This window comes from Sinocyclocheilus grahami, unplaced genomic scaffold (genome assembly GCF_001515645.1).
Source record: "Sinocyclocheilus grahami isolate Dianchi unplaced genomic scaffold, SAMN03320097.WGS_v1.1 scaffold16.1, whole genome shotgun sequence".
NCBI classification, from domain to species: Eukaryota; Metazoa; Chordata; class Actinopteri; order Cypriniformes; family Cyprinidae; genus Sinocyclocheilus; species Sinocyclocheilus grahami.
This window is the reverse complement of record NW_015505195.1, coordinates 4,665,854-4,736,961: the sequence shown is the minus strand read 5'-3', so window position 1 is coordinate 4,736,961 and position 71,108 is coordinate 4,665,854. Positions and strand designations below refer to the sequence as shown.

The following is a 71,108-nucleotide window of genomic DNA, read 5'->3' as shown; positions in this document are numbered from 1 at the left end:
AATTTCAACTTTATCTTTAACAGCATTCAAGATGTTTTTAACATTTCAAAACATTCTCGTGTTAGCAGACAGATTACACTTTCACATGTGACCAACAATTCCACAACAAATATAAAATATCATAATGAAATATCAAAATATTCAACTGATGGAGTTGACAGAACTTGACACATCTGACGGTGGTGACAAAAACCTGAATTTGTAATAATTTTAACTATCAAATACATTGAATCAGTCAATTACTGTATTAAAACAAACACAACAAACTGAGTATGTTATTGTTTATAAAGCTTTTATTCAAGAGTCACATTTAAGTATTTTGATATATCATTGGAACACAAAATCTTATGGTGGTAGCATCTGACGGTGTTGACAAATTTGGCATTTCTTTCACAAAACCAATGGAGTTCATGTAGTAGCCATTTAAAAAAATTTCTGTTGATGCTAGATGCTAATGGAACCTGCTTCAGGAGAATAAAATTATCTAAATATTTCAAATAATTTCCTCAGAAATTGGAAGATGGTGTTGACATATCATGGCTGTGACAAAGGAAATATTAACATTAGGATTTAAAATATTCTAAAACTAAAACTTAGCAGAGCCTGTCTGACACTGATGCACTCTGCAGAGGTGAACTGTGGCAAGGGGGTCCTTTAGAGTGACAGCTGCCCCTGATATTCCCTGATTTTATTAAATTTTATTGAATGTCTGACGGTGTTGACAAAAAGTGGGGACGCAACTTTAAAATCTTATGAGACATACATGTGTCATTAAAAAAACAACCTTGCTTTGATAGGAGATATTATTAAGTGTTGCTTTTGATAAAACAAGATCTTTTTCATCATTAAAAAACATTTTTATCCATTCTGATGATTGAATATGAACGATTGAACCCTTCTCTGTGGACACACTGTTTTAGATGTAGTGAGAGGACATTAAGAAACACAGATTTGGTATAATAATGAGAAAATTAAATTAAAGGTGATAATTGTGTTAAATACATTCTATTATTAATCCCTCATGTAGTATATGCGGCTGCATATAGGTTATTAAAGTCACTTAGTCTGGAGTATTGATGATAGTTACATCAGTGTCCCACTAGAGGACAGTGTTATGCTGAGGTGGAGAAGTTGTTACTTCCGGGCTGCATGTGTTCTGGTTGCGGTATTAAAAGACGATTAACAGTCACAGTGCTCTCCTCATGTTTTATGAATAGAACCCACATTGAGAGAACATGATAAGGTGTCAGAAGTGCGGGCTGTCGTCAACATTATAGTCAAGACATCGGCAAGAAGGGCGAAAATATATAAAGTTGAGGCACGGCTTAGGGCAAAAGTGGCGTGCACATAAAAAAAAATGGAGCACTTCAAGCCACCCTCAGCGATGACTGGCAACGTGAGTGAAAACTGGCGCAAATGGGAGCAGAGGTTCGTGTTGTACATGACGGATAAAAAGAGTGCGACAGTTCAAGTGGCAGTTCCACTCATTAGGTGAGGAGGCACTAGAGATTTAGAACACTTGACATAGCAAAAGAAGCACCAGAAGAAGTGACTATAGACAAAATTCTGGAAGCATTCAGAAACGACAGCACACCTAAAAAGAATGTGGTGTTTGAGAGACATCAGTTCTGGACATGCATTATGCATGAGCCAATGCAGATTGATAAGTTTGTTACAGAACTCAGACAAAAAAGCAAAAATTGTGAATTTGGAGCGTCAGAGAACGACATAAGAGACAAAATTGTCTTTAGTGTGACAGAAAAACTGCTGAGAGAACCAAATCTGACTCTACAAAAGGCCATAGACATATGCAGAGCATCAGAGATTGCCATGGAAAGAATAAACGTAATGACATCAGCGAAAAAAAAAAGTGAAGTGCATGCATTAGACATGATCAAAGGAGCAAAATACAAAAATAAGACCTTTAAAGCCACACTGTTACACAACAAAAAAGAGAAAGTCATCGGCACATCAAAGGCATGTACCAGATGTGGACAGACACACCCACCAAGATCGTGTCCAGCATATGGGACTAAATGCAGAGCATGAGGCAAAACCAACCATTTTGCAAAAATGTGCAAGATGAAGTCTGTGCAGACACTCCAAGCTGTTGATAGTTTGCCCACAGAGACCATGTTAGTGGTATACGGCGGCACAAAGATCAGACCGGCTGGTTATGCATTGCTGAAGTGCCACAAGGGACAAAATGAATCAAGGCTGTTGTTTTTTGTTACGGAACAGTCAACACCACCAATACTTGGCAGAGCTGCCTGTGAACAACTGAATCTGGTCAAGCGTATAGAGCCAGTGAGTGCAATCGTGCCTGCTACAAAAGAAGAGCTGGTGAAGCAATATCCAGAGGTGTTCCAAGGGCTAGGAGAATTCCCTGGTGAGCATCACATATACCTTGATCCAGAGGTTCCTCCAGTAGTTTATGGATGTATAAAAATTCCCCTGGCCATAATGGACAGACAAAAAGAAACCCTGGATCAGTTAGTGCTGACTGATGTCATCGCGCCTGTTATAGAGCCAACAAAATGGGTCAACAGTCTGGTTGTAACTGAAAAGAAAAATGGCTCGCTTAGACTATGTCTTGATCCTCGGGAACTAAACAGGGCAGTTCGACGCTAGCAATACTCCATTGCTGGTAACAAACTATTCACAATTTTGGATGAAAAAGATGGTTACTGGCAGATCAAGCTAGACAAAGCTTCATCATTGCTGTGCACTTTTAACACACCTTGGGGACGCTTCAGGTTCAAACGTTTTCCATTTGGCTTTAAATCCTCCAGTGAGGTGTTCCAGCAAAAGAACAGTGAAGCCTTTGGGGACATAACTGATGTGCATGTGATTGCTGATGATATGATAATCGCAGCAGCTGATGAGAAAGAGCACACAGAAATTCTGCATAAAGTAATGGACAGAGCCAAAGAATTGAACATCAAGCTCAACGCGGACAAAATACAATACAAAGTCACAAAATTGAGATACATGGGCCACGTAATAAGTGAAGAGGGCGTTCAACCGGACAGTGAAAAGGTAAAAGCAATTGTCAACATGTCCGCTCTAGAAGACAAAAAGGGACTCCAGAGACTGCTAGGCATGAGAAAATACTTGTCACAGTACATAAGAAATTAAGCAGTTTTGACTGCCCCATTAAGACAGTTACTAAGAAAAGACTCAGAGTGGCTATGGATTCTTGAGCATGATGCAGCATTGGACAGCTTAAAAAGGGCACTCACTGAGGCTCCTGTGCTAAGGTTTTTTGACCCAAACCAGCAAATAGTGCTTCAAGCTGACGCTTCAAAAGATGGCCTCGGTGCAAGTTTACTGCAACAAGAACGCCCAGTTGCATATGCGTCAAGAGCACTGACAGATGCGGAGCGCAATTATGCGCAGATCGAGAAGGAGTTGCTGGCGGTGGTTTTTGCTGCACGTAAATTCCATCAGTATGTTTTTGGAGCATCTGTGATTGTACATTCTGATCACAAGCCGCTGGAGGCAATTTTCACAAAGCCCCTGAGTCAGGCTCCAGCCCGGCTGCAAAGAATGCTTCTGCAGTTGCAGCGTTACAACCTACAGGTGAGCTACATCCCGGGAAAAGACATGCTGATAGCAGATGCTCTGTCTAGGGCATTTCTGTCTGAAGGCAGACGGCATGACGAAAACATGGATGGTGAAGAAAGAGTAGTATATGCAATGGAAGCCACTGAGGCCATGGGCACTGAGTTGCTAGAAAGGCTCAAGTCAGAGACAAAAACAGATGAAATATCTTCAAAGCTAAGAGAAGTGCACCAGCAAGGATGGCCTGTCCACAAGAAACAGCTCGACAGAGACCTGAGGAGCTACTGGCCCATCAAAGACACAATAAGAATCTGTGACGGATTGATAATGACAAATGACAAATTCGTCATCCCAAGAGGAATGAGGCCAGTAATACTGGAAAGACTGCATGCAGCTCATCAAGGAATACAATGCACCAATGAACATGCAAGGAGATACCTGTACTGGCCTGGCATGTCCACAGAGATCCAGAACATGGTCGAAAGATGTACAGTATGCCAGCAGCTAATGCGAAAGAGTAGTATATGCGATGGAAGCCACTGAGGCCATGGGCACTGAGTTGCTAGAAAGGCTCAAGTCAGAGACAAAAGCAGATGAAATATCTTCAAAGCTAAGAGAAGTGCACCAGCAAGGATGGCCTGTCCACAAGAAACAGCTCGACAGAGACCTGAGGAGCTACTGGCCCATCAAAGACACAATAAGAATCTGTGACGGATTGATAATGACAAATGACAAATTCGTCATCCCAAGAGGAATGAGGCCAGTAATACTGGAAAGACTGCATGCAGCTCATCAAGGAATACAATGCACCAATGAACATGCAAGGAGATACCTGTACTGGCCTGGCATGTCCACAGAGATCCAGAACATGGTCGAAAGATGTACAGTATGCCAGCAGCTAATGCCAAAGAACCAAAAAGAACCATTGAAACCCCATGAACTGCCAGAGCGTCCATGGTACAAGCTGGGTGTGGATATATTCAAGTTCAAAGATCGGTCATTTCTCCTTACTGTTGATTACTTTTCAAAATACCCAGAGGTTCAACAGATTCCTGACAAAGCTGCATGCACAGTAGTTGGAAAACTGAAAGCCATATTCGCTAGGCATGGCATACCCAAGGAGATCATAAGGGATCATGTGCCGTTTGCTAGTGCAGGGGTGTGTCAGTTTGCAAGAGACTGGGGCATAAACTGGAAATATTCAAGCCCAGGTTACCCACAGTCTAACGGGATGGCCGAGCGGTCCATAAAAACAATCAAGCTAATGCTAAAGAAAGCTGAGCAAGCTCAGATGGATCCACATCTCGCACTTCTATCACTGAGAAACACTCTGGTGACGGGTCTTGGATACTCGCCATCTGAATTGCTCATGGGCCGGGTGTTACAGAGCACTCTTCCAGTAGCCAGTGTGGCTCTGAAACCTAAGCACCCTAAAGATGTACAGAAAAGGTTGGTACAGCAACAGCAGAGGCAAGCACGTTACTACAACCAACATGCCAAACCTCTGTCTGTGATTCAGCAGGGATCGGTCATCAGAGTGGAAACATCACAGAGTTGGAAGCTGGCAGTGGTGACAGAACAAAGGCCGGAGCCTCGTTCCTACAACATTGTGACAGATTCTGGTCAGACATACAGAAGGAACAGGAGACACTTGCGTACAAGCAAAGACAAAGATCTAACAGGTGTTGTGGAGGAAGTTGAAGGAGATGACACAGAAGGGACTGTCCAGAAAGACAATGTGCAAGATCAAACTGTAATGGCCGAAAACACTGAGCTAGGAAATAGTACTAGGAGTGGGAGGCTTGTAAAAAAGCCAATTAGATTCAGTGATTTTGAAATAAGCTAAGGAGAGAAGAAAAGAAGAAGAAAAAAAAGAGTCACAAATAAGTTATGTTTGTGTTTTGAATGTTTGCTTAAAGACAAATAACAAACATGTATCCAGGTGCTGTTTATTATTCCAACTGCTTTGAGCTGTATATTAAGTGAGTGGTAACACTTGTTTATTACATGTTGGTGAGTTAGTATCTTGTATTTTCATGCATTTTCTCTTAAATGCCTTAAAAGGGGGGATGTAGCATATGCGGCTGCATATAGGTTATTAAAGTAACTTAGTCTGGAGTATTGATGATAGTTACATCAGTGTCCCACTAGAGGACAGTGTTATGCTGAAGTGGAGAAGTTGTTACTTCCGATCTGCATGTGTTCTGGTTGCGGTATTAAAAGACGATTAACAGTCACAGTGCTCTCCTCATGTTTTATGAATAGAACCCACATTGAGAGAACATGATACCTCATGACATTTAAAACTGAATTTTTTTTATTTTTTAAAGCTAATAGCAGTTACCCTTGCTGGACCTGTTTTGTCCCACGTCTCAAGAATAACACATTGAAAAGACAAGTGTAAACGCGCTTCTGATCGGAATGTTATCCGAATAGCGTGTCCTGGTCCAGAGGTAGTCGAGGACGCATTGTGATCGGATCTCAGTGTAACGTAAACGCAATCCAGCCATCGTGTCTGCATTCGCAGGTAGGGATGCGCCGAAGGAGGCTTTTGAAGCAGTGAGGCTTTTACAACAAACTGCGTTGATGCTTCGAAGCTTTTGACACAGTGCTCTACGCCGCCATCTGGTGGTCAATAAAAATTCTTACACCAACTGTATCATTTAGATCAGGCCGGTGTCCTGCAGAGTTTAGCTCCAACCCTAATTAAGCACACCTGAACCAGCTAATCAAGCTCTTACTAGGCATAGAAACTTCCAGTCAGGTGTGTTGAGGCAAGTTGGAGCCTCCAGGACTGAGTTTGGACAGCCCTGATTTAGATGTTTTGTTCATTGGGATGTCATTGTAAGGTTTAATTGTCTATTTAATAAGATTATGTGTCATAGCAAGGCGGCATGTGTGTGTGCAGTGATAGAGTTTCCCAAATTTATTGTATTTTGCACAATACAATGCCAATAAAGACTTATGTCATTGTAAGGTTTAATTGTCTATTTAATAAGATTATGTGTCATAGCAAGGCGGCATGTGTGTGTGCAGCGATAGAGTTTCCCAAATTTATTGTATTTTGCACAATACAATGCCAATAAAGACTTAATTTTCTTAATTTTTACTTGCATCAAACTTGTGTCTTTTCACATAAATAGAATGTTTAATACGCCAATAAATTAGACCTACATAATTTTTCATTGCACCATTTTTGTGTCTTCCTTAAATAAGTGGTGGAGGATTTATCAGTTTTTACCGGGCACCCGATTTATGCCTGTTTCACACATACTCCGTGTGCAGTGTGTATGCGGTCCGTATGCAGTACGTCGTAGAAGCAGGAAGTGGCCAATGTGCTTTCACACAGGACACGTTTGCAGTGCTCTACTGACGCCCATTAAATCCGGGGCTTTTATGTAAAATAAATACAATAATGGGTAAGTAGTTTCCCATTCTGTAGACTGTAAATTTAAATGCTTTTAAATTTCTTGAAAAAGCTTTATCAGTATTATGACTCTCTTTATTTTGCATGTAGTGCATGTTGTTGACAGGAGAAAGGTGGTTGCGCTCTATACGTTGCTACAAAGATTACGGAGAAGGACGAGACAAGTGTGGGTTCACTCACTCACAAACAATCTGCTATTCTGTGCTTGCAGCACAGCAAAAATAGACTCAGTGTGGAAGCAATCGCTGCACTGCTGTATATGCACATTGAAAAATGGGTGTCACATTCTTGTGGGAGATAGGCACATGGAGACGAAGATGAGGGAGGAGCCGGGACAGAGACAGGAGGAGCCAGGTTGGCGAAGATGATGGGAGGAACCAGGAAGAAGATATGTGGGAGCCGGAGCAGGAGGAGCCAGGCGGGACCCAGAATGCAGCCATGAATGCGGCCCATGGTGGAGGAAGGGCTGACGACTCCAGGGGGCCGACTAACAGAGGCGGAGCAGGTGGGAGAGGAGCCCAGGGTGAAGACGGAGAGCAGTAGAGCCAGGGAGATGCCGAGGATCCTGAGGGCCAAGGCAGAGCAGATGTCTCAGGTGACCGAGGTGTTGGAGGGATCCGGAAGGCAGCGGTGGAGCCGGAGCGACAGAGGACAAAGATGGAGCCGGAGGGAGGAGCCCAATGGAGCTGGAGGGACAAAGGGAACAGGCAAAGCCAGAGGAGTGTAGTCCTGAGGCGAGGGCAGGTCAACGGCCGACCAAGGTGGAGCCAGAGGGACGAAGGAGCCCGGCGGAGCTGGTGGATTGATGGGCCACGGTGGAGATGAGGGAGCTAGGAGCCATGGTGGAGCCACTGGGTCAATGGGCCGAGGCAGAGTCCGGGAATCAGAGGTTGGAGGCGGAGACAAGGGATCCTCGAGCCACGACGACGATGGAGACTGGCAGACCCGCAGCAAACCCACATCACAGATGGTGAGCAGCGGGACTGGCAGGATGCAATGACATAGGGGCTTAAGATGGCAGATGCCTGATAATCATCTGGAATAATTGAGGGGTTCAGGGACGGTGTGTGCTACCCACACACACCAGATGGCAACTCCTAGCACCGGGAGTGCCAGGGACAGGGGAACAACCTCCATGATCGTAATAGAGTAGACTGACAGTTCAGGGCAGACAAATAGTTAATTTCAGACCTCCATGGTCATGACGGGACAGACAGACAGTTCAGAGGTGGATGCCACCATTTCGGGAGGAGCAGTGGTGGCGTGCAACTCCCATTAAAGGAAGCCCTCTGTCAGGGGAACAACCTCCATGATCGTTGCAGGATTGACAGGGAGTTTATAAACAGCATCCATGGCCTTAACAGGACAGGCAGAGATTTCAGAAGAAGACGGGAGAAGGAGAGACATGTCTACATATAAATCCATTTCCTCAGAGTGCAACCTCAATGGTGGAACAAGCCTCATGCACCACTGTGTAATCCTCCAAGGTGGGCTTTGTTGCCGGCTCACACACCTGGTCAGACAAATGGGGCTCTGGGGGCGATCCTCAGCTCTGTCATTCCTTTTAGCATTGGCTCGTCGGTCGCGGTGGGCTCTGGCTGTTTATCCATACAGCGGGGTGGTGTTAGGCTGGGCTCTGTTGTAGAGTGGGGCTGGCAAGATTCTCACCAGCGTAGTAGGCAGTCAGCAGTGAGTTACAACTCGCCAGCACCCACTCCACAGAGGTGGCGAAGCTTTCCCGAGGACCCTTCCTGGACAACTTTGCCTGTGTGGGATGGTCCATAATGAAAATAAAAAACAAACTTTCAAAAAACTAAAAACAAACACGGGGAATATGCCGCTAACTCACTTTTTTGTCTGCTATTCTGTCATGCTCTTGTGGGAGATAGGTGCATGGAGAAGAAGATGATTCAGTAAGCATTTAATAATAATCTAAGATGATGAAAATTCATTAGGCACACAGGGAAACACAAGCAGCATACTCCACGACAATAGCCGACAATGAATTGAACTGAAAGGGGAACTAAAGGACACAGACCAAATGAGGATAATTAACAAGATACACGTGAACTAACCAATGAAATCAAGAGGAGACAGATACTAGGTCAATGAACAAAAGGCGGGAGAACAGGGAAATACAGAAAACAAGGTCCATGCTGTGACGGGGGGAGGAAAAGAACTGTAAACTGGATTGATTTTACATGTTCTGCTTTCATGTTAGGGAAGTAACGTCAAGGGTTGTTTTGTTTTTAGGAATGCTGTTAATTCCCAAGGATGTGCTGTAGGACATTTTAAGATGAGCTATAGCGTGTTAAAAAGGGAAACACACTGAAGAATAATTGAACAGTGTTCATTTTAAAACTTGCTTAATTTATTGACAACAATCTTTTTTTGTAGGTCAAGAAGCTGTTTTAAATGGCAATGTACAGTTAGCATAGCCTGTGCCACGTCAGCACATGCAAATAATCATGACTGAAGATTATAAGAAGTGCTTTATTCAGCAACCGTTTTAGTAAGAATATACACATAGGTGGATGTACATAGGTAATTACTATTTCAAGACTATTTTTTTAGTAAATACAAGAAATATTTTTTTATTTTATGTCAATGAACACAGACAGATAACTTTAATTGTTGGTTTATAAACATATTTCAGTCTTTTTACACTGTGTGGTGGGAAACAGTTATGCACAGATCCAAATCTTGGGGAGGAGTAACTTGACTTGTTCCACTGTCCTGCTTATTTTTTCTTTTTATAATAATTGCAATTATGACAAGCACCACAAATATGCACAAAAACAGAATCACAATCGGTAAATAAGATCTTTCATTACTGCATTCAACATCAGACGTCTCAGTTCCTGCTTTGACTGTTGTTTTTCCAAGATTTTCACAGCTGTTAGAGAGTGATGTTTAAGGTGAACAGCAAATATATCTCTTATGAGAAAATAGCTTGATTTAACCACAAAATCTATTGAAGCAAATTGTGCAAAAAAAAAAGTACAAATTTCATTTTGAGAATGAGTGGAATAGCAATGTTATAATGATACTTACTTTGTATGCAATTTGCAAAATGTACCATCTGAATATGAAACAACAGGACAGTCTTTACACATTGTATCACTAAATTCTGTTCCTACAGAAACAGATGCAGAAATACACAGTATTAGTACTTGAGTTTCAACTCCGTGACTGGTTAGCTAGTGTTACATCATTATTCATTTTGTGTGAGTAATTTACTTAAACATAATTCAGTAGATTTTGGGTGGTTTTGTCAGGTGCTGTTAGTCATAGTTATTTAATATAAATACAAGCAGAGTTATTGTTCTCAGCTGTCATCTCAGCCGGTCAGTTTTTATGGTTGTATAATAAAGCTGTTCGAATGATAACAGACTGACCGGTTTGGTTGATGTATTGTCCAGGTGAGCAGGTTGAATGTTTCATGGCCTTTTTACAGTTTGAGAGCAAGTCTATACAGTAATAACCTGGAAGAGGTTCACACACGGTATCTAATATTGATGTACATGCCTGCTTTTCTCTCAAACCATTACCTTTGACAAGAAAGGAAACAAATGAGGCAATTTTAAGTCATCTGGAGGAAAAAAACAATATATTAGTTACAATATATTTGAAAGCAAGGCGTGACATGAAACCACCATGACTCACTAAAAAGAAAGGCAAAATAAATGGTTACTCACTTGAATCACAGACAAAACATGGCAGACATTTTGTAAATCCATTAGGAATATTAGTGTAGGTCATCGCAGGACATGAATCACATGTTGTGCTTGTGTACGCATCACAATGGTTCTTAACTTGCTTTCCTAGACAATATTAATGATTACCATTAATAACGCATTATTTATACATGTCTTTTGTAAATAACTTCTACATATACAGTGCCTCGCGAAAGTATTCATTTTTTAAAATGTCCACTTTTGTTGGATCACCTTTAAGACGTTTCTATCCTTCGAATGGCGTTAACCTCTGGCAAATTCAATTGATTGGACATGATTTGGAAAGGCACACAACTGTCTATATAAGGTCTAACAGCTGAAAATGCATATTAGAGTAAAAACCAAGCCATGTGTTCTGCAGAGCTAAGAGACAGGATTGTGTTGAGACACAAATCTGGGGAAGACTACAAAAAAATTCTGCTGCATTAAAGGTTCACAGGGACATTTGGCCTCCATAATCCTGAACGGAAGACGTTTGGAACAACTAGGACTCTTCCTTGAGCTGGCCTCCTGGCCAAACTGAGCAATTGGAGGAGAAGGGACTTAGTTAGAGTGGTGACCATGAAACTGATGGTCACTCTGATTGAGCTCCATGATCATATATGGAAATGGGAAAAACTTTCAGAAGGACAAACATCACTGCAGCACTCCACCGATTTGGGATTTAAGGCAAAGTGGCCAGACACTCACAACCGCGCTCTTCCCCAGTGCCTTTCTTCCTGGAGGTGCATGAGGAGATCAGGGAGTCAGGGAAGGCAGCTTTTACTGCCAGAAGCTGCTTCATGGCGTCCTCCCACTGCCAGCTGTTCTATTCCCTGACTGAGGAATAGAACGCATGGTCTTCTTCTTAAACTTTTTTACAGTTGGTGCAGAACTCCTACTATGGAACACATATCTCCCGTTCTTCAACAACTGCACTGGCTTCCTGTTAAACAGTGTATTGAATTCAAAATTGTGCTTATTGTTTATAAGGCATTACATAAACTGGCTCCTTCTTACTTATCTGACCTACTTTTAACATATACTCCCTCTCGAACTCTCAGATCATTGTCTACATTCTCTTTAGCTCTTCCTCATATGTGTTTGGTTTCTATGGGATCTCGAGCTTTTAGCTACGCTGCTCCTCAATTGTGGAATTTATTTCCACAAGAAATGTATAATAGTGACTCTCTCCATATTTCCAAATCTCATTTGAAGATGCACTTTTTAGGCAGGCATACCAGTGATATTTTGTAAAGCTATGAATGTGGGCTTTGAATATTATTGTTGCTCTTTAACTGTTTTATTTGCATGTAAGGTGTCCTTGAGTGTCTATAACTATTATTATATATGATTTCCTGGCTGATCCATAAATGATACTTCCATAGTCCAGCTCTGAGTGAATCAGTGAGTTCTGTACAAATTCATAAGAGTTGAACTGTCTGCTCCCCATTTAGTTTGAGATAAAACTTTTAAAACATTCATGGCTTTAAAACATTTCTTTTTCAGTAATTTAATATGAGGAATAAAACACAGTTTCCTGTCAAAGGTAGTCATATATTTGTGTAATTATATGTATTTATCGTATGTCTGTACATATTTATGCAAATTGTGTAAAATGTAAACATTTTAAAGTAATTTTTGTGGGCTTTTGGAGCTTCCTGAAACACGGTTGGGAACCACTGACCTGGACTATTAAATCTAAATGTGGATTATGCTACTAAAATACTATAATCTGTCAAATGAGTGACAAAGAGGTCATATAATGAAAAATAAAATGCCCCTTGACCTTGTGAAATAAAAATACTATATAAGTAAATATAAACAGATCTCAACAACTTGGCCTGCCCAGTCATGCAAGGAGGAAGAATTACTATTATGTCCAGATAAAGGGAACAAACCAAAAATACCTAAGAAATACTGAAGGGCTGACATTTATTTTTAACAAGGCACTGACCACATCAGTCCATTCTTAATAGATTGTTTTATGAGCATATTACAGTTATTAGGCTCATCAGTAATAATGATGAGACCATTCAAAGACTGGCTGGTACCATGTGACAAATGATTAAAAAATATCATATGACCTCATTAAATCAGACCTCATGGAAATGTTGTGGTGATGAGTGAAGGATGTCACATACCTGGATCACACATGGGGCAACACTCTCCATTAATTTCATATTCTGCATTATTACAAGTAGCCATACAAAACACAATTTTCATGACAAGCAGAGGTAGTAATGTTGATGGATGAATGAAGGTGTAGCTTATGTACATATCAGGGAACTAACAGAATCATCCCTGATCCAGAGGAGATCATTTTGCCCTCTTTTTTCTTACAGAGCTGAAAAGGAAATGTATTTTAGATAGCTTTCAGAAATAGAGACAGAAATTGTGGCAGAACCTAAAAAAAAATTATTAAACATGTCTTTAATATTACTAATTGGGCTCTACAACAATGTTTTGTACCAATTATGGCCATGTATCATCTCTCTTTCATGCCTACTACTGAAAACCAAGGATATCAAAAATAAACACCAGGCACTTCTATATAATTTTTACAGCAAGTAACATGTCATTTCATTGATACCACGAGGGGACAACAATTTACAAATGTCCTTTCTCTCATATTATATAACATCCATCCATCGGAGAACATGTAAACTAAATGCAAATTAAATAATATGTATATTGATAATTGCAAATGTGAGTTATTTCCACTTAAAAGTGATAACTTCAAGGAAATTGAAGGGATCCTTGTTAAAGAAGTTGTCACATACCTTGGTGTAAAACTTGTAAGGATGTAAAAATCTTTTCTTAATTTTCATCCCATTCTTGACAGTATTAAAAGAAAATTTAATTCCCGGATGCAAAGAGGTTTGCATCCATCTATGGTTATGTTTAACTGTCCATTTTCCCTAACTATTTATTTGAATAACTGGGTGGTATCATTTTATTTTTCTTGAATGTAGTTTTGATATGAACAAAATACCTCTTAAATTATTCAGTTTTCACAGGCAAGTCCTTTTGATGTGATGTTCTCTCCTTACTCTTTTTGCATCTGGAATAACAAGAATATCACACACTGAAACAGATCTTTGTTTTTTAGACAGTGGTTGGAGTCTGCCAAGTTTGAACTACCAAGGGCTGAAGTCCAAACTTTGCGCACTTGGTATTGAGAAACTTTGCCTGTTTCCCTTGTTGCACCTCTCGTTAGTTCCCTTTGTTTGCTACCGTAGTAATTTATTAGCTCCACCCCCTTGTTAGCCTTGTTGACTTGTGTATTTAAACCCCTGTGTTTTCCCTGGTTCTTTGTCTGGTGTTGTCCTTAATGGCTGTTATATGTTTGGATGATTTACAGTATGTAACGTGTACACAGCATTTCTATTATGGTAGGTAATAACCGGTATGAAATTTCACAATAACAGGTTAGAGACAAACGATCATAAATTTAATCTAATGTAAAAGCAGTTTCAAAACATTAATCTTTTAAACTTTGTGTGCTCCCAACCACACTGTAAACACTTTGTGAACAAGCATCTGGTGTCATGACAGAGGTAAGCAGAGGCAGTGAAAGATTACAAAACTGTTTAAAAAAATTAAACACAGTTTCAGCACAATGACAGATCTTAAGCAACCAAGTGCTAAAAATGAAATAGAGGCACAAGACATTCTGATAAACATTAATTCTGCTTACTTAACAAGATGCACAGTCCAGCTCAATATACTTCATGTTACCAAACCGCATAAACAAGTCTGTTTTCACTTAAAAAAAAAAAATCGGTTCCTGTTTCCTGTGTTACACCCCTCCAGCTGCTTTCACGTGATCCACTTGCAGAGCATCAAGTTTTCTGTGTTTTTTCTTCTACATAGAGCTGCATCTGTTTACAGGATAGGAAAAAACAACATGAACTTGTTAATCCCTGTTTTACGTTTACAAAAACACTGTATTCTGTTGGTGTGGTCAGCATGGTTGCTCTGACCCAAAAGGAGAATATGGTGCCCTGCCTGTGATTCTGAAATACTTGTTTTAAAGATTTCAGACACAGTGGGGTCCTAAAGTCCACTAGGGAAATTCTTTATTTTTTCAAATGACAAATAATACAATTAGCACAACAATGTGAGTGAAATAAGTAACATGAATGTCAGAATGTGTTAGTATTTAGTTTGTTTCTCTTTCACTTTACTGACAGCAGTACTTGGGCTGCTTGAACAGGTTTGTATCAAACTTAATGATCATGTATGATGATTTGAGAATGAACATTTTGTGATTTGGTGGAAGCAATGAAATCTGACACGCTGTAGTTGTCTCACCTTGAGAATATCAGAAGTCATTGTTTTTAGAGGAATGAGTTTTGCCTCTTCCATGTGAACTTCCTGCTCATCTGCTACAATCCATGGAAAATCCTGTAAATAAATAAGACAAGAATCTGTAGAGATTAGAAATTTAAAGGGATAGTTAACGCAAAAATGAATCCTTTAATCACCCTCGTGTAGTTTGAAACTTGAATGCATTTTCTTGTTTTACAGAACGCAAAAGATATTTCAAAGAATTCTGGTCACCAAACAGTTCTTCTATTATATGGACAAAGAATACAATGGTACATCTCAAAATATCTTTTACGTTCAATAGAAGAAAGTAAGTCATACGGGTTTGGAATGCCATGAGAGTGAGTAAATAATGACAGAATTGTATTTTTTTTGGTGAAATATTCCTTTAGTGAAAGAACAACATGAATACAAGAAATGACATCCTAGACTCAGCAGTGAGTTAGTGCATATTATCTAGCCAAAAGTTCATGAAGCTTGAAAACAACAAAAATAATCACAAAAGACTTCACACCAGGTTTGCATGTAGGTTGTATTTTTGAATAAAGTTTGAGAAAAAGTTTTGGTTTCTCAGGATCTCCAGCAAGTTCATTTTTACAATTAAAGACAATTAAAAGGTTTAAAATATACAACTGTTTCAGCACACCTTGATGACCTGAACTTTCTCCATGTTTCTTGTGGCAGCTTCCCTGGTGTGAACAAGCACTGTGAATGTGCATCCTGCAGAGTAAAAGAAAATGCACATTTTAAATGTAAATCTATTCAAACTTTAATAAATGTGAGGTCATTATCAGGGCTATTTTAGATCAGTAATTATGTAAAAGCTGACCTCCTACCTGGAGGATTGTTGTCTAGAACAGCATCACACACACTGATCTTTAGGATAATCGCTCTCAGTAGCTGCTCCACATGAGACAGCAGAGTCTCTGAGCTGACACAGCGAAACCCAACACACACATATGAGAAAGATGCACAACTTTAACCTTGATTTAACAACTCTGAACCCACTGTCACTCACCTGATGGACAGCAGTGGAGGCTGTGAGATCTCAAATACAAATCTCTCCACTGGACGGTGCTCTTTATCCATGATCACCACTACAACCTTCTCAGCCTCATTCTGCACAGTAGAGATGGAAACAAATGTTATTATATTGTTCAGCCTGTTTTTATTTCAAATATGTACATTCATCGAATATGAAATAAAAACCTTACCTTCTCTATCAGTGGCTTGACACAATGCAGCGTGTCTTGAATGTACTGATTTAAATCTGGATGGCATGACATCTGTCAAAGACAGTAAATATAAGTGTTTAAATCATCACTTCCATTCAGCACTACCTTTCGGCTCCTAAATACAGGAACTTCAACAACATTTTCGCTCTATTTCTCTTTCCCCGCTCCATGATGAATAAGCCAAGCAGTAATGCATTATGTTACTGCTGCATTAGTGTTGACATCAATCTTAAAACCATTACCTGCACAGGTACGTTGTATTTCTTCCTTTTCTGAAAGATACCAGATGGATAAACATCTCTGACATAGAGAATGAGGTGAATGGCCACTTCCAAAAACTCACACAGAATGTCAGCAACAACTGCAAATGACCAATATAATCAGAATCAGAACTCATAAAGGCGTTATTTGAAAGCTGTACAGTGCACTACATTAACAAATTCAGAAAGTTACCCTGCCCAAAATTAAGGTCCTGTCTCGTCAGAGTGGCCATAGTGAAGTAGCCAAAAATAGATGCAACAACTTTTAACGAAAAAAGGAGCGTCTCGCTCATAAACCATCAGCGATCATGCTTGGTTGCTCCAGAATACGTGTGGTAGTGTTGTATTCAGATTTTTTTTTTTTAAACGTTCTCTACGAAAAAAAAAATACTATAATACACTCAGTCCGATTATTGGGAAAATGTCTGTCATCCACGGATAAACAGTATATAAACAAACGTTGAATAAAACAACACCGTAGGCTATCCCCCCTCTAAGGATGTTTACACTTTTCTTCTGTAATCTGTAGGAGAACAGCAGCCTTATGTGGCTATATGTCTGCTGCCACCTCCCGGAGTGGAGGAATGCAACAACAAAGCATAATGTCACTTTTAACTTACAGTACAAAATGGAACAGAACAATGGTCTGAATTTTGCATCTAATTATATGCAGAAAGTAAGTTGGTAGTAAGACAAAAGATCTCAAATATACTGAATGACAACAGGTGAAAGAACTTATTTTGGTGCAAAATAAATGATGAAACTACAACTGGCAAGTGAGAAATATAGACAATTAACATTAAGGAACAGCACTAACTGACTGTTAACTGACGTGTGTCCATTTCTCCAGATATTTCATAAAATCTCATTTGATTATTTATTTATTTAAAGCTGTTTGTGAAATATTTATTTATTCATACTTAGTAATACTAAGCCCACTTTAACTCAGGGAACCTGACAAGCAGTTTATTTTTATTTAACCAGCAGAGCAGGTAGTTCAGGGATTTCATCTATGACAGGCTGTAAGCAAAGGTTTACCTTTGAATGAACTCATGGACCCGCTGCTCTTTAGAAATGACATGCATAAGCAGTGTCAGAGACCAAGTATTTGATTGATTTACCAGCTGATGTCCTGAGAACTGTAAGTATTCAAATTATGCTTTGATTCGTGACAGATCTGCAAATAAAGCTAGAAAATCATCATAATAGTCATTTAATCTATACCTTATTTAATTGTAACATACTATATTATTGTGATGCAGTACAAACTGAATTGGGAAAAACAACTCTAACAATTTAAGAGTGAAATATAGAATATGAATACAAAATCTAGCAGCTGTATATACTATGTACACTGGACTTCAGTCACTAACTGCTTTTATCTTATTCATTAACTTTCCTTTATTATGGAGTACTGAACTGCCGAATGATTCACTTTCCAAGACACATAACCGGAAAGTATATAGCTTTTTCTGTTACTAAGCTCTGCAAAAGCCACTTTCTTGGAGTGACAAGTAGCAGGATAAGCTTTCGTTTAAATAAGTTGCAAGTAGTTCCTCCTTTTTATTGGTGTTGGCTTTGTAGCTGACTGAGGAGCAGAGAGCTGGAGGGAAATGGAATCGAGTGAGGCCAGTGTTCAATACAACCACTGGAATGAAGACAACATGAACATGCAAGTGCCGCATTCACAGTCCAGACTCATTGGGTGAGAATCTACTCTATATATTTCATATACGTAACTGAAAAATAAACAGTTTAAAAGCAAATAAGTTATTATTGGAGTAAATCAAATAACTAATGTCAGTCATGTCTGTACCCATATAGTCTCTATAACAGACTGTGCACCAGGCGACTGGGCATTGTGATGAAAGGGACAGCATCTTTGACTGTGATGGAAGTTATATACATTGTTGGATACATCACAGGATACTAGGTTCACCGATGCTGACAAGGACACTATTTGAAGGAACTGGCTGTTATATGAAACATTATGTCCATCTAAGAAACACATTGTTTTTTGCTGTTTATTATAGTACCAACATGTATAAAATATGTTTTAAAATGTACACAGACAAATATATTACATTTATTTTAACTTAGTATCTTAACCACTTAAATGTTAACAAATAAAATACTTCAATCAAAAGCAGACCAGATTTTATTTGATCTTATATTTGAATGTCAGTGACAATCTCATATGCAGAAGTGCATTAGCGATTACAACACATAGCCTATAATTTGGATTATTATAGCAAAACTACAATTATGAGGTTATAAAAATGTACAGTAAACCCTTTACAATTAGTTTTTTAGCTTTAGTTAATGCATTATCACGAACTAACAAGGAACACTTTTACAGCAGCTTTTATAAATCTTTGATAATAATATCAAATGTTTCTTGAGCACCAAATCAACTTACTTGAATCATTTCTGAAGGAGTAGTGGCTGCTTAAAATTCATCACAAGAATAAATTATATATTTTTTATATATATTAAAATATAAAAGTTATTTTAAATTGTAATAATATTCCACAATATTACTGTTTTTGCTGTATTTGTATAAATAAATGCAGCCTTGGTGTAAGGGACTTTTAAAACATTAAAAAATCTTACCAACCCAAAATTTGGAATGGCAGTGTGGTATGAATGAACACAATACCTAATGCATTAAGAAAAGCTGAACATTATTTTACACTGTTTACAATTACCATTACATTTGACATCAGTCCTGGTCATAGATGATTTTAATAGTATCCACATCCTGCTCTTCTAGTATTTGGTCAATAATCTCATCTTTTGATGGAGAAAACAAGCTTGTATTTACTTTGACAATCCATGCCATGATCCTTTGGTTAGTATAATACTCGTCCTCCTGATTGTCCATCATTTCATTTTCCATCTCAATAGTTGAATCAGAGAATGGCTGCGCAGGTCTGTCCTTAGATACACTCGCGGTATCCTTCATCCTTTCTGTCATCACTTCTTTGTTTTTGGCACTGACGTTACTGGGCTCTACATCCAGAAGTCCATCCTGTGGCTGCCCTGCTGATGCATCAGAGATCTTCAAGCTGTCCTGTCTCAGGTCTTGAACCTGCAGCCTGTCATTAAAAACAGCCAGTCCATTGCAGATCATCTGACATCCCTGCTTTTGCCTGCTGAACAATGCCTTGTCCATCCTTGCGCTGGTGGACAAAATATTGGTTTTCTTCTCCTGACATTCTACTCCCCAGCTTGGCACACAGGTTTTTGCACTAGACATGAAATTGTTGGATAATCTTGGGCTGTATATTGGAGGCAGCGAGCTACTCTTTGCCAAAGTCCTGCCATCATTCCCCTTCTGCATTAAAACATTCCGAGGTTTGAAGGTTTGATCTTTACCATTTCCTGCCAGTTTCCACCCTGATGATAAATGGCAGGATCCCTTTGTTCCAATCAACTCCAGACAGATGGGCACAGATGGTCTGGAAGTCTCAAGCATATGGAAATTCTCCTGAATGTTAAGAGTTTTGTTAGAGCCATTATTCCATCTTGTCCTGTGGTCCCAAATGTCATTCCTCTGGGTCATTTTCATAACTTTTTAATAAGAGCAAAATGGACAACTGTCAATGTCATGTAGCATGATGGACTGTGCCTGAGAGACAGTGTCCTGCTTGCATCTCTTATAGACAGCTCCAGACTTACTCTCCTCTTTACATTTCCTGAGTCAGCCAGTCATCTGATCTGTAACCAAACCCGGAGCATTCATGTGCTCGACAGGCACAAACAAACACAGGATTCAAACAAGCTACTGTCACTTCACTAAAAATGTCTGAAGATGTGCATTTTAGAAATAGTTAATGCTAACCTAAACTTACTATAAACTGAATTATGAGCTACTAGTTTTGATGATGCAGACGATTTCCATCCAGAGTCAACCCGAGATGAAAAACCTTGCTCAAGGGTGTAAGCTTGATAGAGGAAGATTTGACTGTATAATTCTATAGCTCACCCAATGGAGAGATTCAGCAAAACAGGGGAAGTCTACGAAAAAGGTGAAGTTTATTTTACTGACTAGTACAAAGTACAGATGTGTTCCATAAACACAAAATCTTGGACAAGGTATAATATTCACAGTATATCATTTTATTTCATAAAATGCAATGAAATTCAGAAGTATAACGAAAAAAGTGTCTAAAATCACTTTGTGAGATATAAAGTCATAAAATCATATTTTTAAACTAAGGTGGAAATGGGTTTCCATACAAAAGGCAGGAGTGTAAATGAGAACCACTGAATCCAATATTTGAATGAATGTTTTAATAGCCGTTTAATTTGATAACAGACAAAACCAGTGAGTTAAATGCATTACAAAATTAGACAGAAAACCAACAGTTGAATTTTGTTATCGGATGACTGTTAGATTGCTGACGTCAGACATCAGGTCAGTTTTTGATGGGTAGACCACTTTAAGGTTTCCATCTACGTCCACTACCTTCACTTGTACAACGGTCAGCTCAGGGGAGGCCGGGTCCTCTGCGGGATGATCTGAAATCCCATCAGTATCTTCACAATCCTGCACTCTTACAGTGAAGACACTAATCACTGCCCTCACTGTAGAGCAAGTCAGATAGCAAATATTAAATATTATTTACAGCATAGCAATACTAGTACAAATCAACATGAAATAAAAAAACAGCCAAAAACAAACATACAAAAAATTGACAATCCTACCCATCTCTAGTACAGATACTGCTGGATTGATATTGATAAAGGAATGATTTAGTTGTGATATGTCATACAATTTATATTTGATTCATAAGTAAATAAACACAAAATGCAAAATTACATCTATTAAAAAAAAAAAAAATATATATATATATATATACACATGTAAATAAAACAAAACACTAGTAATATCTTACTAGTATCAGTGCGTCCATGACATCTTTACAGATCTGCAGACTGGTGGAGCTCGTCACCTCTAAAAACAGCTCTTGTGTGGACCTCTTTATCTGCAGAGACAGATTGTTTGCATGTTTGGCAAAAATAATAATAATTATAATAACAGGAATAATGACAAAATAATAATAATAATAATAAAAATTAAATAATTATTAAAAATGGTCATAGTCATTTTTCTCTTTTAAATGTGAAAAAAATAAATAAATAAAATAAACATATGCATTAACAAGAATGTACTCAAAACATATAAAGCCGAGTAGAGTTGATTATGCCATCCACCTTCATCATCAAGACCTGAAATAACCTCTGCATACTTCACTTAATTTGCATAGATTACCTTTGTCCTTTCGCTGTTTGTGATTGGTGGGAACGAGACCACATGATCCTCTGCGTCAACCAAGCAAGGGTAAAGATCTTTCCCATCAAGGAGTTGAAGGTATCTGGGTTGAAGAATTAAAAGTTGGGAATACGTCCATGAAACACTGAATAATGAATTCATGATCTGTGTCACAGTTCAGTATTTGTACTTAGTGTTCTGTGCAGTCAGTGCAATTACATGGATGAAATTACACCAATTACCCACAACAACACGATAGGTGTCTGACAAACGAGGCATATTTTTCAGATCACTTAAAAAGGGCATAGATAGTAAACATTGCTATTAGAGGGCATGACATAGCCCATTTGCATTAGAAACGATGTTAGATTAATATGTTTTGCCAGAAACTATTCATTTGCTTGACAGACTGTGCCCTCCACATTTCCAAACCATACTGTAGACAAGTCATTATAATATTAAATATTTGCCACTACTAATATTATATAATCTGGTATTTAATGTGCATCGTCTTACTTGTGGAGTCCTGAAACGTTCTGTCGTTTTTTCTGTTTTCTCATATCATCTGCTTCCTGTTGAAGCAGCTCAAGCAGTTCAGCTGCCCTCATCTCCTTACGACCCAGAGGAACTATCTACACACATTGAAAATATGATCAATTTTTCGTTATAAAACAAATATATATATTACTCTGCAGTAGGTATGTTTTCATGTGGCGGCAATACTTTATTGAAAATTTGTGTCATTTTTTTTATTAACACAAAGCACTCAAGGAAATTATTATTGATAGGATATATTGTTAGTATAGTCAGCTGAAGGTTTTCTGTCACTATATTCACAATATAGCATAAAATATATCTTCTCTTATTGCTTAAGCCTGTTCTCTGGTGTATAAATGAAACCATCAATTATGAGAATGAAGCAATGTAACACATCCTATTGTCCTACTGCCTGTGGCCTCTTAGAGAGGTGCCGAATTCACTGTCAACACAAAAGAAACAACAGCGAGAAAAAGGACTGTTCATTCATTATTAAAATCTGAGGATTATGGGACTTCTTTGTGTCATTAGTCAGCTGGTGGCTTTGAAACCAGATTCCCCTCATTCATAAAAACTGTATCAACAACGGTTATTAAATATTCATCGTTCTGCATTGTTTGTCTGTTATGCAACTTGTAGAGATGCTCTGATTGATGAGTTACGTAATAAACTACAGGGACAATTATGACTGTGAAAGAGCAAGACTTTTTAATTGTGTTGAATTGAGGATTTATTATAAAAAGAATACCAAGTATATATATATAAACCATAATATTTGAGAAACCTCCTCCCATACCTTCAGTGTATCTCGTGGCCTGGCATCATACAACAGAGGAACCTTCAGCAAGCCCAGGTCATGAGTTGCGATGGTTGCCGTTGTCCTTTTGGCACAAATCTCATCGTGAAGTTTGGTCTGCAGACAGAATACTCTGACATTTATATAAAATCAGTTTAAAAAGACAGAACACAAGAGTTTTGATGGCTGAGATACTTGCTGAAACTTGTGTCACCTGAGCAACTAGAAATCGCTTGAGAGCATTTCCTTGTCTGAGGTTCATGCCTTTTACAATGCAGCACACAATGTATGGCCGGACATCCTTGACGCCTGCAGAAACTTTGACTGTAACAGCCGTGGGCGCTTTGGATACATGCAGAACTCTCACTACCATCCGATTAAGTTCATCCACATCCTCTGCCTCTTTTTTGCCTTTCTGCTTTGCACCGCCTTTCTTCTTTGAGATGTTACGGCCACAGTCAAGCTTCTCGCTCACCTCTCCATCCTGTTGCTTGCCTTTCCCTTTCCCCCTCCCCCCTGCCCTCAGGTAGTCTAGGACTGATTTGGTTTGGCAGCCATTCACCATCTTCTCAAGCCTCTTGTCCTTCAGCTTGTTCCCTTTAAAATTGGTCTCTTTCAGCTTGGGGCAGTCGGCCAACTCAGATGGAAGCTCCTGAAGCTTGTTGCTGGAGAGATCCAAAACCTGAGATGGCAGAGAGTGAGATGCATGAGAAAATGCTGGAAGGCTTTTCAAATATTATTAATGCACATTAATATCAAGTGATGTCCTGTATTTCAACCAATCAGTTATGATTTGAAAAAGTAATTCTAAATATTGTAAGTGGTGTATTATATATTACAGTGATAAAATACATTTTAACAACTATATTTTAAGTACATCATACACCACCTACAATCTTTAGAATTACTTAAAAAACCCCACAACTGATTCAAATGTATATTTATTGAACCATTGTACTTATTAAATTCAAAAAGGTCCAAAGGTCTGAGACCAATAGTGTAATGCTTCCATTTAGCAATTCTTTCTAATTTAATAATAATAATAATCATCATTTTTCAGCATAAAAAACATTAGTTAATTATAGGCCTATTATCAGCATAAAAATCACATTAAAAACTATTAAAACATTCTCAAATAATAATAATAAAACATTTTATATTTCAAGTACATAATACACCACCTACAATCTTTAGAATTACTTTTAAAAATCACAACTATTATAACTGATATTTAATCACTGTACTTAAGTTATAATGCTCTAAAAGTCTGACAGAAATAAAGAAATGCTTCCATTAGAGAAATGCTTCTCTAATTTAATTCAATTTTTTAAATTATAAATGATTTTTTATTTATAAATTGTATTTAATTAAAAAAATTACATTACAAAAAACAGATTTAAATATTTCCACATAATAATAATATTTTATTGAAATACATAGTATACCACCTACAATAATTAGAATATAGTCAAGTCAAGTCACCTTTATTTATATAGCGCTTTTAACAATACAGATTGTGTCAAAGCAACTGAACAGCATTAATTAGGAAAATAGTGTCAATAATGCAAAATCACAATAGTAAACATTAATTTTTCAGTTAAAGACAGTTCGTCATTGAATTCAGTGATGTCAACATCCAGCTCAGTTCAGTTTAAATATAGTACTATTATAGTACTATATTATTATTATTATAGTACTATTATTAAATATAGTACTACTAATAAAAATAAATTGGGAGTACATAATACATCAACACCACTCTTCGGAATTACTTAAAAAAGTAATGAAAGTTTGTATTCATTGAACCATTGCACATATTCAATTCAAATCCAGTATAAATCCAGGTGGATTTCACTATTAGATTGTCATGAAACACACCTTCAGGGCAGACAGGTTATGAACCTCACTGCTCAGCTCCTCTATCGCGTTTTCTGATGCAATGATGGTGCTGAGGAGCTCCAGGTTGGAGCACCATAAGTCATCTGGGAGCCTCGAGAGTGCATTTTTGGACACGTTGATGCTGGCGAGCTTCACACACTTGCTCAGACCATCCGGCAGAGCAGTGATGCTGTTGCAGCTGACATTTAAAGTGTTGAGTTCGCTCAGTGCACAGATCTCCTCGGGCAAAGTCTGCAGCTCGTTGACAGACAAATCCAGGACTTTGATCGCTTTCAGACCGCCAATGCTTTTTGGGACTGCAGTGAGCTTGTTCCTGCAGAGGATCAGACTCTGTAGATGAGACAGATGTCCGATGTTCTCGTGGATCTCATGTAAACTGGGACATTGACTGATCTCCAGGTAGTTTAGGAGCGAAAGGGAATAAAGTCGCGCGTGAAGTCCGCCGCTGCTCTGGATCTTTTTGTCAACTGCTGAACCCTGAAGCACCAGCTCACGCCTATTCTCCTTTTCTGCCTTTTCAATTTCTGGCCAAATATCCAGCGAGCTGTTTTCTTCAGCCATACTGTCCAACGTAACCCGGAACCTGGACGCAACCCGGAAGAGTTTAATACGACGCCAGTTTTTTCATCCATTTGCAATTAAAATGTAATTAACTTAATAAGCATTGGATTTGGAATTTAGAATTTTCATAATACATATTTTAATAGTAATATTTTACACACTGTCTTAGGGTAACTCTCCCATCTCTAACCAGAGCTATTATAAAGGACTACAAGAACCAGCATCCCCTTTTCTTCGACAGAGTCTGGACATTTGATTCACTTCTTATTCTTCTTCTTTTCTTTTTAATGGCGGTTGGCAAACCCACTTAAAAGGTGCATTTCCGCCACCTACTGGACTGGAGTGTGGAGCATGACGTATATTGGTGACAGCATATTAAAAAAAAAAAAAAAAACCTAATTAAAAAAAAAATCAAATACCCTTTAGTTTGACCAAAGGAGTATTACACAAGGATACAATTATTTTATATACTTCATTATGTGATCTTCAAATTCTATTTATTAAACCTATTGCTTTCAAATAATTAATAATTGCATTATAGACTTTATACTGTGCTGAAGTATACTCAAGCACTTCATACATGAAGCATACTCAAGTATTGTCTTAATTGTAATTCTTTCAATATTCAACAAACTTAATTCTTCTATTAATCGCATTCTTTTTCTTTCATATGCTTCACAATGTAATAGGATATGTTCCACAGTCTCTGGTATACCACAGTTATTGCAATTACCTGATTCATGTTTACCAATAATAAATAAGGATTGATTAAGAGCTGTGTGACCAATACGGAGTCTAGATATTATTGTGTCCTCCTTCCTACTTCCAAAGTTTTTCCTTCCATTTCCAACTTGTTTTTGAATGTTGTATAGATGCCGACCCTTTATGTCCCTATCCCACATCTTTTGCCATTTCCTAATCATAGCCCCTCTGATTATTCCTTTCATTTCTGCTTTACTAAGTGATATATTTATATCTATATCGGTTTGTTTTAATGCCTTCTTGGCCATTTGATCAGCTTCCTCATTTCCCTCTATCCCAACATGTGCCGGTACCCATAAAAATGAAATACTTAATCTATATTGGTGAATTTTGAACATGCTTTGTAGGATATCATATATATATATATAATAAACTATTAAGAAATGTATGAATAAAGTAGAAAAAAGAATATAGAATTTAGTAGGGGAAATATAAATATAAAATGTTATATAAAGGTAGTATATAAATAATAAAATAATAATAATAAAGACTAAAAACATTTTTATATCGTCTAGAACACTGCATGTGAGACACGTACTTCAACTAGGGTAGACTTTAGTGAACAAAAGTACTGTACGTTACATAGAAGTGAACAAGAGTCGGTACACGGAAGTGAAATGATTCGTTCACCTAAAAGATTCCTTCAAAAACACCGGGATTCTTTCAAGAACGAACGAAAATTTCGCGCATGCGCACACGTTTCAGTTGTCAAACGGTGGTTATGGAGATAAACGTAGGCAACTGCTGTACTTGGGTAAACGACTTATTTATCGAGATTTTATCTGCCAAATAGTGAATATTAGTACTACTCTAAGAATTAGTGTTTCTGAGCTTTATCTGTTTAACGTGTGGTTTGTGATTAAGCTCCTTATCGCTGTTTGAGATGAGTTGTAACCGTAATAATGTTACTGTTTAGTTAACGTTAGCCAGATTACACGCTAACGCTAAATTCTTTACACAACAATCCTAATTATTAACTAAAGTTCTTCATAATAAGCAGCAAACCTCTGAATACATATGCAATATTTAAGTGTAGACTTCACTGAAATTACAGTGTTACAACAAGTAGCTGCCAATGTGGTAATTTAATGGAGTAAAATAGATATACCTTGCATAGATATACATCTAAGGATACATCATAAGCGACATATTACTCTCATGTAAAGGAATGTTGCCAAATTACAGGTTCTTTCTATATGTTTTATGTTTGAGTGCTGGTGCTTTGTGAAATTAAACATCATGTATTGTTCATATCCTCCAGCATTGTAGTCTCATCTCCCAGGAAACAGTCCTCCATAAAATGTGCTGCACACATCTGAATATTTGGGTTGAAGTATTGTGGAACAGTGTTGTAAATACAACTTATCCACTGATTTCTAGTCGTGTCCTCTTTTGGAAGGCCAAACAAAGTAGTTTCGCTTTCACAATGAAACACAGCGTCACACACGGCGGGCTAGAGTGAGTGGCGGTTGCCTAGAGTGAGCGGAGGCCGGCGGCTGGAGTGAGCAGCGGTGGGCAGTCTTGCGGCAACCACATGTGACGACCCCGGGCTGGACTCCGCTTCGTCCCCGGTGAAAGCCGATCCGGCGATCCACAGCACGAAGTTTATGTATTTCCTCAGCGACCAGCACGGATCAGCTCTAGGCATGAGGAAGCGGATATCGTCCTCTTTTGGAAGGCCAAACAAAGTAGTTTGTTTTCACAACGAAACACACAGCGCCTTCACGACATGGCGGCGGCGGCAACAACAATACTACAGCGAGAATAAAAGTTCCGCCTTCTTTCTTTGCGTGAAAAAATATATTTTTTACAGATATTCTTTATGCACCAAGAGCTTGTAACACTCCAAAGAGAAAGGAAAAATTGTAATCGCATCATATGACCCCTTTAAGCATGTTTCTGTATCAGATTTAGATCAAAGCAGAGAGCTTGATGTATCAGCCGGGAATGTTCAGCTTCAACTACAATGATTTTAAGAGACTTTTTTTCCTCATAAAATTCACAGACAAACAAATTTAACATGCATGATTTTGTCTGTTTTCTTAACTGTGGCTTGTTCAGTTCACCAGAGACAATAGCAAATGTTGGGAATGATTCCTTAATGTTTGGCTGAGCGATTGGACCAGTGTGGTTCATTCAGAACTGAATCGAGAATTCTTTTGGAATTGTAGATCTGCTCCCAAATTTGAATTGATGCTAAAAATAGGATGTTGAATTTAATTTGTGGAAGCAGAATTTAAATGGAATGCTATTTTTTTTTACATTTAAATTAATGTTTGACCCAAATAATTTACCTGATGTACCCCTTGGTTTTTTAAGGAGTGTTAATTTTCTGAAAAGATTATACTTTTTTGTTGATGTATGGCAACATTAAAATATGTTTTGTTAGTGGTGTTTATTATTATTTTGATAGTGTTCTTTTTTTTTTTTTTTTTTTATTATTATTTTTTTTTATATATTTCTTTCTTTCTGTGATTGCAAAGCTGAACTTTTAGCAGTCATTACTCCAGTCTTCAGTGTCACATGACCCTTCAGAGATAATTAAATAATTATTATGCAGATTTTGTGCTCAAGAAACATTTCATATTATTATCAATGTCAAAAACTAATTTTTGTGGAAACCATTATACATTTTTTTCAGGGATCTTTGATGAATAGAGCGTTCAGATAAAAAGCACTTGTTTGAAATTGTTTGTAACGATACAAAGGTTTTTATTGCCACTTTTAATAAATGTAATACATTCTTTCAGAATAAAAGCATTCATTACTTTCAAAACTGACCCCAGTTTGAAATATTGAACGATAGTGTATTTTTTTTAATAACATTTTGCTAATCTATTGTTTATGTCCCAGCTAAGCAAAGATCAGCTGATTGATCAATATTTAAACAACAGCCTATACAGCTCAGCTTTGGATGGCACATACACTGGGTAAAAAGTTATATTGCATTACATAAAATTTGTGCACACAGTCTTCTGTCTTTCTCTTTTGTTTACTCTTGTTATCTTTCAGGCTCTCAAGTTATAAATGTGACTCTAATTCGCCGCTCGATGACTTGGCGTTTGACATGTATCAGGACCCCGAGGTGGCCCATATCATTCGACTGCTGGACCAGAAAAAACAGGACATGGTTCGGGAGGAAAGATTTGAATTGGCCAAAAAACTCAAACAAGCTATCGCAGACCTGCAAAAGGTTATTAAGTTGTCCGTCTTTGTCTGACACATCTTTGTTTGCACATGTAGTTTAATAATAATGTTACACACTGGAGATGTGAACCTGGAATTGAGAGGGTTGAAATGCATCCAGGTGTATTCCAATAGAGCTGTGGCATTCCATTAGGTACCTGTTAAAAATAGCCTGACAGTGATTACTAAGCAAATTACAAGTGTCTTCTTTTTTTTTTTTTAACCTCAGATAAGTGTTTAACAACCTCTCATCCCCCCCCCCCCCCCCGGGACAATCTCTTCTTTTTTGTGGTTGGGGGCGGCTGAGAGTAACGCAATTTCAATTCTCTGTGTGTATGTGCTGTACATGTGGAAGAATTGACAATAAAGCAGACTTGAACTTGAACTTGAACTTGAACCTGTAGCTGGTGTGTGGTGAGTGCACTGGCGCCTCTGTCCTGTGGCTGCCGTTGCATCATCCAAGTGGATGCTGCACACTGGTGGTGGTTGAGGAGAGACCCCCCCCCCCCCCCCCCCCGTATTTTCTCTTTTTCATTTTAGGTGGGCGAGCGTTTGGGCCGGTATGATGTGGAGAAACACAGTGCCATAGAACGAGAGGACTATGACACAGCTAAGCAGAAAAAGGAACAATTGGAAGCTTACAGGCTCACAGTCTACCAGCAGCTGGAGCTCCATGACCTGCTGGACATCAGTCAGGTAAACATCCAACCATCCATCCACATATACACTACTGTTCAAAATTTTAGGGTCAATAAGATTTTTAAAATAAAATGTATACTTTTATTCATCAAGGATGCATTAAATTGACCAAAAGTGCCAGTAAAGGCATTTGCAACGTTATAAAAAATCATTTGAACTTTCTATTAATCAAAGAATCCTTTAAAAAAAATCATGGATTTCCACAAAAATGTTAAGGAGCAACTTTTTTCAACAGTTGTATAAATGTTTCTTTAGCACAAAATCAGCATATTAGAATGATTTCTGAAGGATCATGTCACCACCACAGAATTACATTACATTTTAAAATTATATTAAAATAGTAAACAGTTATTATAAATTGTAATAATATTTTACAATATTTTAACAAATGTTGCCATGATGAGACTTCTTATATATATAAAAAATAAAAAAAATCCAACAGAGGTGTCCATCCATCCATTGCACTTCTCAGAACGTCAGTTAATGACATCCATCCGTCCATCCATATTCCTGTGTGTCTCTCTTAATTTGTTCTCCTGCAATGAATGCATGAATAAAGCATCTCTTGTGTTTTGAGGGCCTCTAGCTCCAGTGAGATTAGTACTCTGATATGGCAGTTTCCCAGCTGAATAATGATTGTGTTGGTTCTCCTGAGATCGGGTGCTTGCTTGCTTACTTGTCTGAGGCCACGAGACACATTTATACAGCAGACAATAAATTACTTGGACAGTCATAGTGCACTCTGTTTGTTTATGGCAAGCACTTGTGTTCTGCCTGTGTTCTGACAAACCTTTATCTGTAGCGTGTAATTATTTTTTTCATACAATCAGTGTCTGAAAAATAATAGGTTAAAGTTCTCAACATTTATTAGCCTTTTAATAAATTCAGACTTATTTTTTTATTTTATTTTGATAAATAGCTTTTATGAACTTTGATTAAAATGTAAATACATTTATAAAAATGTTCAGATCCACAGAATTTCCGAGGTTTCCAACTCTGAATTTCCCTCTCCACGTGTTGGTACACAGAAACACGCGCCTCATCCAGCAGACTCACCCAGGAAGAGAAGACAGAGGCAACATGTGAAGGAGACAGAGGAGCAGGACACTTCAAAAGCAGCTAGCCCCAAACATACAGTCGCTCCAACACCCTTCACTCCTCCTCACTTCCCCAAGATCGATGTAAGTATTGATGTACACAGAATAAACAACCATATAAGAAAAAGAAAGTATGATGTTATTGTTCTAATGTGTTACTTGTGTCCACTTTTTTTCTCGTTCATTAATATATCTTATCACATATGCTAATTTTAAGGGTGCTTTTTGCTGTAATCCTCAGTCAGAGTTATCTGCCTTGAAACGCGGCTTCTGTTCCTTTCCACCAATGTAGCTCTATCTTCACTGACACGAGGCTCTTTGTAGATTTATTATCTAAACGTGTGTGGCTTAACATGCATGTCAGGGATTTGCATTAGCTAGAGAGTTTTACATTTCAAGATTTAATTAAAGGGTTTAATGGTGAAGTGTGTAATTTTTGTGCTACTAACGTAGTACTGCCATAAACCATGCCAGAGGTCGAAATGTTTACACACTTCTGGAAAATATTTTAATAAAGAAAAATGACATGCATCCTCTTTAAATCTACAGCTGTCTTTGCAAACCTCTTCATTCAGCCTGAATTAGCCTTTTCTGAATTTAAGCACTCTCTTACATATGTACATTACCATTGAAAAGTTTGGGATCAATATATATATATATATATAAGAAAAATGGCAGTAAAGACATTTATAATGTTACAAAAGATGTAAGAAAATGTTACCTTTTCAAATAAATGCTTTTGTTTTGAACTTTCTATGCATCTAAGAATTCTAAAAAATTGAAATGGTTTCAACTGTAGTGTGTATATTTAAGAATAAAATTATCAGGGGGTTATGTAACTATGTCAGATGACTTAGTCAGACTTTTCTTAGTGCACCTTTTTCTGCAGGTCATTCTGTTAATCAGCTTTGAAATGACATGTAAGATGAGAACAGTTAGTGATTGAAAATTATAGGATGGCAGGTGGATCTGTCTTTCCAGTGTAAAATAAACTGTACAGTATTTCAATTTCTGCATATGACAGAAAGTACGAAAATAATGTTAAAGTATTAGTTATTTTATGCATTTAATTCTGTTTTTAACACTGAGACAATTATTCCTGCTAGGAATGTTTTGTATATCTGATTGCATTTTAACTGTTTGGATTCATGGAATCATCATGTGTGTATTTTCACAGATCAGTTCCCTTCCTTATGACGAGAGGCCTTTACCTGCTCTTAGGAAGAGGTCGAGTGATCAGCCAGTCAGTGAGCTCGATGAGATGCCCCCTCTGACAGACACAGCCACCCCATGTAGCTCTGGGGCCGCAGGACAACCAGAACCGCTCACAGAGAAAGCTCAGAGAGAGGCCAGTCTGCCCATCGACATCTGTGGAGACAGTCTGGTGAGACACTCAACATTTACAGCCTCTAGTTAATCGATTTTAGTATTTACAAAACTGGTATAAATGATTTGTTTGCAAATAATACTGATCTGATTCTCAAGTTTGCAATAATCATATTGGTTTGGAGTAACACTTTACATGTATTTTGAAAGATGAAGCTCGCGATTATGGTAAGGGGCGTTACATTTCCGACGCGTGCTTGTGGTGTTCGGCCAATCACAATGCACTGGGTCAGCTGGCCAATCAGAGAAGACTGCGCTTGTCGGAAGGAGGGACTATGTAGAAAACGAAGCGTTTGAGAGAGGCGGGGCATAGAGGACCTACAATAATGTACAGTATTTGAAAAATTATGTGTTTTTTGAACATTAAAGCATGTCAACATATTCTGATACACCAAATACACAAAATAATGATCTTTAAAAAAGCATCATATGACCCCTTTAAGTTAATTATGGCAGAATTTCAGTTTTTGGGAGAATTATCCTTTTAAGTATTTAACACTTTGCTGTTATATCCATATATAACTGTTGTTTACTGTCTCACAGCACTGGGCAAAATCTATGTGTTAAATGGTAAGCTGGTGTATTTTGTTAGTATGCTGTTTCTGGAATGTAATCTTCACTTTCTCTTTCTCTGTCTGTCTCTCAAAGGTGGCAGGGGCCTATTCCAAGAAATGGTCCCACAGGGAGGATGCTTTGCTGACAGTCTACAAGAAACTGTTGGAGGTTCCACCTGGAACCCCAAAAGCAGAACTGCGGAGCATGACTAGAGCAGCTGTGTTCCTCTGCAAGAAAGCTCTCACAGATAAAGTGTCATCTGTACGAGAACTCCCTCTCTATCTTTATTTTGCCCAGTTTTTTCTCTGATTTTATCACTCCCCTTCTTTTGTTTCTCGGCCTCTCCTACTCTTTCTTTCTCGCACCCTCTCTTTCTAATTTCTCTCATGTTCCCTTCTTTTCATTTTCGTTTCAGGCTAAAGACAGAATGGCACCATCAGCACGACAGATAGTTGTGACTGTTTAGCAGGTGTCATGTTCTGTCTAGTATTGTGGATTATCTGTAGAAGTGATACAGCAACAAATGTAGTGGAAAGCGTGGCTTATCTCTCCCATGTGTGAACTTAGCCAGGTTTTCTACTAACAGTGGGTATGAGGGGGAGAAGACTGACCAACTGTAGAAAATACAGGAGATTTGGATAAATCGTAATGCTCAGTATGGTGGCTGATGACTGGGAGTGCATCATATATACTGGTGACCTTGTGAAGTGAACTTAACGTGAACTGGAATTGTCAAATATTTGTGGCTTTCTGTTAGCACGAGTAGAGATCTTGTCTTTTACTGTAACCCTGCTATGAGATATCCTCATTTAAATCTGCCAGGTTTTGTCTGAACAATTTCATAAACAGGTCTGGGCACAAAACACTTTAAAAAGACTCATAAAGAGAGGTTTGTGGCTTCTCATCCATATCTATTAGCTCTGTGGCCTTCTTAATTCGATTGTACTCCTTAAAGTTAACAAAACGGTCTTTTAGCAGGTAGAGCTTCTAATATAAAATTTAATTTGTGGAAAAAGGATTAAAAAAAATATTCAATGGCATATCTGAAATTTTTATCCAATAAAATGTTCTCTAGAATGGGAAAAAAGTCCCCTATTGCTAATTAAATTTTATTGGCCAAAATAACACAAATGTAACCTTTCTGTTGGGATCTGAAGGTTAATCACAGCTATCATTAGGATTCTTGAGGGCTTCATTAGACTGAAACAAAGTGGCCTTTGTATGACAGAGAGGGTGTAGTCAACCCTGTTACCATTAGTTTCTTAAAAGGGCTGTTCTGACAGCCAGTTACATATCCATGGCATAGTTTATGAAAGTCATCCAAGCACTGTCTCATTCTCTCTCTCTGTCCCAGCAGTTAGTTGTACAAAGTGGTTAAGCTGTTAAAATTGCAGTTCCTTAGGGTCTTATTTTCATCAGGGTCTTAGACAGTTTTCTCTTTTTGTTTTGTTTTTTCTTTTGGGACCTGTGCAGTTTGAAGTATGTTTGCAGTGCAAACTTGTGGCACTACTACAACAGAGACTGTGAAATTTCACAAGGAACTGCAAAGTGGACTGTGAGGTTTCTGTCTGTGTTCAAGTTGGGCTTCTGGTTTTGCTTGTTATCTTGGAAGGTTTATGTCACCACACCTAGGTGGCCTGAAGCCTCATTTTCCTCCACATGGTTTAGTTAGGTGGGTAATGGTATCAAATCAGTTATAATGCAATGTTAGAGAGTTTTTAAAATATACTGTATATATATATATATATATATATTTTTTTTTTAGTATATTTTATATATTTTTATATATTGGATTTAATTGTTAATGTTGAATTGTGCATGCTCATTTCCCCTTTTTACACTAGTTAAAAAATCCTAAATGCAAAAAATGTTAAAACATCTCAAAATAAATATCCACTTTTTATACTGCACATTTATGTTTTTGTATGGCCTAAATTCACTTGTGGATAGGGATGTAACGTATGAAAATTTCTTATCACGATTATAGTGACCAAAATGATCACGGTTATCAGTATTATCACGGTTTTGTTAAAATGTGCTGGAGATGTTCAAAAAGTACCAACACATAAATCACTTCACCAAGTTTTATATTTAAAAATCAACAAACATCAAATAAAATTACTTTTTGTTTGCATAATCACTAAAACAATAACATTACCAATGATGTTCGGATTTTAAATGACAACTTGACTGACAACAGTTTAATAGCATGATCAAATATCTAATGTAAATGTTCAAATAAAGCTTTGAAAAAGTTTCATAAAAAGGTAAACCTCACATTTCAGCCTTTAAATAAAGAAAAGAGTTAACCTTCAGAGGTACATTCATATAATTCATTAATTCATATATTCATTTGTATAATTCCCTTAGCACTCTTTTAAAACCACCCAGCTTTTCTGTTCTGTTTTCACTCAAAACGAAACTACTCTGCTGCTGTGCGCACGTGAGACTGTTACTTAAAACTGTGCTTTATGCTGGACAGTATTTATTTATCGTGAGTTGTTCGCAGTAATCTAATATGGTTTTAATGATAATTAAAAGATGAAACGGTAATACTAACCGTTGGGAATTTTATCATGATTTATCATCAAACCGGTAATCGGTACATCCCTACTTGTGGAATATGAAATGTTTGATTTTAGTTTTTAGTGTTTAGTGCTAAATTAGCAAAATAGGGCTGCATTTTAATATTGGCCATTTATTGTTATTGGCCATAACAATAAATAATTATCAGCTTGTCTGTATCAGCCAGAATTTTCATATCGTTGGATCCCTATAATGGGATTTATGGACTGGATACTAAAGGGGTTAGTTAACCGAAAAATTTGTATTATCTCATCATTTATACACCCTCATGTTGTTTAAAACCTGTATGACATTCTTTCTTTCATGAGTCTTATGGGAAAAAAAAAAACCTTTTTGGAGCTTGACAGATGCAGGCCATTGTATGCTTATGTTGTATAGATTAAAGCAGTCTGGACTTAGTCATACAGGTTTGGAACAACTTGAAGAACAGTAACAGTACAGTATTTTGTAAACTATTTCTTTAAGAGATATTTTTGCAATTATCACCAATGAATCAGCTCTTGACTCAGCAAATGTCCTTTTAAATATTTATTGGGTCTTTCTGTTAGTTTGGTCTTTTTCATTGGTGATCTCCCACGAAATGGTTGCTGTAGGTTACTTGCAGGGATGGCTGCTAAATGCCTCCTGCCTGCTGGTTTCCTGGGAGATGAGATGGGCTTCAGGGCACAGCAGAGAGGCGATTGGGTTTCCTGTAATTAAAATGAGAGATCCAGAGCCTAGGGGCAGATGAATGGGATCTGTGTATGGAGAACGGGAGAGAGAAAGTGAGGGAGAAATATTTGGAATATAATGCAAATGTTTTACAGAATGTAAAAATATATGTTTGTTTAGTTATTATCAGTGTTCAAAACAGTGCTGCTTAATATTTTGGTGGAAACCATGAAACATTTTTTCAGGATTCTTAGATCTTACTAGATAAATCTTACTGGCCCCAAAAGCTTTAACAGTAGTGCATCTATTCTAAAATCACTTGATTATATTTAAATGAATTAATAATTATAAATATATTTGTGTGTGATGTATGTTGTGTTAGTTTCTGGCAGGTGGATTGGAGCACAGCGCTGCCTCAGTGCGGGAACTCTCTGTGAGAGTTGTCCAGGCTATGCACCGTCTTCATGGAAAAGCAGTTCTGAATTATCTGCCACCTGATGACACCAGCACACGTAAAAATGTCCTCTACAAGAACCTTTTTGACTCACTTGCCATGTTAGATGGAAACACCATCAATACACAGGTAAAACCGGTCTGGAGAGCATCGCTAGCCTTAAGTTTCATGATTAAAACACTTGGAATGTTTGTGTGTGGGCTTTTTTGAGAATGTGGGGATACTGCATTCAGTTTAAAGAGTCTCTCTCTCTCACTATTTTACTCCAGAAGCCACAAAAAGGGGCAGAAAAAGATGGTGAGAAAGAAAAAGAGGAAATCAGGAGCTTACAAGAGCAGCTTGCAGTGCTGAAGGAGATCAGTGTAGGTTGAATGGTCACAGGTGGCCTAATCTATCCTTTCTATTTAGTTTTTAATGCTCTCACACAAAATGGCTTTCTTCACACCTGGCATTAACATTTTCATATCGGGAAGTTCTTTAGCTAGATTGCACCTGGGCTGAATGACTGCAGAGTGAATCTCTGTCAGCACGTTGAGCCCTTTTGGTCATCAAATGTACAAATAGATGAATTCATAAATGCATTAAAGATGTGAATGTGTTTTAGGTGAAAGGGAAAGAAAATACCAAAGTACCTGAGAAAAAAGCTGAGAAGGCAACCAAATCAGGTGTGTAAAGTGGTGTCTTTTGTGAACTATCTCAGTAAAGATCAATTAAAAAATGTCCTTGCAGCAAACACTGCAAATCATGCACAAGCTAGTCTTTCGGCCTGCCAACGTTTGTTCTTCATGTTTTTGTTTTAAGGCTTAACTTGTCACCATGTTAAATTATCGAGTTGAAAGAATATAAAGGATAAAAAATATATGTAAGGGCTTCCAATCAAAATGTCTGATGGGACATTTTTTCAACTAAACCTGCCACAGTCACATATCTTTGTATCTGTCTTTTAATAATAATAGTAGTAATAATAATTCATTACATTTATATAGCGCTTTTCTAGACACTCAAAGCACTTTAAATTGTCAGGGGGTATCTCCTCATCCACCACCAGCTTTTAGCTTGGATGTCTGTATGCCCTTCTTTGTATTCGCTTATGTTACTTTAGTCAAATGATAAAAACAGTGAGAATTAGACCATTATTCTTTCTTTATTCTCTCTAAAGCATGCATTGCTATGCACTGCCTCAAATTACCATCCAATTTGCCTGTAACTCAACAAACTTCCCTGCTTGTGCAGCCTACACATCAATATTAACCCTCAATTTCGGTTTGGTAACCGAGATGGGCCCATTTAATAGCTTGAAAATATATATTTAATATTGAAATCCCTTAAAATTAAAACTGAAAAAGCTAATTCAAAATATGAATAAATACTATAATATTATATTATATAAATAAACAACACTGGTACATCAGTCTAAATTCAGTCTGAGCAGTATGTGAGAGTTCAATATGTTTCTCTTGGTTTCCGCAGGTTTTAAGAAGGTAAACCAGTCTGTACCTGCTGATGTGGAAGGCAGCGAACCATCTGTAGCTAACTTCTTAGACAAGTAAGCACTTCTTCTTGTCACTTCTTCATTGATTCTCTCAACTGAGGGGTTAGTAATTCTCCCAGTCAGTGGAATGTCAATTTGTGGAGAGTTTCTGGTTCAGTGCTACTCTGCAAAGTCAAGTTTATCTGTGTAGCTGTTATAAACCAAATAATAGAATCTCACCAAGACATCTGAAAAGTGATAGCATAATAAGCAGTGCTAATGGGCTCTTGTTTAATCAATTTCTCTTTGTACTGCTGGGAAAAATCTTAATAACATGTTGAGTGAGAAATTAAAGATCAAATCAGATGATGCTGGTGCTGTTTTGTATAGTCTGTGTATTTTCTGTGGAGAGAGAGATGAATCATTCACTGAGGACGGACTCGACCTGCACTACTGGAAACACTGCCCGATGCTGCAGCGCTGCCTTCAGTGCAGACAGGTACACACACACACACACACACACATGCGCGCCGTCATATTTCAAAATATTTCATATTGGTTAAACTACTTCTCAATTTGCAAAGTGTGTTAATGTAGTATGTTTGTGTGTTTGTTAGGTGGTGGAGATTGCAAGCCTGACAGAGCACTTGCTGACTGAATGTGAGCGGAGGGCAGATTTCACCCAGTGTCCTCTCTGCTCCGAAGCTCTCACCCGAGATAAGCTAACTGAACATGCTCAAAGCGCTGCATGCAATCGTGAGTCTTTGTGTGGTTGCAGTGTTTTTGTTTCATGCTCATCCAGAAAGCACACTCAGTGCTGTTACAAATGTGATACCAGGGTACAAAATTAACATTTGGCAGGTGAATTGAGGTAATAGCATTTTTTTCTTATTGGCCATGAAATTCTAATTTAGAATATTTTTATATGAAACATACTCTACAGGGATTTTGTCCTTACAACAGTATTATTTTTTATCTGTTGATTTTCTTGCACATTTGTGATGAACAGTGCTGCTTATTGAGTCATTTGCCACATCAGATACTAATTGTCTCCTCTCTGTAAAGCACAGACAATTTTGTATTTTCCTCCTACTTCCATTTTAGACAGGTTAATGAGAAGAATATTTTACGTCACCACATAGATTTCTTAAGAAAACAACAACAACATTCCACTCCGATAATAGGCAAAAGAAGATTAAAAAATTTGAATTATCTTTCAGTTCCCAAATACTATCACAGACGAGTAACTGCACCTTTTTACACGCTTTAACTTGTATTTGGTGCTTGGCATGTGTTAATTTTGGTCCCTTTGTGTCGCACTCTTATTATACATAAAAATCCGAGAAGACAGCCACTCTGTCATCAGACCTGTTCATCCATATGAAGTTTACACGTTCACATGACAGTGTCACTAGAAATAACCTTTCACAACTGCAGATTTATTTCTGATCAGTGTTGTGTTGTTTCTGTAAGTGGTGAATTTTCTGCATTTATTTAGCTGTGTTTCCTGGTGATGGATTTATTCTCTTTTTTGTCAGCACCCGCTTCTGGAGAAAATTGTAACCACTGTCCTCTCTGCCATGAAAACTTCACCTCAGGGGAGGAGGTGAGATCACACACAAACACACCTACAAGGTGCCAGTCTACATCCTCAACTCATTTATTGTCATTAACAACAAAATAACAAACAAACCTGGTGCACAAATGCAATCTGCCACAACAGTAATGATTGAAATTAATTTAAAGGGTTAGTTCACCCAAAAATGAAAATTCTATCATTAATTTCTCACCCTCATGTCGTTCCAAACCCGTAAGACCTCCGTTCATCTTCGGAACACAACTTAAGAAGATATTTTTGATGGAATCTGACAGCTCTCTGACCCTCCCATCGACAGCAAGGGGACTTACACGATCAACGTCCAGAAAAGTAGCAAGGAGATCGGTAAAATAATCCATGAGACATTAGGGGTTCAACCATAATATTACGAAGCTACGAGAATACTTTTTGTGCACAAAAGAAAGAAAAAAAGACTTTCTTCAACAATTCGTCTCCTCCGAGTCACCCTTGCGCCATTTTGGAGAGTATCCACTGAACACAAACAGCATATGTTGTTCTGTGTCAGCCGCACCACACGGATGGTGTGTCGTGGTACGTTAATCGTGGTAGTACCCTTGCTGTCTATGGGAGGGTCAGACAACTCTCAGATTCCATCAAAAATATCTTAATTTGTGTTCCGAAGATGAACGGAGGTCTTGCGGGTTTGGAACGACATGAGGGTGAGTAATTAATGACAGAATTTTAATTTTTGGGTGAACTATCCCTTTAAATTAGTTATCCATCACAAAGAACTTGAAAAGTTCTTGGTGTATTTTATTTCTCTGTTGCATGTCATACAGATGAGCTCATGACTGTGACTGACAGTAGAGAGGTGTTCTCTCAAGAGTCATTTACCTCTCAGCTCTGAAAAGTCACATTAAGTACTGCCTCCAGCTGATAAACAATGTTTTACATATTCAGGGTTTGACGTGTCTTCTGTGTCAAGTTAATGACGTCATGTACCACAAAAACTCATATTGTTCAAATCGTAAACCTGTTTTTGTGAGGGTTACACTGTCCCTGAAATACAGTGTGAGCTTTTGTTTTCTACACAATCCTGTTAAGATAAAAAGAATGATGCATACCAATATGTGAAGAATTCACTTCTGACATTGAACAAATTATTACATAAAAAGAGATGCAGTTGTCAGTATCTTTAAAGATATCAATTTTCTTTGATTCATTTGAATGGACACAACTGATGTCGTCATTGCAGTATGCCAAAATAAATAGATAAATATTTAGTCTTTGTCACTCATAATTCATGGGTGTATTTTATTTCTCTGTTGCATGTCATACAGATGAGCTCATGACTGTGACTGACAGTAGAGAGGTGTTCTCTCAAGAGTCATTTACCTCTCAGCTCTGAAAAGTCACATTAAGTACTGCCTCCAGCTGATAAACAATGTTTTACATATTCAGGGTTTGACGTGTCTTCTGTGTCAAGTTAATGACGTCATGTACCACAAAAACTCATATTGTTCAAATCGTAAACCTGTTTTTGTGAGGGTTACACTGTCCCTGAAATACAGTGTGAGCTTTTGTTTTCTACACAATCCTGTTAAGATAAAAAGAATGATGCATACCAATATGTGAAGAATTCACTTCTGACATTGAACAAATTATTACATAAAAAGAGATGCAGTTGTCAGTATCTTTAAAGATATAAATTTTCTTTGATTCATTTGAATGGACACAACTGATGTCGTCATTGCAGTATGCCAAAATAAATAGATAAATATTTAGTCTTTGTCACTCATAATTCATCATTTCCTTTTATTTATAATTTTTTTATTTATTCATATTTTGAATTGGGTTTTATTTTTATATATTTTTGGATGTAATTTTAATTTTGGTTTAAGTTTTAGTAACTGTATGTGCTTTTGTAACATATATATATTTACAATTTTAATTTACAATAACAACACTGGTACAGGAAATGCATTTGTTTTTCTTGACTTGTAAGAGCTCTTTTGCTAGAAAGACATTGTTAGCACATACATCATTCAGTCTGAAATGACATAAACAGCAGAATATCAATAGATGTGATCTAAGGAGTTTCCAGTATTTAAGAGCTGATATTATTTCTGAGGTTTAAGAATATAAGAACACTGATATGATATAAAAACTGAAACCAACTCCATAGGTAGAGGTTATTAACATGAGCACCCATGATGATAAGTGAATGACTCCAGTATTAAAGTGAGTATTAAAGTCTCTCTCTCACACATGTTGCTTGTACAGCAGTGTAACAGTGCATGTCTTGTATGTGCAGGGCTGGAAGTCTCACCTCATGGGAATTGAGGGCTGTAAACAGAACTCACGGAGGAGAGCGGTACAGCAGAGTACTCTCACACACGTACAAGGTGATTATTCATCTCCTTTAGCCTCGATGAGACCTTTCCACCCCACACTGTCTCCTACAAGTCCCTGCTGCCCCATAAAGCCCCTATAGATCCCAAATGCCCAACAGCCTCCACAACATCCGCTCTGCCGTACAGGAGCCCATCTGCCTCACACAACCTCAATTCCACCTCAAAGAGTCCCACAATGCCCCATCCTCCCCACACACATTGACTCTGAATGGACTGTTCTTTATATTAATATTTTGAATATGTTTACTTTGGCTAAACTATGCAGCATCGCACAATGCATTTATCATTAACTCCTCAGGTGTTTGTGTGTTTGCATTTCTCTTATTCTTTGCCTTCAGGAAAGACAATCAGCACAGCTATAGCTAAGACAACAACGGTCATATCCGAGTCCAAGACTCGAGGGCTGGGCAGGGGCAGTCGCATCCCTGCTCCTGCTTCTAGGATCAACAGACGCAACAGAATTCCTCCAGGCAAGGCCTCTACCCACAGACTACAACAGGCATAGCACATGGGCTAAATGCTAACTCTAGTAGCTTTGCTGGAATAATCTCATGAGTGATTCATAGCGAAAAAACACAATCTACTTTATATCAAGTTATCAAATAATGCATTATTGCACTTATTGCTGTACTGATTTAGAAATATTCCTATAAGACACGGCATCATTATTCTAAGCACACATTATCATTGACACCTGATATAAAATTTACCCATAAATGAATGTAAATTATCTTAAATGTGTGTCGATGGCTTGTGAACAAAAATACTTGAGCAGGAAAACAGGCTTATGAGCAGATATGCAGTCTGTATTTTGCTCTGTTTACCAATTCAGGTGGATCACCTAGATCTATTTGAGAATTTTATTCTTGTATGTTGTTTTGTACTTTTGTTTGTTTAGTGTGTGTGTGTGTGTGTGTGTGTGTGTAGAGTATGTTAATATTTAGTGATTGTAGCACTTTGATATTTAAAGGTTTTTAAAGCATCATTAGCACCATAGCCAAAAGTGAAAAGTAGCCTTTGAAAAGAAAGTAAACAAATCTGTCCAAGAGATTTAAACTTCAGCCAGATTCTCATCGTGTCTGATTCCGATAATGCACTTCAATTTCCTGCAGCGCTCGCTTTTCAACATTTAGGTAACAAACTAACAAAAATGTTGTTTTTCTTGAAGAGGGCAAAGGCTAATTAAAGCTGCAGAACTGCCTTGGTGCTTCTCAGAGAATCGGGACTTGGAACAGAGATGTTGCCAATAAACGAGGTCACTGCTGGGAGAATAAAGAGCCATAAGGGATGATGATACTATTAAGACTCTTATTTAATATGTTTGGTCTTTGTATTTGCTTCAGTATTAGAGAAACTCTTGGCCCTGTTTGTTGGCGCCTAAACTTTTTTTTGTCTAGTGTGTGATGTGTTAAATCACAGGGTATGATCTGCATCAAACTATGCTGTTCTATTGATTATGTTATAAAAGTAATGATTTAGTCCAGTCATGCTTATAAAATCATTGAGACCAAAGATATAAAACATTATGATAGACATTCTGAGTGGAATAGGCTGATCCTGTGCCTGAAAATAGGCCATAATGTAACTTTTTAAATTATTTGCATAGAGTGATGATTAAACACAAGTATAAAGTCAGTTTCCCTATTGTGTGAGCCAGGGAAGGAATTTATAAAGGTACAACCCCAGTATGCTTTAACAGTATGTTAAACCGGAATAAAACAAACCAGTTTAAAACTGATTGTGATCTCAGCAGAGGCATTTCTTTTTAAGAATGTCTTCTGAAGTCATGGCTGACATTATGCATTGTCTGTAGCTCCTACAGCTCACCGCTGAGACATCCATTATATAACTGACATAAATCAACCCCTGCAGACAAGATTAACTTGTGTGGCTTTATAGAGATGGCTAATTTAAATATATCACTTATTTATTCAATAAGTCAAACTAATAAATTATTTCAGAGTGGAGAGTGCTGTAAAAACACTACATTTTTTTGCACAGATGACTGACACACATACCCAATAGTATTAATTTTTCAGTCAAAATTAAAAAAAAAATTGTATACTGATAATATATAGAGTATCATAGATTGTTTTTGTGGAGTAGAGCTTTTTTGTGTTTGCTTTAATTTGGATTTATTTTAGTTACAGTAGCAAAATTAAGAAGCACAGCAGAGTTTTGTCTATCATGGTAATCTGGAGGAGGTACCTGAAAATGCTGCACTAATGTGTATTGTCAGTTCTCAAGGACATGATTACAAGCTTCATTTGGGAACACAAAATTAATTTAAAGGCCACTTACAAAATACTTTATATGTGCAGTCTTAGTCTGGCCACTTTACATTTTTCACAGGCTTGTTTGCACTTGCAATGAGACAGTTTAAGACATTGCAAAACAAAAGTTTGAAGATTTATACTGATTGTAATTTGAATTGCGTCACCACACATTAATTATATGCCTCTCAACTCTATGTGCATTGATATCAGTGGAAGCTAAAATCTGTTTTGTAGCTTTATTTGTTTTAATAAATGTATTTGAATAAAAAAATTGTCACTTGCTTTTTTTTTTTGGATCTGTAAAAATACTCCATTTGACAAATGTTTGGTTGATGATGTTGAGTGTATGTCATGCCATGTTATTCACCCAAAAATGGAAATGATGCAGATCAATGTAATTTACTCACCCTCATGTCATTTCAAACTTGTATGACTTACTTTCTTCCACGGAACATTATAGAGAACATTTCAATTTAATTACATTAAATTATGTTGAATGGGGACTAAAGATGATGCCAAAAGCACCAAAGGAATGAATAACGACTTTCAGACTGTTGCTCGCACAAAGCCACTGTATGCTGCAGAATGACTTTAGAATATGTGGAATATAGCGCATAACACGCATTACATTTTTAGAATAGGCTAATCATACTTTTACGGAGCTTAAAAGCTACAATCTCCATTCTATGTAAGAGTCATTAGGAAATTTCTTCTAGTGAATTTCTTGTAGTATTTGGTGCATCATAATATGCATAAAAGTACATTTTATATGTTTCTTATTAGATTAGCTTATGTTTTTTTCTTTTGGTCAAAAGTCAAATTACAAAAGTGTTATTCTAAACCCCTTAAATTCTAAACATTGTGTGAATTATCTCCTTCTAAAATTGCAACGTCATGTTAACAGCTATTTAAAAAGTAAACCACACTAGTGTACATGAAGACAAGTATCAAATATGTAATTAAGGTAGATCTTTAGTGGGCAAACTTGCATGAGTTTTAAGTGTATAAAAGCAATTTATTAATGACATTATTTGTTGGCCAAAACAGGTGTTACATATTTGTGTCTTACCTTTTACATTAGCCTATTGATATTTGGTGAATTGTTTCGTGCTTGTAGACTACAAGCAACTACAAGTTGTAGTCATAAAATATTCCGCTATTGGGGCATGTTGTCACAAAGGTCCAGCTTATTATACAATATGCATCTTTTCCCATTTATTTATTCTTTTTTTCAGTGGGTTTCACCTTTTTAGCCAAGTCTTTTAAGGTATGTGTTTAGAATATAGGCCTACTTGCTCAATGGAGGAAACATTGCGTCAGCTAGCCCCGGTATGCTTATCTAAACAAAAATGGATCGATTTGGGTTGTATTTGTTCCCTGTATTATTAGACCATAACTGAAAGACTTGTAATGTATTAGCCTACATCTGACAGATGATAACACAAATATTCATCATCTTCATCCTTCCTTACAAAATTACAAAAACAAAAAAAAGAACATTGAATGAAAATAACAAAAACGCTTCATTTGGAAAAAGTATCTTCACAGTGTCTTTATAAATACGCATCTTTTCATATTACGACGTGTCTGGCACAGTTCAAGTCCTCGTTTTGAACAAGCGTCCACATTTGCAGCAGCTCCTGCGGACCGAGTTTGTGCACCACGATGAGGTTGCGGAAGAAGCACGGCTCCCGGTTCAGACGAGTCACTTTACGCTTAATGATCCCAAATGTCCTGAAGGCCAGGTGCAGTTCGGGGACGATCTTCAGCTTCTGAAGACACATGCCCAAAAACACATCATCAATGGGGTAAAGCTCCACGCTCTCAGAAACCGCAAAGAGCCTGTGGGCCACCTGAGAGGACATGAGAAATCCTCCCCCACCCAAATAAGGTGGATAGCGTTTATCATACAACTCTTTGGGAATGAAATATTTACTCTGGCGGTTTCTGATCGGTTTGGCTTCGAAAATGGTGTCTCCTACAATGAGGTTTTCCACTCTGTTCTCCTCCACCCGAAAGCCAATTAGTTCCACTAAGTTCTTGGTGTGAACAAAAACGTCATCGTCCCCTTTGAAGACGAAGGGAACTCCACTGCAGTAGATGCTGAACCATCTCAGAAAGTTCACCTCCTTCAAAGTGAGGTTGAAGAAAGTGTCAATAAAGTCCCACTGTAAGATGTCCCCGTAGGTTCGGTCTTCATATTGGACCAGGGCTTGTAAATTTCGTGTGTCTTTGCCAGTGGCTGGAGTGCCTAATAGAAAGAGTGTTTTGATTGTCAAGCCCTGGATTTCTTGCTCCTTTCCCCAGGTCTGCCTCACGGCTTCTCGCCGGTCATGTTCTTCAATAACCGACTTGACCACGACCAGAACATCCACGTCACCGCTACACTTCTCCGGGTGATTCAGCAACATTGGGAAGTATCTGCAATGTCTGTGCAGGACAAATTCGTGGAACCTTGGGTTCAAGCGACGAAACCAGGCTTGAGTCTTCATCGTGGAATTTTCCTGACATTTAATACTATTCACGTCCCATTTTGTTGGCATGGGCTTTCTTCCCACCGGCGCCAAGCCATTCCCGTTTGATTGGGATGAATTTTCAACGGCCTTTATGCTTTTACATGTGGGTCCACACCATTTGCGTTTCACGTCGACTTTGGTATCTTTAAAATTCGTGTCCACTGTAATTAACCTCTGAAGCATCAGGATAGTGGCAAAAACCAAAGTCAGGCTGACCGCAGTTCTTAAATTCTTTTTCTTTCGAAAGAAGAGTTCCATTACGCACGAGCTCCTCAGAGAGTAGTACATTGCGGATTTGTCATGAAAAGTCAGTCAGGTCCGCTGTAATTAATTTTCCAAGTGTTATGAAAATATAAAAATGAGGCATTGTGATTAAGCTGAAAAAACCGTCGTCTCCACTTTCCTCCTGTCAGACGAAGTTTTAGTCCGTTGTCCCGTCATGTCGCAACAAGTTCTTCTCGCTTCAAGGTCCATCGTTGAACTGCTGAAAATAGGAGGCAGTCATCCTGTAAAACAATCGGCAGTCTGCCCTCCTCTCTCCTCCACCTTCACGACACCTACCTGCTATAATAGGCTCTCTGGTTACACACGACAGCTGTGCAAGCGTAATAAATGCGTGTCCCCAAGAAGAGTTTGAATGAGAACTACTTACTTATTCAATGTATGTAAATAATGGAGTTGAGTAAACTTGTCGTCTTTTTAGAGGTATGTAACCCACTTTTCACGTCCCTTCCACAAGCACACTCAAAAAGATACGTGAAGATGTCAAGGAGCTGATTAGCACTGAACTCACAATTTTAGTATTTAGCGCCCCCGTGTGGTTCAAAGCGGTAGGGTCAGTCAAAGATTGTCAGCATTTGCAGTATTGCATATTATAGATAGGCTATAGATTGTACTACCAAATGTAAGCATATTTTAATGATATTATTAGCCATTTGCGTCAGTTGTCTGCTCTATAAAAACTACTAGCATGTCTTTAGAGCATTGTTTTCTATTAAAAGTCATACACTTGCCCGTCTTTCGGATGAGACGTTAAACCGAGGCCCTGACTCTCTGTGGTCATTGAAAATCCCAGGATGTCCTTCGAAAAGAGTAGAGGTGTGACCTCGGCATCCTGGCCAAATTTGCCCATTGGCCTCTGATCATCATGGCCTCCTAACAATCCCCATATCTGCTGATTGGCTTCATCACTCTGTCTCCTCTCCACCAGTAAGCTGGTGTGTGGTGTGTGGTGGGCGGGTCATTGGAAGATGTAGGATGATCCGCCACGACCGAGACAAACAAAACGACCCCAATCCACGTTCTGGCGCACTATCATCCAGGTGGATGCTGCACACTGGTGGTGGATGAGGAGATACCCCCTGACAATGTAAAGCGCTTTGAGTGCCTAGAAAAGCGCTATATAAATGTAATGAATTATTATTATTATTATTATTTCATGTAATTTAATCGCCTATACCACTGGTCATAACGGTTATGACTTGTACAAACGGACTAGTACTAACTGATGGGTATATCAGTCACCGCCTCAGAAAAGCCTAGTAAAGTTTTCAAGTCCCATCTCGTGATTCTGTGCGGCGCAGATGATCGGATATGGGCGGGGCTTCAGCGGTCACCGGAGATAAACACTCTCAGGACTCCACACTCGGCTTTCGACGCCGAAACTTCCAATGAGGGCGAAGCAGGTAAGAGAACTTGATTCTGAGCTTTTACTTTTGAGAAGTCGTTTTTTTTTTGCTAGCATGTACATGTACGATCAGTTTCAGCGTTCAGTGTGAAATATAATTTATTAAGGATTGGTTCACAGTTTTGGCGTGTAGCCTCGCTTGGAGCACGAAATTGAAATTTCACTCAGTAGTTTGTGACGGGGAAACGGATGTATTATTGATCATACAATGTCCCTAATAAGGATAGTGCTCTCTTGTTTCAGATTGTCGTCGGGAGCCACAGACTGCGAGTGCGCGGCACTGTCTCTTTAAACACGCCTGGTGTGAAAAGTTCAGTCAAGGTCAGTGTCAGTGTCTACTCATCCATCTCCTCCCCGCGGTTTCCGTCTGTCGGCTACAGTAACAACAAGGTTCTCACGATGTATCAGCCACGTCTAAAACCGCGCTGATATTTTATTGTTTACATGTATACAATTATTACTGGTCTTTTATCCACAGAAGGCTGTGCGGAGGAGAGTTCTGCGCGGTTTGGTGCAGAGATCGGCGTTTGATATCGCGAGCGCAGCGCAGCAGATGGCAGGCGACGGCGGGGAGGCCAAACGTCTTCCAAAGAGACCTTTTCACGGCGAAGTAGAGGAGAAATCTAGCGCGACCATGAATGAAAACGTCAAAATTCAGCCCGGTAAGAAGACTTCGTGTGAGCGGCGCGGTAAGGAAAACTCTGCCGCCAAGTGTACTGCTTTGACAAGCGGCTATAATGCAGAGGCGAAGATGGACCAGACCGTCATTCACAGTCCCCAAACGCGAGAGGACCCGAGCATTTTCTTCGACGAGGACAGCAATCACATTTTCCCAGTGGAGCAGTTCTTTGGGAACATGGATGTTGTTCAGGTAAGCTAAACCGATTCAGAACACATGTTGTTCGAGTGGGGGGTTCAGTCTTCAGCTGGCTGGCAGGAGCTGCCACTGACAGGTCACGTGACCTGCCACCATCCACTGGCGGGTCAGCTGGTCTGCCACTCCAGCCAGTTAGGCAACTACTGTTTGAAGACGGATCTACCTATTTGGAAGTCATTTTGTTTACATTTTTTTTTATTTTATTTGTAAATTGTTTTCTTTTTAATTACTTTGAATAAATGAATATATTTATTTGCGTTCATGTCTTCCTCTGACCGCTTTCTCGAGCCAGCCTTTATTAAGCTACGAGTATGCCTAGGCTGTGTGTTCCCCACCACTCCTGTTGCAAGGAAATTAATATATTGTGAATGTTCTTTTGAATCTATTCTTTAGTATGATATATGTTTTAAGGAGGTATATCTAATGGCCGTGATCCTGACTGGTGGGTTACTGCCAACGGGTTCCCTGCTACTCTTACTGCAATGAAATTCATTGTTTTATTATTATTAATGTATTCTCTTTTGTATCATCGACATTTAAGGGAGGTTTATCCTGAATAAAGTGCTCAAATGGCCGTGATCCCGACTGGAGGGTTACTCCTGCTTCAGAGCAGCCAGTCACTTTTAGCTCCAAATTTAACACGTTCCATATCACTCCACACAGAAAACGTTGATCATTGAAAAGAATAAAGTCATATGAACAGATGTAAATAAAATTTTCTGGCACTAGATTGGAAGAAGAGCAAAACGCATAAATCTGCCATAAATCAATGGTTCCTGATAGTGGACTGCCAGCCGGCAGGCAGCCAACCACTGGCAGGTCAAGTGATTGAACTCCTAATGTGTTATGATTGGGTATTAGAGCAGAAATGCAGCAAAATAGTGCTGGTTTGAATTTAATTCAGAGCTAACATGTGCGATCAGCATTTTCGTTTGACTTTCAAGATTCAAAAAAAAATTATGTATTTTCATAACTATAATTTCAAATGCAAACGGTGTTGATTTCATGTAAGCATTTTTTACATCTCTGGTGGAAATAGTCACGTGATCATTTTGACGTCTGTGACATTAAATCGGTGCATAGAATAAAATGTTTTTTATTAAAGATAATAAAAGTCTCATAAATCACTATTATAATACATGTCAGTTAAGAAACTCTTTGCCCAGTATAGTATATGAAAGAAAAAAAGAAAAATTTAATTGTCAAAAGGTAAGTAAATATCTATCTATATGGTATGTGTATACAATAATAGTAATAAAAAAAGGAAAAATATATAAAATTGTAGATTTCATAGTTGCATAATTAAAAGTAAAAATAAGAAACGTCAATTTATTGTTGTTAAATATCAGTTGATGGCCCGTGCAGGATGTGAACTTTCATGGCTCTTTGCCCCAGTAACATAACTCTGATCTAAGTTGAGCTTTGCAGATGAATAACATGCAGCCAGATGGCTTTGTTTGCACACAGCGATCCTAAAATATTGAGGTTAATACAAGACCATGTAGGATTATTGGAGTGAAGGTCTGTTAATGCTCAATAGGGTGTCAAAACGCAGCAGGTGTCTGGCTGATTTCATAATGCATGCGCTCAACAGACACTGTCATTAATGCAATTTTAACGTCTTAATGTGGCTTTGTTTTAAATCATTCTGACCTGATTTGTTTCAGAATTACCCACACAGAACCCCAGGAAGCAGGAGAATGAGCCGGAGAGAGTACAGGAGCGTGCATTACTATGCCAAAGAGGACAGTGAAGACGAGCAGCTATGAGGACACAATTCCTCTCACAGATTCACTCAAACTGTATGCCATTGACATGGAAGGAGTTTTATGATGGTAAAATGGATTTGATTGTTTTAAAGCAAGCTATTTTATTCCAAGAGCCTTCTTAATTAATGTTTGAGCTACACTGAGATGCACTGTTGATTTATCAGTAATGTGGTAATTTTTGTCTTATGCAAATTTAATGAGGTACAACAACAACGGCAAAAATGTTAGAGCATCCCTAATTATAAACTTACTATATATGTGCCACACTAAAGGAATGTACAGTAAGAGGTGCTAGACTTCAGGCTAAAACCATCATGTGATTGGGGTTTCCACTGAAAGAAAGCTAAATCATTTCTATAATTTTCTGTACACTGGGTTTTCTACCACTTGTCCTTACTAATGTGCTCTGAAATCAACAAACATTGTTTTATCAAGTGCCTCAAATTTGCTGTTCAGACTTTGAAAGCAATTTGAACATTAGCTTGGACATTCTGAATTTGGCACTTTTAAACATTCTCAGTTGAGAATGAATAGATTTGTTTTGGAAAAAACACTTAATACTTCAGATTTGGTGCTGTATAATTGAAAATTAAAGCATGTAGCTATTTTGACATCTTATGTTCTTTGATAGGCTTATGATGTAAAGAAAAAACACTTAATACTTCAGATTTGGTGCTGTATAATTGAAAATGAAAGCATGTAGCTATTTTGACATCTTATGTTCTTTGATAGGCTTATGATGTAAAGTTTTTTTTTTAAAGGTTAGTATCTCAAATTAAGAGGGTTTTATCTGTATCATGCATGTGGCTTCACCAAGAATTTGATTTGTCTGTATATGATTTGTATCTTATTTGACAGGATTTGCACTAACTTGAACAAGTGGCTCAAAGATGTAACATTTTAAAATGTAGTTTCTTTGCTACTATGTACAAATTGTATGAGGTAAAAATTGTAGAAAGTGTGATTTTGAAGTTTATATTTTTCTATTGAAATGATAAACCAAGTGCTGATTGATTTTTTTTTTTGCTACCAAATGCTTTGTATGCACATGACATGTAAACTTATTTAATATCAAATCTTCTGTGAATTATCATATGAAAGGTAAAATACTCTGTCCAGAGAAAATAAACCTCACTAACAACTTTGGAAATCAACTTTTGTGTTTTATTTGTATATGCATGTGTATATGTCTCTACATTTTTTTTTTTTAATTCAACTTTTTTTCATATTTAACCTTGTTTGGTGTAATATTTGAAGACATTATTTTTGTCACAGAAGGCTTGAGTATATTTTGTACAGTAAATAAGGCTATTGTTTGTTGCTGAAAGTACTACAAACATTAGCTGTACAAGATATCCTGTTCCCAAACATGCTTCATGATTCAAATAGAGACTGTTTTCAAAGATATTTAGTTCTTAATAAACCAGTAAAAATTGAAATAAAAAAATCTAAAATCAGTCAGTTATAAAACCCTGTAAAAATGTTATTCACATAATTTAAACAAATGTGACCATGGACCACAAAACCAGTCTGAAGTCGCTGGGGTATATTTGTAGCAATAGCAAAAAATACATTGTATGGGTCAAAATGATCGATTTTTCTTTTATGCCAAAAATCCTTAGGATATTAAGTAAAGATCATGTTCCATGAAGATATTTTGTAAATTTCCTACCGTAAATATATTAAAACTTAATTTTTGATTAGTAATATGCATTGCTAAGGACTTCATTTGGACAACTTTAAAGGCTATTTTCTCAATATTATGATTTTTTTGCACCCTCAGATTCCAGATTTTCAAATAGTTGTGTATCGACCAAATATTGTCCTATCCTAACAAACCATACATCATTTTGAAAAATTGACACAAGACTGGTTTTGTGGTCGAGGGTCACAAATGTTGTTTTGGTTCAAAATTTGGTGTATAACAAACTAAAAGTTACAATAAAAAATGTCTATACCTAAAGCACAATATAACCCCATAATAAGATAAAATGGCCCTGAGCATCTCAGAACTTGCATCAGTGCTTGTGATTCACTAAAGTTGAAACTTTCACACTAAGCTACATAATTCATAAGAGGATTATTTCATTTCACAGTCCTCCTGACCCGTTTGTAGATTTTTCTGGAGTCACAGCTGAGCTCATGGGCTCCTTTCTTATGGCAGACGATGTGAACCAGCTTGAGATTCTCCCTTGTGAACAACAGTTTGTAGAAATAATCCACATTTATATCGCCGCTCTTATTGCCCTTCAGCGCCTCAGCGAGTGTGGGGATGATGGCCCTCTTCTTTTCTATCCTGAAAAACACATTTTGATTTCAGAATGTTATTCCTTATCAGAGGTGCTAAATACTGATATTTTGATATTAAAATGTACATCAAGATTTAAGTGCACTTAAATGTTTTTTTAATAATCATTTACATTTAAGATTTACTACTCACAGGTGGTCCAGATTCCAGGTGCTGAAGAGAATTCTGCTCTCACGGTTCCCGTATGGGTTTATTGAGTGAAGAAATGTGCAGTTGTTCTCATCAAAGACACCCTGTTAGCACAAAAGTCTTTTATATTCCTATACAAATAAAAACTACCGTACCACTGTGACAAAGCAGTTAATGAGAGATGTTTTCCTTCAAAGAAAAATGACAATAGACTGAATTAATGAGACTCATTAGAAATGACTAAATGACAGCACCTGGCAGGTGAACCAGCCCTCTTCAGTGCAGAGCCTGTGGACGTCCCGTTCCGATCTGTCAAAATAGGTGCCATTATACCGGGCAGCTTTCAGTTTCTCTGCCAGGATCTCCACCACCTTTTTATATTCACTTTTTGTCTTGGCATTTGGAATAGACCGCGTATATCCATCAGCCTACAGACAGTGAACAATATATCTCCTTCAGAATAACGACAGGTCTCCTGTGCTGCATGAACTCCACTAAATGTAATAAATATCTTCAATAATTCAAAAACTAACATCTAAAGCAGAACTGAGTGCTCACACCTCTTTCAAATATCCTCGGATTCTGCTCTCACAGTTATACTTCATGTAAGCAGACTTGGTTTTAAACCGGGCATCAATACCTGACATACAGACATGAGAAATGTGAGAAAACGTGCACATATGCAACACTTATATCTGAAATACTGTATACGGTCATATTTTAATATTTGTATTATGTTATAACATATCTAATTTATTTGTACATATATATGCAAATAAATGATAGATTTATATTTTTAAAATGAAACCAATTTTGATAATTATTAACCGTGTGAAACACCTACAATTCTAGGTGACATGTTCTTTGTGAGTTATAATATTTAATAATACAATAGCCAATAATACAGCCTAATAATGTTAATCTATAAAAATTACAGTATCTTTTCTTTTTTTTTTAAGATTACATTTTTATATGATAAGAAATGTGAAATAGGTCGGGTTAGGTTTGGGTCAAATCGAGTACCCCAAAAACATACCAATCATAGCATTCATGCTTAAAACAACAACACATCTTAAAGTATGTATGAAAACATTTTTGAAAATATGTATATGTATTAAAGGGGTCCTATTATGCTCTTTTACGAAGTCTTGATTTTGTTTTGGGGGTGTACTAGAACAGGCTCTCATACTAGGTTGTTCGAAAAACACATTCTTTTTCACATATTTTACATTATTACAACACCTCTCTCCTCAGTCTGGCGTGAACGGCTCGAACAGTTCCTGTATCAAATGAAGGCCCGTCTTCTGAAATACGAAATGTGCTGTGATTGGTCAGCTGGGCCAGTGTGTGTTGTGATTGGCAGCACTCGGCGTCTGGTCGGGAAATGTCATGCCCCTTACCATAACCGCCTGCGAGCTTCACTGTAAATATTGCATCAAAATCAAATCAATCTGAGCACGATTTAAACCCGGATGATTGTAACCACTCTAAGTTCGTCTGCCTTGGGAAAGCTAGCGTTTCTCCGACATAGTGATAACACTCGTTGCCTTCTCTAGTGCAGCTCAACCAGGTCTCGTCTTATTCGTCGATCTTTGTGATATCACAAATCCCGGAAAATATGCGTTGTAGTCCAAACGAGTCCTTCGTTGTAGTTTTTGAAAAGTGATTTCTGTTAAATAAAATATCTCCTTTTGAATTGGACTTTGAGCTTTGTAACTTTGCAGATCTTTTTTATGCTCAAACAGCAACATTACAGACTTACTAAAGTTGAGAAAGTGAAAAAGCATAATAGCACCCCTTTAATGTTGCCTCAGAAGAATCAGTTACAGCATACATACAGTAAATGCCTGCATATTATGTTCTTTCCCCTCATTACCTTGAAACCAGTCCTTATCATCTTCTCTGCTCTCCACCTCTGAATTGTCCCTCAGGTTCCTCAGAAGGTCTCCCAGTATTCTGCGCCGTTTGGGAGAACGTTCATCTGCCAGAAGATCCTTCGCTGCACTGATCAGAAGGTCTGCGTCTCTGTCCAAACCCAGGACTTGGCTTATTTCATGCACAACTGTAGAAAATGAAAAGCCAAAGCAATCGGATTCGTTCCATTGTTTATAACTGATCACAATATTATTGTTTATTATATTCAGGCAGTGCTTTCCAGTTTCAGGCTAACTGTCAGTCAATGAATTCACTCACGTCCATTCCAGCTCTGTCCCTCAGGCAGAAGAACAAGTTCCGTGTTATGGGGAAGATTTTGAAAATACTCTTCGGTAACTACTGTCCCGTCCTCGTATAAGCAGACCTGGCCTCCGCAGCTGGATACCTGTGGATAAAATGTGAATTATGAATGTCTGACAGCAGCTGCATCCAAGAGCTTTGTAGATTAAAGTAACTCTCTCCATAATAATAAAAAAACACATTATACCTTTAGTAAATGGCATGCTTTTTTAATCAGCTCCTTCAGGGTAACAGCTGCAATTCCGTATTTTTTGGCCTGGTTGGCACTTCTGATCTTAAACAGCTTGGGTTTGGTTATTTTGTGCATATTTAGTTTTCCGCAAATGCTGAAGTTTCTCTTTCGCCCTGTGTCTGCACGAGCGTTCAAAACAACGACACGACGCGCGTCGCCACCTCGTGGAGGAAAATGAAAACAACACGGTTATGTAATGAACAATAAAACCAAAAATACAATCAAAAATAAAAAGCATAATAGTAATATATGCTTTTAAAAATGAGAATGTAATAGAGTGGTTCATTTTGTGTTCCAAAAACCCCGAGAATCAGCATTTTGGTTTCCTCAGGCATATTTCGCTTGGGTGTTAAATATGATGTGGTTAACAGTACTTCGATAGACTTTCACATTTTTCCACAACACAAATTGCACACTGTCAAATGTGAATGCACAAGGACTACAACTTTTGCATACTACGTGCGAATCGGTTAACCTTTGTTGTTTTAGCAACTTTCTTAATCTTATTTTTAAATCACTACGGCTTCAGAATTCTCCTTGGTAAAAAAAAACCATAGACTTAACAAAAACTGATTAAGCAGTGCGAGTCAGAGCTTAGATTCACCACCGAGCCACACGGTGGCGGTATAAAGCAGCACTGCACTTTTCTCCAGCAGGAAAGCGCCAAAACTCTCTTTAATTCACCCTGGCAACGGCTGACAGACGCTATGGCAACCACTACAGAGATAATCCCTTCCTGACAACTAGCTAAACCCGCATTTTCATTACGTGTATTATGATTATGAAAATAACAGTGCGTAGAGCGTGTCAAAAATGTCAGAACTAGTTATTCTGTCAAATTAGCCTAGTTAACTTACAAGCGACGGAACCGTTAGTAGGAGAAAAGAAAGAGAACGAGTCAAACTGCTGTTGACCGCAGAGACTGAAATGAATGAGCAGCCTACAAAAATAGTCTCTGCGTGATTTAGCGTCGCATTTGGTCAATATTCCGCATTTGATTTGAATTAAGTAACAAGCGCTTCACTTCGCCTCTGTGGGAATGATTTAACAACCTGGGAAGCTTTTAGACGTTTCCAGGGATGTTTGCCAGGGAACATTAACGCTCAACTGACCGACCGCTTTAAAGACGTTCCCTGGTACGTTAACTTAGATTGATAGTAACGTCAGTGAAGAAAGCTCGCACATGTCAGACTGGAAAAACACTTTCGAGAGAAACCGCGTGATCCCGCCTCACAGTCAAACAGCCAGACAAGCTCCAGGAGCTTCTCAAGGTCTGCAGCTGGTCTTCAAACAGATCGATGGACTTCACATAAAACAGGTGGATGTTTAATTCAGATTCATGTTATGTACAAATCTAAATGTATTGTTAGATCATGTCACTAGTCATAATTTCTCACATTTTCACATTTTAACCATCAAGTGTATCCTTAAGCCCATCAAAACTTATTTCAGGTATTTTCATATTTCATATTTCCAGTTTTACAGGAAAGAAAACATGGATGAAGTTAAGGATTAATATTAATTTAAGTTTTATGTCAATTTGCCGTTGCTAAAAATATATCATGAAATATGTGATAAGTATTAATTGATTTGTCTATCTATCTATTCATCCATCCATCCATCCAACACAATATAATATAAATATAATAGCTTTTATAATGAAATTCTGGTAACACTTTACAATAAGGTTCATTAGTTAATATATGAACTAACATGAACTAACCATGAGCAATACATTTGTTACTGTATTTACTAATCTACGCTAATGTTAGTTAATAAAAATACAGATGTTCATGTTAGTTCACAGTGCATTAACTAATGTTAACAAGATTTTAATAATGTATTAGTAAATGTTGAAATTAACATTAACAAAGATTAATCAATGCTGTATAAGTGCAGTTCATTATTAGTTCATGTTAACTAATGTAGTTAACTAATGAACCTTATTGTAAAGTGTTACCGAAATTCTAGAATATAAAATCAATATTTCTTAGTAATAAATATCACACACATAATTATATTAACAACAAATAATATATATTATATTAATATTATATAATCAGTATATATAATGAAATTTTAAACTATTAAATATTTATTAGTCATAAATAACATATACACACACTAATATGTATTAATTATCAATATATGAATTATCAATAAATAATGTCTTATATTTATGTTACATAAAGTTATATATTTATGTTACTAAAGTTATATATAATCAGTATATATAATGAATTCTAGACTATAAAATAAATATTTATTAGTAATAAATAAATAATATATAGATGCACACAGAATTATTCATTATTCATAAAAAATATCTTTATGGAATTAGTGCACTGCATTTATCCCATCCAAAGTGCACACACACACTCAAAACGTGAACACACACCCGGAGCAGTGGGTGTAATACAGTATTTAAAAAGGTCATAAAAATTGTATTGTTAAATGTTTTAGATGAATTATACCGTGTCACACTGCAGCACACTGTCACTGCTTGAAATTTGGTCAACTACTCATAAGATGCCCACAACTACAGAGATTAACATTTTTTATTTTCCTTTTTTCTCCTTTTCTTCCTGTGGTTGGCATGACAACAGTCAGAGTCACCGCCATCACTCCAGTATCAGCTGCGTGTGACCCTCTTTGACTCGGGTCACCAGCTCTTCTTCGGGCGCACATGGAAGAGCGGCTCACACTCTGTCAGTGGCATGCAGGGTCAGAGCAGTCGAGTGCTCTTCAATGAGGTAGGGTGACACATTTCTCACTGACTGATGATATTTAGTGTTATTTCATGGTGCAACACCTTTTCATGCTTGACTAAGGGTGCTGTCCATTCAGAAGTCGTCTTATCTTCATGCCCTATTCCATGCAGAGAGGTGACCTCTTTAAAGTGACAACTTAGGCCCTGTTCAGCTTTGTCCAGTGTCAGTCTTGTTGTCTAGATGGAGTGTTTATGGAAACAGGGGTCAGTACTGTAAGTTTAACACATCCAGGGCTCAACAAAAATGTGTTAAAAAATTTAACAAACAAAAATAGATATAATATATATTAGAAAATTAAATATATGTAGGGTGACACATTTCTCACTGACTGATGATATTTAGTGTTATTTCATGGTGCAACACCTTTTCATGCTTGACTAAGGGTGCTGTCCATTCAGAAGTCGTCTTATCTTCATGCCCTATTCCATGCAGAGAGGTGACCTCTTTAAAGTGACAACTTAGGCCCTGTTCAGCTTTTGTCCAGTGTCAGTCTTGTTGTCTAGATGGAGTGTTTATGGAAACAGGGGTCAGTACTGTAAGTTTAACACATCCAGGGCTCAACAAAAATGTGTTAAAAAATTTAACAAACAAAAATAGATATAATATATATTAGAAAAATAAAATATATGAATATATAAACAAGTAATTCTTGCAATTTCAGTAAATGCTCGTATTAGCCAACTAGATTGCTTTACATTTCAGATATATTTAAGCACAATCTTCAAAATTTTACAACTTTTTTCAGTCAAGAAATTTTTTGCCAACCTGTTTTGTCTCCACCAATGAAATCAGTCTAGTAAGCGATTCAGTGATTCATCGAAACAGACTTGTAGCAATGTTATTTTAGTATTATTGATATACTATTATATTTTTGTTATTATTTTGAATTAGATTTTATTTTTATATTTTCTGTTATCATTTAAAGTTTAGTAATTTTGTTGTGTTTTGTCATTTATTTATTTACATATTTATTTAAGGTATGTAGTTTTCATTAAGTTTTAGTTTGAGTTATTTCAGTACTTCAAAGAAATGTTGCCTTGGGAACTAGCTGAAATAAGTTTTTAAAATATTGTATTTTTATGTTTATTTTGTTTCGAGGAATGAAAATGTTTATTTTTTATGGTTTTAGTTTTAGTTAATGATAATAACCCTGTTTGTTAGTTCCTGAATAAGTCGGTGTTTTTGAAGAAAGACTTTGAGGGAATGACTCACTCACGGATGACAGTTACTTGTCGCCACCTACTAGTTTATCGATGTAACCTGCAGAAAGAGTCATCAAAAAAATCCTCACCACTAGGGATGTAACGATTCACTCAACTCACGATTTTGATTTCACGATTCGATTTACTCACGATTTTTTTTAACAAAATGAGATCGAAGACATTATACAGTAAATGAAAAGTTGTTGTTTTATTAGGCTATTGCTGCACGTTTCTTTGTGAAATTGAAATATAACAAAACTAAATTGAAATTTTAAAACAAACCCCAAATCAAACAATAAGTTACGCAAATAAAAGAAATCTCTTAATATGAACAAACTAAGGCTTTGTCTGTGCTCTTCCCATTTAAAATTAGAGGCAACCACTGGATTTTAATCATGATCCAAACAAAGATGCAGCATAGGCTACATGCAGCATGAGTAGTTTTTAATCTAAATTAGACTATCATTTCGAAATGTGAAGCAAAAACAGAATGGTCTGACTTTAGTTTTGTGAAACTATACTACATAAAACATATCTGAACGAAACGGCAGACGGGCTTGAGTGAGACGCAGATTCACTCTCTGCCAGCAGGTGGCGCTTATGAACAGCAATGACAGTGTTTCCTTGGTTACCGCTGTAAACAAAGGAGAGCTGTGCTTATGAAAACTACTTTAATATACACTGTTCAGAGGCAAGATGAAAAGAAAATACCACGTAAACTTTTCTAAAGATAGTCAGTTCCCCTCAGAGATACATTCATATAAACTCCTACTCCAATTGTATCGCGATTTGTTTGGCATCTCGACCGATTTGTATCGTCACATATTTGAATAGATTTTCGACCGGCTCGTGGTTAATTGTTACATCCCTACTCACCACTGAATAAAATCTGTTTAATTCAGCCTTATTTCAGTGGTTATTTTTGGGTGCACTACAAATAAACTCATTCTTTCCATTATGCCATTTAAAAAATCTATTTGTCATTTTCTGCTATAATGATAGCAGTCACCCTGACCCTGGGGGCACACCTTAAGGACAGACTCTTTTTAAAAAATTTTTATCTTTGTTACAGCTCAACTTATAAGTTGTGCTGAAACTCTCAGGTTTGAAGTATCAGTGCTGGCAGCACACAGCACAAACTGAGCCCAGCAGAGTTTATTGGAGATGATAGACATGTTCTGGCCTTACTCAGCAAGCACAATAAAGGCCCATCTGAGGCTGTGAATTTACTGTATTGCTATCCAGAAGACTGCACACACACACACACACACACACACACACACACACACACACACACACACACACACACTTTGATCTGCATGCCTGGCACCACAGTAATTCACTTAAATCTCCTATTATGGGCTCTTAGATCCACCAAATAGAAATAAAAATTCTTGAAAATGTCCACTCTGAGTCACAGACTTTGGTTAATGTCTGCAGAACGCTCCATTTCCAGCTACTCGCTGTGCCTTTGTGTTTTATTACATGTTCTCCCCCAACAGCTGTGTGGCTCTGCATATTGTATTGAAAATTGTCTCCCTCTTACCTTCCTGTCATCCATTTGGATTTTGTTTTGCTATCTAATTGTCGGTTCATGATCGCAATGCCCTGTTTTTGCCACAGCTGCCCGTGGCAAGCAAATTAAGAGAATTTACACACCATGAAACTGTATTTTGCATTAGGTTTATTAAAGGGGTTAAATTCAGGGTCCCAACACTGTTTGATGCATGAATTGTAAAGATTTTTTCCCAGTAATTTGTGATTACTTTGTGAAGCTTTTTAAAAATCATTTTGATTCTAACTGATTTGGTAATGAATTCGTTTTGTGAACTGGTTCACAAACATTTTGTGATTGGTTCCTTGAAATGACCTGGCTCAAGAGAATTAGCTAACAAATCAAACATTTCTGTGGTTAGAAAGAAAGATTTGCTCTGCACAACAGTTTTATGCACAATATAAAATATTAAATGCAATATTTAGAGCATAACTAAAAAATTTATTCACTATAGAGATGTCTATGATTTTTCATGACTTTCATAACATTTTATTCAATAACTGTGTAAAGTTCATTCATTATGAAACAACTTTCTATTCATCAAAGAATCCTGAAAGGTCTCTTAAAAATATAGTTTAACTGTTTTAAACATTGATAATAATAATAAGAAATGTATCTTGAGCACAAAATCGGCATATTAGAATGATTTCTGAAGTGACACTGAAGACTGGAGTAATGGCTGCTGAAAATTCAAATATTTTAAATTGTAATAATATTTTACAGTGTTACTGTTTTTACTGTATTTTTGATCAAATAAATTTAGCCTTGGTGAGCATAGGGGAAAAAAATCTTACCAACCCTAAACCTTTGAACGAGTGTATGTGTTGCCGAATGGAGTTCTGGGGAGGAAAAAAAGGTGCTAATGTTGTAACCAATTGCAACCAAATTCATTAGACTATTTGTATATCTTTTGTTTTGAATCTCTTGCATTAGCAAGGGACAGAATTCTTATAATTAGGCTTGAACCATTTATTATCTTGTAGTCCTCATAAAGACACCTACCACAAGTGAGTTACTTGATTATTTACTTCCCAAAGCCAGATGTTACTTGCATTCTGTGCTTGAGAAGAGTTAATTTTTGATCTTGCTTGTCCCCAGTGTTATTCACTAATTAGCCTAGCTAATTCATTTTCTGCCATCTAACACCGAGTGAGAGGTTCTTGTTTATGGAACTGTGATGTGCTAATTTCCACCATTGTCAGTGTTGAAGCCGAATAAAATGTCTGCTCTTCTGTGAAACCCCAGTAGCAGCAGCAGCACAGAAGAAAGATCGTGAGATCACATAAGGTCTGTCAGACATGATGGATCTGTTTTAATATACGCCTCAGAGAAAAACTCAAAAACAGGCCGAGTGATTATAGAGGAATGAAGATAGAATTAAAGCGGGACTCTCCCTCTGGCCCGACTCTAATAGATGGGTGTTATGACAAAACCGATGTTTTGTGTGGAGATGTAGGAATCTAAGGATTTAATTTGATCAGCGACCTTCAATTTGAGGGACAAAGATTTGAAGCCTGTGTTGATTTAGGTGAAAAGGTAGCCGATTGTTGGATTAAGTTACTGTGAATTTTCAATTGCGAATCACTATCAGCAATACGGTATGAAATGATGCTTAGTTTCTTAAAGGAGCCCTAAAGTCCCATTTTTGTTGTGCACCTAATCAGATGTTTTCTCTTGCTAAGGATGTTGGAGTGTCACACCAGGCCTCTATTTGTAAGGTCCAACCTCTTTAAATCCCTAAAAACCACAGGTTGTGTCTGGGGAACATGGTTATTCATGATGGGTGCCATAAAGCTCTTCAGCCTGTAGAGGGCAGTGCTGTCACACAGTTAAGTGGAAGTGTTATTGGGCTGTGGTTCAGAAGAGTCAGGCTTTTTCCATTGTCTCCCCTTGAGTAATGTTAAACTGTCTCTCCTCACTGGCTGTAAAACGGCAGTGTCATTGGGCAGCTTGGCAAACTATAGAGCCATAGATTTATGGGTAAATATCACAAAGAAATGTTCTGGTCATATTTTATCCCTAATTCAAAGGGAAAAAATTATATTTTGCAAGAACAAAATTAAACCTGTTATTAGGAAACACATCAGGATTTTGTGCTTTGTGATATCATTTTCAGGACAATTAAACACATTTTACCCCTAAATTCTTATTACTGAAATGCAGTAATTAAATAACTGAATGAATAAATAGTTCAATAATGTAATTCTCATTACTGGAATATGAAAAACATTGCATGCTTATTACTTTGTGCATACAGTTATTATTATTTGTATTTATTTATTCTTATTTATTATAAATTTTTTAAAAGTTGAATTCAGCATAAAATTATTTTTCGCCATTTAAGATTTTTAGCCTTGTTTATTGTCAGGACAGTTAAGCACATTTTATCCTCAAATTCTCATTACTGAAATACAGTAAATAAATAACTAACTCTCATTACTGGAATAAGATCCTGTTCTAATTACTTTTGTGGAGTAATGGGTTAGGGTTAGGGTTAGGGCATGTCAGAAACATGCTGCATAAATATTTTACTATTTTTCTTTTTCATTGTTTTTTCTTTTGCTATTTTTAATATCCTTTTTTGTATTATTCTAAACTTTTTGTTAGCTTTGAGTAAATGCCTGTAGACTAAGTCACTAAAACACCTAAACAACATTTAAACAAAGTTAAAGGCCAAATTTGGATGCGCTATGGTTTCTTCATTATGGCGATATGACGACAGTGCGAAAGGGGCGGATTTTTTTTTTCTATCACATTCAACCACAGCTGTGTCACTGTTCTAGACTGTTTGTTCTGCCTCTGGATATATAGTCCAATCATCGTCAAGTCACGTTCTGTAGAGTACTGACCCTTTTTGGGCGATTTCACTCACTGAGAATCACTCTGACTTTTCTCATAGACTTCCTTACAAAGATTTTTTTTCCCCGAACTGCAGGCACTGCAGTGCAATCTTTAAGAGTTCAGGGAGGGCTAGCAATAACGTGCTTTCGTCATCATACGTAAACTTAACTTGTGCAGCGATTGGTGGGAACAAACATACCTATATTAAAAAGAAATATGAAGTCAGGACTAATCTGTTTGCGCTGAATAAAGCTAACCAGTATCTCACCAGTAAAGTTTAGATGGATGATGATTGTAATGGAGGTAAAGACGATTACAGTGACATACGACAATCGTACACTATTAGACATGTGAGTTTGCACAAGCACAATTAAGTATGGTCGCATGTCTGGCAAGTGTTTTATAATGGACACTCGCTGAAGAAGTGTGTTTTTATAGGAGTTTGCAATGGTCAGTCAGTGGTGTTTTTTAGTTGGCGGAGCAGCAGTCCTGTTCAAGCATTTTAAGATGCGCAAGCATGGGAAGCGATACGGTGCGGTTTTAGAACAGCACTGCCTAGCATCCATCTGGCGAAACTCCGCTCTCTACCCAACAAAACGGACAAAATTCTTCTGCTCTCCCGAATAAATACGGACTTTTCATACCCTGCTGTTCTGTGTTTTTTCGGAAACCAGGCTGAATGAAGCCATTCCGACGGCACGTTACATCTGCCGGACTTCCAGCTGTTGAGAGCGAATCGTGACACAAATCAACGGGGAAATCGTGTGACGGTGGGACATGCTTCTACATCAATGAAAGGTGGTGAACAGATGTAACAGCATTGAAGAAGATGTGCTGTCCCAATCTAGAATCAACTGTAAGCCATTCTACTCGCCACGTGAGTTTTCCTCGTTCATTCTCGTAAGTGTTTACATTCCACCACAAGTGCACGTGAGCACGGTGCTACAACAGCTGGCTGATCAGATCGCAGAAACAGAGCAACAACACCCGGACTCATTCTTAGGGACTTTAATAAAGCAAATCTCTCCCGTGAACTGCCAAAATCGAGACAGCACGTTACATGTCCTACCAGAGTCAGTAATATACTGGACCACTGTTACACCACAATTAAGGATGCACATCACTCTGTCCCACGGGCAGCTTTGGGGCTCTCTGGTCACTGTTTGGTTAATCTTATACCGACCTACAGGCAGAAACTGAAATCAGCTAAACCTGTAATAAGGACTGTTAAAAGGTGGACTAATTTACATGCCTGCTTCGACTGCACTGTTTTTGAAGCTGCTGCCACCAATCTGGACGAGCTCACGAATTCTGTAACATCATACATCAGTTTCTGTGAGGATATGTACATCCATACCAGGACTCATTTAACTTACAACAATGACAAATGGTGGTTCACTGCAAAGCTCAGACAGCTCTGTCAGGCCAAAGAAGATGCCTACAGGAATGGGGACAGAGTCTTGTATAAGCAGACCAGTTTTCTACCAGTCGCATGTCTGGCAAGTGTTTTATAATGGACACTCGCTGAAGAAGTGTGTTTTTATAGGAGTTTGCAATGGTCAGTCAGTGGTGTTTTTTAGTTGGCGGAGCAGCAGTCCTGTTCAAGCATTTTAAGATGCGCAAGCATGGGAAGCGAGACGGTGCGGTTTTAGAACAGCACTGCCTAGCATCCATCTGGCGAAACTCCGCTCTCTACCCAACAAAACGGACAAAATTCTTCTGCTCTCCCGAATAAATACTGACTTTTCATACCCTGCTGTTCTGTGTTTTTTCGGAAACCAGGCTGAATGAAGCCATTCCGACGGCACGTTACATCTGCCGGACTTCCAGCTGTTGAGAGCGAATCGTGACACAAATCAACGGGGAAATCGTGTGACGGTGGGACATGCTTCTACATCAATGAAAGGTGGTGAACAGATGTAACAGCATTGAAGAAGATGTGCTGTCCCAATCTAGAATCAACTGTAAGCCATTCTACTCGCCACGTGAGTTTTCCTCGTTCATTCTCGTAAGTGTTTACATTCCACCACAAGTGCACGTGAGCACGGTGCTACAACAGCTGGCTGATCAGATCGCAGAAACAGAGCAACAACACCCGGACTCATTCTTAGGGACTTTAATAAAGCAAATCTCTCCCGTGAACTGCCAAAATCGAGACAGCACGTTACATGTCCTACCAGAGTCAGTAATATACTGGACCACTGTTACACCACAATTAAGGATGCACATCACTCTGTCCCACGGGCAGCTTTGGGGCTCTCTGGTCACTGTTTGGTTAATCTTATACCGACCTACAGGCAGAAACTGAAATCAGCTAAACCTGTAATAAGGACTGTTAAAAGGTGGACTAATTTACATGCCTGCTTCGACTGCACTGTTTTTGAAGCTGCTGCCACCAATCTGGACGAGCTCACGAATTCTGTAACATCATACATCAGTTTCTGTGAGGATATGTACATCCCTACCAGGACTCATTTAACTTACAACAATGACAAATGGTGGTTCACTGCAAAGCTCAGACAGCTCTGTCAGGCCAAAGAAGATGCCTACAGGAATGGGGACAGAGTCTTGTATAAGCAGACCAGTTTTCTACCAATGACCCTGCATCAGTGTGGAAAGGACTGAAAGACATCACCAACTGCAAGACACCATACCATCCCCCAGCATTGTGGAGAATCAACAACTGGCCGACGATTTGAATTAGTTTTATTGCAGGTTTGAAAAACAGTGTCTCATACCTCACACCCATTCTGACCTTCTCTCCATGGATCTAATAACACCTCCAGCAGCCCCCCTCTCCCCCTCCTGCACTTCAGGTCTGTGAGAAAGATGTGTGTCAATCGCCCAACACTATCAACGACAGCACCTCTAAAGACCCCTCTGTCAAGCTCCGAAAGTTCGCAGGTGACACCACACTTATCTGCCTCATCCAGGACGTAGACATGTCTGCTTACAGAAAGGAGGTTAAAGAGCTGTCTGTCTGGTGCAGTTATAACAACAGGAGAAACCCCCCTGCACTCCCCCCACTCACCATCATGGACAGCACTGTAACAACAGAGGAGTCATTCAAGTTCCTGGGCACCACCGCCTCAGGACCTGAAGTGGGTGTTCCACATAGACTCCATTGTCAAGAAGGCCCAGCAGAGGCTGTACTTCCTTTACCAGCTGAGAAGTTCAACCTGCTACAGGAGCTGCCGATACAGTTCTACTCCGCAGTCACTGAATCCATCCTCTACACTTCTATAACTGTCTGGTTCAGCTCAGCTACCAAATCAGATCTTAGAACATTGCAGTGTATAGTCCGGACTGCTGAGTGAATCACTGGTACAACCCTCCCCACTCTCCAACAACTGTGTTCATCCAGAGTGAGTAAAAGGGCTGGTAAACTCATTCTGGACCCATCATGCCCAGGCCATTTCCTCTTTTAACTGTTGCCATTTGGTCGGCGCTACAGAGCAGCAGAACGGCCAGGCATAAGAACAGTTTCTTCCCTCAGGCAATCCATCTCATCAACACAGTTAACTTGGCAATAAACGTGTAATGCACAACACTACTTATACATTTATTTATTGAACACACATACCTCTTTTTACATTTCCTTGCGTTTGTACATAACACACCTGTACACACAAATACAATCTATTGTCTTATTTTGTATATTGTGCATTTTTAATATATATATTTTTTTTGTGTATTGTTATTTCCTATTTACTTATCCTATTTTTATTCTTATTATCTGTGTCTTGTCTTGTCACTGTCAATCTGTTTGTGCTATGGAAGCTTCTGTCACCAAAACAAATTCCGCGTATCTGTATCTGTTGTTCTCGCCATTCTCAATTCCCATTGAAAAAGAAGGAATTTGAGCAGAGGAACAGAGCGACGAGGAGTGCAGGTATTCATCAAATGAGAGGCGGCGAAGAAAAAGATGTCTTTTAAGACTATGAATGTGATGAAGAGAGAGAACAGAGGGCGAAGAGAATGGTTTCGTGTGTGGTGTGAAAATAATTCTGCAATCAGCACTCCCCATGGCTTCATCTGCTGTACTCGTTCTCATTCTAACGTCTTAGACACTTCTCTGTCTGCTCAAAGTCTTAAGAGCAGCTTGTGTCTTTGTTGGTACATTGTTCTCTCTTTTAATTCCAAGAACTGCTTTTATGTAGTTTTTTTTTATAGATGAGAGCACCATGCAGAGAAAGAGTCTTTAGAAGTGTGACATCATGGATTTAATGGAATTATATGACTGACTGTTGAATGAGCTCACAGCTCTACATGGTAATGACTCGTTTTAGCAGCCGTACTTCACTTACATCTTGCGTGTTTTACAGTAGTTTCACAGGAATATACAGGGCGTTGACAGATATCGACTGAGGTGAATGAGTGCGAAGGAAGAGCAGTTGTGTTTTGCACTAAAATGTCATCAGGAGGATAGAGAGTTCTCGGTTCATCAGTCAGTTGTACTTCAAACTGGTAGAACTGTTATGCTTGTGTTTGATCACATCTTTGAGATATAATAAGGATTAGCCTAGTTCATCTAAAATGAACATTTTGTCATTATTTCACCATTTAGGATATTTAGAACACCTTTAAGGTACTTTCATGGTGGCAATATTTAATTCCTGTGATCGCAAAGTTGAATTTCCAGCAGCCAATACTGCAGTCTTCAGTGTCACATGATCCTTCAGAAATCATTCTGACATGCTGATTTGGTGCATTTATTATTATTATCAAAGTTGAGAACAGTTGTGCTGCTTAATATTTTTGTGGAAACTGCTTATTTTTTTTGTAGGATTCTTTGACAAATAGAAAGTTCAAAATAACAGAATTTATTTGAAACTGGTGTCTTTTGTGACATTATAGATGTCTTTACTGTCACTGTTACTTTTGATCAATTTAATGCATCCATGCTGAATACAAGTATTAAAATGTTTTTTTGTTTTTTTTAACTTTGAACAATAGTGAACATTTTTCTAGTTATGCTAAGCTCTAAAATAAGTTATGAGGTAGAAATTGTGAGTAAAAAGCATTTTTAAAAAGCTTTGAATCCAATGAATCATGAATGACTGGGAAAGTCATGGAGCCAAATACTGTTGTAGACACTAGTAGGCCTTGAGGTCAAAAAGGATTTAAGAACCACTAGCAGTTGATGCATGTAATGCTTTGTGTTCTCCTTCACTATTACTTCCTGTCCTCTCTGTAGTCTGTACTTTGATGACTGACTAAGAAGATGAAAATGATTTGTGTGCTTTGACTAGCCAGACTGTGCATCTTGCTTGTCTGAATATGATGTGTAAATCATGCTTAGTTCGTAATTTATGAGGTACCAAAACGAGGACTGGTGATGGATTCTGCAAGTTTGGTGGGATTCAGTGGTGACAGAACATAAATGCAAAAGAGTGTGCGTAACACCTAATCAACACTTAAAGCTAGTGGCATGACAAAAATACATTGTTCAGAAAAATCAACAGCTTCTGAAGTCACACTGACAGCTTTGTTGATTATGATGGGAGGAGTTTTATTGTGTTGATATGGCGTTACTAAAGTAGTGTTGATTTCCCTATTAAAGATGGCATTCAATGAAAATTCATCTACTTTCTAAATGGATGTTATTGATCTTATTGTGAACTGCAAACTCACATTCGGACCTCCAGCCAATCAAGAACCAATGGATAGAATCATGTCCACACCCTACATTTTTCTTCTTCTTTTTTGATAATCCTCACAAGAAAATATCTGTTGCTACTTTTGTATGCCATTTCATTATGACTTTAACTTGCATTACGATAAATGAACTGTGATTAATTTTAAAATAAGATTATTTTGCTTGAAAGGAATCAAAAACATTGGTGAAATGGACCGATCAACAATTATTGAAACATTTAGTATTAATATTGTATCATACTTAATCAGAATTAGTTTTGTACGGAATTTTACGAAATATATGTTCATATCAGAAAGTTATGCTTTAAGTTATGCAAGTGTCAAAGGAAGTGCTTCTTGAATCTCTTGGACAGAGTGATTATACTAACAACATTTTTAACACTGTTAGAAGAATGTACTGTGAGTGGCCATTTTTCTATATGCCAAAGCAATTAACTGTACATTTATGCTTTTGCCGGTCTTAGTTAGTCTTTTGACATTGTTGAATTTTGTTCCTTGCTTGCATCCTTGAGAGTAGTTTGTGTGTAAAACCTCTTTTTTGTTAACTGTTCTGTGTATATAGTTTGTTTGAAGGTGAGGACAGAGGCAATCTAGTTTCAAGCTCTTGAACACAGACAAGGGACGGCTG

At 37.7% G+C, this 71,108-nt stretch overlaps 7 protein-coding genes across 8 annotated transcripts in view; 4 read left to right on the top strand and 3 right to left on the bottom strand.

Annotated features, from left to right (window-relative positions):
- Positions 1-14,139: 14,139 nt before the first annotated feature.
- Positions 14,140-17,060, bottom strand: LOC107549323 (mitotic spindle assembly checkpoint protein MAD2B). Its single transcript, XM_016230374.1, has 8 exons — positions 16,728-17,060; positions 16,517-16,635; positions 16,254-16,325; positions 16,058-16,158; positions 15,876-15,970; positions 15,686-15,759; positions 15,025-15,117; positions 14,140-14,591 (listed from the first exon to the last, which is right to left on the bottom strand). The coding sequence occupies exons 1-8, from the start codon at positions 16,825-16,827 to the stop codon at positions 14,553-14,555; spliced, it is 693 nt and encodes a 230-aa protein (XP_016085860.1). The 5' UTR covers positions 16,828-17,060; the 3' UTR covers positions 14,140-14,552.
- A 1,074-nt stretch (positions 17,061-18,134) lies between these two features.
- On the top strand, positions 18,135-18,467 carry LOC107550492 (small integral membrane protein 1-like). The gene is made up of 2 exons (XM_016231784.1): positions 18,135-18,239; positions 18,359-18,467. Exons 1-2 carry the CDS (start codon positions 18,148-18,150, stop codon positions 18,465-18,467), a joined length of 201 nt encoding a protein of 66 aa, XP_016087270.1. The 5' UTR covers positions 18,135-18,147.
- A 6,860-nt stretch (positions 18,468-25,327) lies between these two features.
- Positions 25,328-43,586, top strand: LOC107550087 (centrosomal protein of 104 kDa-like). The gene is made up of 16 exons (XM_016231317.1): positions 25,328-25,345; positions 29,221-29,297; positions 29,380-29,560; positions 30,094-30,249; positions 31,221-31,433; positions 32,527-32,733; positions 33,384-33,590; positions 36,910-37,110; positions 37,251-37,343; positions 37,586-37,646; positions 38,452-38,527; positions 38,843-38,951; positions 39,070-39,208; positions 39,991-40,058; positions 42,325-42,415; positions 42,763-43,586. The coding sequence occupies exons 1-16, from the start codon at positions 25,328-25,330 to the stop codon at positions 42,927-42,929; spliced, it is 2,064 nt and encodes a 687-aa protein (XP_016086803.1). The 3' UTR covers positions 42,930-43,586.
- Positions 43,587-45,841: 2,255 nt separating this feature from the next.
- Positions 45,842-47,564, bottom strand: LOC107549282 (UDP-GlcNAc:betaGal beta-1,3-N-acetylglucosaminyltransferase 7-like). Its single transcript, XM_016230317.1, has one exon. It carries the CDS (start codon positions 47,502-47,504, stop codon positions 46,272-46,274), a length of 1,233 nt encoding a protein of 410 aa, XP_016085803.1. The 5' UTR covers positions 47,505-47,564; the 3' UTR covers positions 45,842-46,271.
- Positions 47,565-48,789: 1,225 nt separating this feature from the next.
- LOC107549271 (UPF0688 protein C1orf174 homolog) lies at positions 48,790-52,176 on the top strand. Of its 2 annotated transcripts, XM_016230296.1 has the most exons (4): positions 48,790-48,901; positions 49,147-49,224; positions 49,382-49,774; positions 51,448-52,176. In XM_016230296.1, exons 1-4 carry the CDS (start codon positions 48,887-48,889, stop codon positions 51,547-51,549), a joined length of 588 nt encoding a protein of 195 aa, XP_016085782.1. In that variant the 5' UTR covers positions 48,790-48,886; the 3' UTR covers positions 51,550-52,176. The 2 variants fall into 2 exon arrangements, with proteins under 2 accessions (XP_016085782.1, XP_016085790.1); XM_016230304.1 differs by lacking the exon at positions 49,147-49,224.
- A 1,242-nt stretch (positions 52,177-53,418) lies between these two features.
- Positions 53,419-56,577, bottom strand: dffb (DNA fragmentation factor, beta polypeptide (caspase-activated DNase)). Its single transcript, XM_016231771.1, has 7 exons — positions 56,409-56,577; positions 56,180-56,306; positions 55,863-56,048; positions 54,547-54,626; positions 54,241-54,414; positions 53,990-54,090; positions 53,419-53,845 (listed from the first exon to the last, which is right to left on the bottom strand). The coding sequence occupies exons 1-7, from the start codon at positions 56,526-56,528 to the stop codon at positions 53,635-53,637; spliced, it is 999 nt and encodes a 332-aa protein (XP_016087257.1). The 5' UTR covers positions 56,529-56,577; the 3' UTR covers positions 53,419-53,634.
- Positions 56,578-57,130: 553 nt separating this feature from the next.
- Positions 57,131-71,108, top strand: part of LOC107550077 (nephrocystin-4-like) — an 86,717-nt gene continuing 72,739 nt past the window's right edge. The window contains exons 1-2 of the mRNA XM_016231306.1: positions 57,131-57,771; positions 59,060-59,206. Of these exons, the coding sequence (XP_016086792.1) occupies positions 57,637-57,771; positions 59,060-59,206 (282 nt within the window). The 5' untranslated portion in view covers positions 57,131-57,636. The remainder of the gene's footprint in view (positions 57,772-59,059; positions 59,207-71,108) is intronic.

What these genes read in the sequence shown, in the direction of transcription:
- LOC107549271 (XM_016230296.1), top strand. An exon ending in GTGTGAAAAGTTCAGTCAAG is followed by an intron (nt 49,225 to 49,381) that starts GTCAGTGTCAGT and finishes TTTTATCCACAG; the next exon opens with AAGGCTGTGCGGAGGAGAGT. An exon ending in GGAACATGGATGTTGTTCAG is followed by an intron (nt 49,775 to 51,447) that starts GTAAGCTAAACC and finishes GATTTGTTTCAG; the next exon opens with AATTACCCACACAGAACCCC.
- LOC107549282 (XM_016230317.1), bottom strand. Translation starts at nt 47,504, where the DNA reads ATGTACTACTCTCTGAGGAGCTCGTGCGTAATGGAACTCTTCTTTCGA.
- LOC107550087 (XM_016231317.1), top strand. An exon ending in ACCTGCTGGACATCAGTCAG is followed by an intron (nt 30,250 to 31,220) that starts GTAAACATCCAA and finishes AAAAATGTTCAG; the next exon opens with ATCCACAGAATTTCCGAGGT. An exon ending in TGAGAAGGCAACCAAATCAG is followed by an intron (nt 37,647 to 38,451) that starts GTGTGTAAAGTG and finishes TGGTTTCCGCAG; the next exon opens with GTTTTAAGAAGGTAAACCAG.
- LOC107550492 (XM_016231784.1), top strand. Translation starts at nt 18,148, where the DNA reads ATGGAATCGAGTGAGGCCAGTGTTCAATACAACCACTGGAATGAAGAC. An exon ending in TCACAGTCCAGACTCATTGG is followed by an intron (nt 18,240 to 18,358) that starts GTGAGAATCTAC and finishes GTACCCATATAG; the next exon opens with TCTCTATAACAGACTGTGCA.
- LOC107549323 (XM_016230374.1), bottom strand. Translation starts at nt 16,827, where the DNA reads ATGAGCGAGACGCTCCTTTTTTCGTTAAAAGTTGTTGCATCTATTTTT. An exon ending in GGACCTTAATTTTGGGCAGG is followed by an intron (nt 16,636 to 16,727) that starts GTAACTTTCTGA and finishes GGTCATTTGCAG; the next exon opens with TTGTTGCTGACATTCTGTGT. An exon ending in AATACAACGTACCTGTGCAG is followed by an intron (nt 16,326 to 16,516) that starts GTAATGGTTTTA and finishes TGTCTTTGACAG; the next exon opens with ATGTCATGCCATCCAGATTT.
- dffb (XM_016231771.1), bottom strand. Translation starts at nt 56,528, where the DNA reads ATGCACAAAATAACCAAACCCAAGCTGTTTAAGATCAGAAGTGCCAAC. An exon ending in AAGCATGCCATTTACTAAAG is followed by an intron (nt 56,307 to 56,408) that starts GTATAATGTGTT and finishes TTTTATCCACAG; the next exon opens with GTATCCAGCTGCGGAGGCCA. An exon ending in AGGGCTGGTTCACCTGCCAG is followed by an intron (nt 54,091 to 54,240) that starts GTGCTGTCATTT and finishes TTGTGCTAACAG; the next exon opens with GGTGTCTTTGATGAGAACAA.